This window comes from Vigna angularis, chromosome 10, assembly GCF_016808095.1.
Source record: "Vigna angularis cultivar LongXiaoDou No.4 chromosome 10, ASM1680809v1, whole genome shotgun sequence".
In the NCBI taxonomy this organism is placed as follows: domain Eukaryota; kingdom Viridiplantae; phylum Streptophyta; class Magnoliopsida; order Fabales; family Fabaceae; genus Vigna; species Vigna angularis.
Window position 1 is genome coordinate 26486367 of NC_068979.1, and position 68593 is coordinate 26554959.

Genomic DNA, 68593 nt, shown 5'->3' on the forward strand with positions numbered 1-68593 from the left:
GTTCGGTGGTTTGGAGTGAAAATGTTTCTAGACTTGCACAACCAAGCTTGTGCTCAATGTTACACTAGTACCGTTCAACATTAGACCAGAAAATAACATATTTGATTATGTGATTTAGGAAACTAGGGACTGTTGAAATGATCAAATTGATATTCTTGGTGTAGTGCTTTTTTTCTTCAAAAATAGTTTTCACTCAAGAAATGCTCAACTAGGTCGTAGTCATCTACTACAATGCCTTTTTGGCTTTATTCTCTTTCATTTTATCCTCAAAGCAGTGATTCTTCAAAGACTTGAAGGTCAAGAAATGCTGACATCTCTTCTTCTCCCATTCCCTTCTTTTAGTTGCGACCCCTTATGCCTCCGTCCTTAGTTCAACCAACTCGATCACAATCTTTGCTTTCTCTCCATCAAGACACTTCCTTTTTTGGAAGATTTGTAGGTTGATGGCCATAGATGAGTGCTTTGGAGCTCTACAAAAGCGTCCATTAAAGCATAAGGGGTGCTCTCGTCAATCAAACGTGTGTCATCTTCGGTCAAGGACATGCATATGTATTTGGGCAAGCCGAGTTGGGTTCTGGCCATACCACCCGATCCTTCATCTGTATCCTAGAGTTCTGGGCATACTCTAGGTTAGAATGCTTATTCCTCTTCCTTCCTTTCCCTGCCCCAATAAGGGTGGGTGGAGATCATGGGGACTATAGTCAAGCCGACAGTAGAAGGTCCTCTACCACCATTTTTCTTGTTCTCAACTTAACCTCTACTTACGCCATAATCACTACAAACACCAAGAAATATTCAAATTAGATAACCCTTGGTTCTAACCTATGAAAATAAAAAACATACCGAACAAGTTAGTCTAAGTTTATGTTGACGTAAGGACTTCAACGATTTTTCTAGTACGTAGCAGGTAGAGAAACTCGTGAAGGATTCCTAGCATTTTTCTATCCTCTTTGATCATTATACCTGTCGACCACTCTAGATACCTAACATCATTTTGTGTCCAATAAAAGAGAAAATTCAGCATACCATAAGTATAGAAGTATTGACGTCTATATAGGTTCACTATGATCATAAAGAACCTGATTTTGAAGTTTTTGAAGGATGAAGAATAAGGGGCAAACAAGCAGGACTTTGTTTGCCCGACTAATGACAACCAACTAACCAAATCACAAGGTGTTAGATAGTGTATTGATGAGAATTTGAGGGGATTATACTCATTCTATTATAATTCTACTTATAAAGAGAAAGATATTAGTTGTGAGAGTTCAAGAAGGTTCTATAATAGTAGTTGTAGTAATTAACTAAACTTGCAAGCATAAATTTTATTGTGTGATGCTGTGTAAAAGGGAATATGTCCAACTAAAATACCTGTAAAGCAGGAATGAAGATGACAAGTGTATGATTTTTGAATCTACTTAATACAAGTGGCTTTCGAAAATTGAATCAAACAATCAGTTGTATATGAATTGGAGTGATAAATTGAATGTTGAATTATATGTTATTGTTTAATGTCTTTTAATTAGAAAAATAAAAGTATATGTTATTTAATTTAAATTAATATGATTTATCTTAATTTGTCATTTTTTTTGGATAGGTGGGTTGTGATTTATGGTTCATTTACCTATTATAATTATATAATATATGTGCAAATAATATTGCAGAAGAGATTGGACGTCATAACTTTGAGATGATATTGTTGATGTCATATTGTTGATGTCTTATACGTAATCTTTTTGAACATTTCCTATTTTTCTTACTTCGTTGTATTTTGAAAAACTTTATTACATAAAAATATTTGTTTAAATTATTGGGAGATTTTAAAGAATATATATATATATATATATATATATATATATATATATATATATATATATATATATATATATATATATATATATATATATATATATATATATATATATATATATATATATGGAGTTGCGCGTATGCTTGTTTTTCAGTTGGTACATTTTAACAATGTGTACCAGGTTTTAGTAGACAAAAATACCCTTATATAACATGGATTCTAATTTTAAGGTTAAGAGTATTTTAATAATTTTCATTCTCAAAACTAAAAAAAAAGAAACCCGTAAACCCTTGTTCACCACCTCCCTCATTCCTCTCAACCCTTTCTCTTTCATCTCTCTCACTCCAACATTTTCACTATCATCCACTGAAAAAAATCAGAAACACTGGTTGTTAAACAATCTTACAAAAAATGATTTTATAATGAGTTTTCATTTTATAATTTTTGTCTTATCTAATTTTATCCAATTTTCACAAGCATAAAGGAATTGGTAATTGACCTGGAAAAAAAAAATCAGAAATACTCGCTCTTAAACAATTTCTTACAAAAAATGATTTTATAATGAGTTTTCATTTTATAATTTTTTTCTTATCTAATTTTATCTAATTTTCACAAGCATAATGACATCAAAGGAATTGGTAATTGGCTTGTGAAAAAATCAGAAACACTCGTTAAACAATTTCTTACAAAAAATGATTTTATAATGAGTTTTCATTTTATAATTTTTGTTGTATATAATTTTATCTAATTTTCACAAGTACAATGACATCCAAAGGAATTGGTAATTGGCCTGGAGGGTTTTTTTAGAAATGATGATTCAACCTATGCAGATGATGAAATTAGAGAGGTTAGTGAAGATGGTGAAATTGAAGAGATCTTGAATGAACCTTTGCTTGAAGGTGAATATGTCAATGACTCAACTCTTTACAAAGACAAATTGTTTAACAACAAGTGTTTCTGATTTTTTTAATTGGGACTACAGTAAGAATGACAGAGAAAAGGTTGGAGTGTGAGAGATGAAAGAAAAAGGGTTGGGAGGAATGAGAGAGGTGAGCATTTTTTTTAGTTTTGAGAATGAAAATTATTAAAATACCATTAACCTTAAAACTTAGAGTTCATGATATATAAGAGTATTTTCGTCTACTAAAATCTGATACACATTGCTAAAATGTACTAACTGAAAAATCGACGTACGTTAGCACCTATATATATATATATATATATATATATATATATATATATATATATATATATATATATATATATATATATATATATATATTAAGAATGTTGGATATAGTTGTAATCTTTGATGCTAATATAGATGTTACAAATGTAACCTTGACTAGTTTCTCTTATCAACTAATATCAGTTTTTATAGTTTTAAAGTAATCATTATATTATTTATAAAATATATTTAAGCTTTAATATATGTTTAATAAAATTTCAAATTCATTAATGAAATGTTGATAAGGAAAAGCTAGCAATAATGACAACTCATAAACTCAACCACATATAATTAAAAATGAAATTAATGAGATGTGAGACCACCAAAATATCAAAGGTCACACCACTGAACCCCCCAATTACATGTAATGAAAATTAGAGCGGGAAACTATAAGTTAGAGGTGAGTAAACCTTTAATTGATTTTATTTTAATCTTTGAACCTTTCAAACATTCTCATAAGAGTTTGTAGAGTTATAAAAATATAAAATAATTTTCTAAAATTGAAATCATTATTATTTTAATTTCCTATAAAAAAAATATAAATTCCAAAACTATTACTACAATGTTTTACAAATTCAAGAATTAAAGGTGGGTTTACTTATATTCTTACATGATTTTCTCTTTTACATTTCACTGCTAAAGAGTTCCTTCTTTGACTTGAAATAAGTACGGTAAGGATCAAATTTTATTCATTAAAACAAAAGTCAAAGGGCTTGTAATATATAAATTTTAGTTATTGGACTCTTGACAAATATTTTGGAGTGATATATACAATCCCATTATATTATGCATAAGATTTAGCTGCATTAAATTTTTAATAAATTTGTATAAAATATAATTTAATTAATCTAATAGTTAAAGATTATTATATTATATGTTAATCATTATTTTTGACAAATTTCACATCATTAAGTTTTATAAATATATTATCTAATAATTAAAACGCATATATTTTTGAGTAATTTTTAATTAAATGAAATTATATAATATATATATATATATATATATATATATATATATATATATATATATATATATATATATATATATATATGAACTAGTTAATAACAACATTGAATTCAAGATGTATTATATTTCATTTTATCAAAGGTTGTTAAAGAGATAATTTTAATGGTGCAAAATGAAAGGATATCAATTCTTATATATAAAAGCCAACATGGCTCCATAATATTTCTTATCCAATCAGCCATCAAAGATCCAATTGTTCTTCATCTTAAGAGTTACATCAACATGACTAAGAGGAATAGAGTGGAAAAAGAGGACAAGCCAAACATACAAAGTGAGTATGTCACTAAATAAGGAATTCAATTTTCTATTTAGATAATCAATTTATTTTCAACAGCTTCAATTTTGATTTGTTATTTTTTCTTTGTTATAAATCAGTGTGTTATTGATAAAACTTCTGCTAAACATTGCTTTCTAATCAGCAAAATCAATGGAGGAGGAATTGAAGAGCACGAGATTGTCAATGTTTGCTTTGTGTTTTGGAGCAATGGTGTTCATCTTTTTTCTCCAGATTATTGCCATAGGAGGTAATCTACAAATCCTACATTGCTTTAATTTTTCTTCTCTAATATATTAAGATTATTCCACAAATACTACATTATATTAGATTGCTATATACCAAGTTTATTGTACAAGATAGAATTTTCTTCTTCTTCTTCTTTTAATATAGTGCATTAACTATTTGTATTAAGATAGCTAAAAGTAAGAAAGATGTTAACTACGTACTCAAACAGTCATTATATTAGATTATTAAGTTTTCAGAATATTTTGTTAAATTATCATTACTTTTTCACAAATACTACTTTATCTATGAAAGTACATATAACTTTATTTCACATTAAATTATAAATAATATGAATCTATCATTTTATACCCAAACCAAATTGATAAAAAATGTATTTAGTATATTATGCACACAATTAATTTTTATATCATTTTATAAGTATGAAAGATTAATTATTATTATTATAATATTACATAGAATATTCAACATATTACATTACGTTATTTTCACTTATTAATATAAGTGTACTATTGTCAAAATATATTTATTACCATTATCAATATTTAATTCATATATTTAATATTACTATTGTCTATTCATAAATTAATATAAATAAATAAACATGACATTAATAAATAATTTATGAATAAACAATAATAATATTAAATAATAATAAAGGCATGAAAATATAAATAAATTCGGTCAAGTGACAAACAACACTATATTAGAAGAAAAGTTTAGAAACCATACAATAAAGGTCTAAACTATTATTTATATAACAATAATTCAATTTTTTGTACACAGATAAAAATATATGGAATGTGAAATTAAGGACCAAGCTATCAATTTCTCTACGGGTCCTTGATCGGAATGTAAACGTTAGTGCTGCTGCAATCACTTGTGACTACTCTCATAAAGAATATGATCTTTGCACAATCAACGGCTCAACGCTTTTAGATCCAACATCCTCAACAATCTTTGCTGTGAATCTTCACACACAGAATAAATCCCATGCAGTATTGAAATTCCGTCCTTACCCTCGTAAAAGTGACAAAGCAGCAATGTCCTTTGTGAAAGAACTCAATCTAATTGTAGCCCAACCCAAGCTATCATGCAATGTCACACACCATACCCCAGCCCTCGTATTCAGTGCGGCCGGGTACACCGGAAACCATTACCATGAAATAAACGAAATCTTCATCCCACTCTTCATCACCACCAATTCACTATACCCTAATCAAGATGTAACACTTGTGGTGACGGAGGGTAAGATGTGGTGGTTTCAAAAGTACGCAGAGTTATTATCTGCGTTTAGTCCCGACCGTCCGATCATCGACGCAAACAATCTATCAACGGTGCATTGTTTCCCATCAGCCACCGTAGGGTTGATGAAGCATGGACCCATGATCATAGACCCAAAATTAATGCTACCAAACCCTAAAACACTTATAGATTTCCGTGCATTCCTAGGGAAAGTATACACTAAATTGGGTACCCCATTTATGTACACAAAAGAAAACGAGAAGCCTCATTTGACATTGATCAGTAGAACTGCGAGCCGAGCGATTATGAACGAAGAAGATGTGATAAAGGTGGCTGAGGAATTAGGGTTTATCGTGCATGTGTTTGAGGCATCAAGAAGCACTCCTATGGAGAAAGTGTATGGGGTGGTTCATGGCAGTGATGTGTTGTTGGGGGTGCATGGAGCAGGGTTAACAAATTTTTTGTTCATGAGGGAAGGGTCAGTGTTGGTTCAAGTGTGCCAATTGGACTTGAATGGGTTTCGAGAACTTACTATGAGAAACCACCAAAGTATTTGGGGGTGGAATACTTGGAGTACAAGATTGAGGTGAATGAGAGCAGCTTGTTCGAGAAATATGGTGCTGATAGCTTGGTGGTCAAGAACCCAGGTGCTTTTCAAGCCAAATGGCCTCAGAAAAGGCTACATTGGACTCATCAAAATGTTACCATTGATATACCTAGATTTAGAAACTCTTTGATAAAAGCTCATGAGAAGGCCAAAATATTCATCACCAAAGTTAATTAGTTAGATAGATATTTCAGTTATCAAACACACACACACATCTTTGTTTTTTTTTATTAGGTATTTCGATTTATAAATTGAGTTTTTAATCAATATTCAGAAGTTCGTTAAAATAATATTAGTAAAATTAATTATTATTACATTAAAAGTATTGACTTATATTAAAATTTGAAAATTTAAAATTTTGTCATCCTCAAATGATTTAAAAAAGTATGCATCCCTTAATATTTTAATAATTATGTATGCATGTAACATAAATAAATAACATAAAACTAAATAATATTGTAACACGGTGTTAATCATATTCATATTGTGAAAAACAATTGTTAAAAATAAGACAAGAATACAAATTAAAACTCTAACAAACATTAATTTAAATTTTTCTAACAATATAATATCATTCTACATTTTTATTTTTATAATGAAAGTACAAATTCATTAATTGATTAACTAATAATTTTAATGTAATTAGAAACTAATGTTAGTATTTTGAGGTTGTGAAAGAAATAGTTGATGGGATAGAGAAAATGTAGAGATATATAGTAGAATGTAGAGAAAATGTGGTTGTAGTTGTTAGTTGTGATAGATATATGTTCTCTTTCATCAAATTGTAGAGTATATAGGTATTTATTGACCCATAGATTATTCTAGAACATGCTAGCCATAACTTATGTCGAATGTACTAGAGTCATATCTTAGGCTTTTCTACAATATTCTATAACTTTTATTATATTTTAGTACTTCTATCTTAGGATTTTCTATATTTTTCTAGAATTTGCATTACACTTTAATACTCTACCTTAATGCAAATTCGGTAACTCCAAACATAGCGTGTAGTAGTTCAAATCTTGGTTGTGGTAATGCCTTCGTAAAAATATATGCAATTTGGTTTTCTGTTGGATAGTACTCGAATCGAATTTGTTTAGTTGTCTCTTCATCTCGAATGAAGTGATATTTAATAGCTGTGTGTTTTGTTCTTTGATGATGGACTAAATTTTTTGCTATTGTTATTGTTGATTTGTTCTCGCAATAGATAATAGTCGGTCCATCTTGTGGTTCACCCATTTTTCAAGTATTCTTCGTAGCCATATTGCTTGACTCGTGGTTTCAGAAGTTGTTACATACTCTGCTTCTGCTGTTGATTGTATCACGGTTGCTTGCTTCTTTGATGCTGTTAAAATGGATTTTAGTCGCACAAAATCAGAATAAACTAAGTTTCTCCATTAATGAAGTATAGGGACAACCTAGGTATCAATCCACGGACTCAACAAAATTAAGTTTCAAGTGTATGGTTAAGGTCTTCTATTTTATTTACTACCTAACTAATTACTAATGTAAGGTGGGAAAATTAAAAATTGAATTGAAAACAAAGAAATTAAAAAGAAAAGAATAAAGAAAGGAATTTGTTTGAAAATAAAAGAAATAAAATGTAAAGAACTAAAACCTAAACTAAAGTGATGAAAAGATTGAATCTAACTAATCATACAAGTCAAAACAGTAACTACTCTAACCTATGAATACTATGAAATATTGATGCAAGAAAAACTGAAAGAAATTGAATATAGAAATTAATGAAAACAATGAACATTTAAAGAGAAAGAACAGTTTATGCACATAACAGAACCCAAATTAAAGAATCAGAGTAAGGAAAATTGGTTAGAATAAAAAACTAGAATCAAATTCATGTAGAATTTGGTTGATCATATATCAGGAAGACATCCTGTTAAGATAAGCCCATCACAGGGTCTTAAAGTTCATTTCTAGAACTTAAAAGTCAATGATCATCACTTCAGTTCATCAAAACCACAATGAATCTAAATCCAATTCATGCTTCTAATCAATTTTAGATATGGAATCTATTCTAAATGCAAATAAATCCTACAATCTACTCTAAAACATACAAAATTCTAATTAAAATGAATTGACAGAACAAAAATATGATTTACAATATTTTTCTTTCATTGGACTCATCTCCAACTCGAGAAGACATCTCGATAAGTCATGCTCACTGTGGAGTCATGTAATTCCCTAAGGAATTTCAACTATATGGAGTCACAGAGTCAATCAAATTTTAAAAGTAAAACAATTAACAAAAGCTACTCTAAAACAATATTTTTTTCTCGTTGAACTCAACTCTAACTCGAGAAGACATCTCGATAATGCACGCCCACCTCGGGGTCGTTTAATTCCCAAAAGGAATTATAGATGTGCAGAGTTACGAGTTCAACTCATTTTCAAATCAAAACACGAAAAATATGTACATAATACTTAAGATTGAAACTGTAAAATAATTCTAGAGGGCTTAATTGATCCCTCTCACAATCTTCTATTTATATGAATAAATTGATACACAAATACATGATAAATAGGGTAACCCTAGACACAATATAATCATGATAAATAGGGTAATCCTAGACATAATATAATCATGATAAATAGGGTAACCCTTGACACACTATAATGATGATAAAATAGGATAAATATCCTAACACTCCCCCTCAAGCTGGAGCATACAAATTGTATGTACCAAGCTTGGAACAAATAAACTCAATCCGAGGATCCCTTAATGACTTGGTCAATACATCTGCGAGTTGATCGTTTGACCCAATAAACTCAGTACATATTTCTTTGGTCAACAACTTTTCACGAACAAAATGACAATCAATTTCTATATGTTTAGTCCTCTCGTGAAACACTGGATTTGATGCAATGTGGAGAGCAGCTTGATTGTCGCAATACATCTTCATAGTATGGATGTCACAAAATTTAACCTCTTGAAGGAATTGTTTCACCCATATAAGTTCACATGTTAGTGATGCCATTGCCCTATACTCGGCTTCCGCGGTTGATCGAGCTACTACATTCTGTTTCTTACTTTTCCATGAAATAATGTTTCCTCCCAGAAAAACACAATATCCTGTTGTAGACCGTCTATCAATAGGTGAACCTGCCCAATCTGCATCACAATACCCAGAGACATGAATGCTTCCTTTATCTTCATATAACAATCCTTGCCCGGGAGCCTTCTTTACATACCTTAGAATGCGAATGAGAGCATTCCAATGGTCAATACATGGAGCCTGCATGAACTGACTAACCACTCCAACTGCAAAGGATAGATCTGGCCTTGTAATAGTGAGATAAATCAGTTTGCCAACCAGCCTCCTATACCTCTCTGGATCGGAGAATAATTCACCTTCTTCTGTCCTTAATTTCTGGTTTGGGTCCATGGGACTGTCTACCGGTCTACAATCAATCATGCCTGTTTCTTGTAATATATCAAGAGCATACTTCCTTTGGGAGATTACAACTCCATCTTTTGATTGCGCTACTTCAATGCCTAAGAAATATTTGAGACTTCCAAGATCCTTGGTTTGAAAATGTCTACACAAGTACTCTTTTAGTTGAGATATTCCAACAGCATCATTTCCTGTAATGACAATATCATCAACATATACTATTAAGTAAACACATTTCCCGAGAGAAGAATGACAATAAAAAACTGAATGGTCTGCTTCACTGCGTTTTAGCCCAAATTTTTGAACAATGGAGCTAAACTTTCCAAACCAAGCACGTGGGGATTGCTTGAGGCCATATAGAGATCGATGCAATTTGCATACCATACCAGACTCCCCCTGAGCAACAAACCCTGGAGGTTGCTCCATATAAACTTCTTCCTCAAGATCACCATGTAGGAAGGCATTCTTGATATCCAATTGATGAAGTGGCCAGTGACGAATGGCTGCCATGGCAAAGAAGAGACGAATAGTAGTCATCTTGGCTACAGGAGAGAAAGTGTCACAATAATCAAGACCATAAACCTGAGTGTAACCTTTTGCAACAAGCCGAGCTTTGAGCCGATCAATTTCACCATCAGGGCCAACTTTAACTGCATACACCCATCGACAACCAACCGCCTTTTTTCCTGGGGGAAGGGGCACCAGCTCCCAAGTATTACTGTGGTCAAGAGCCTGCATTTCTGCAATCATAGCTTGTCGCCATCCAGGATGATCAAGTGCTTCTTTCACATTCTTGGGTATAACAACAGAGGACACTGAGGATAAAAGAGAAAAATAGGAGGGCGACAATCGATGATAGCTTAGAAAATTATAAATGGGATGAGGGTTCCGAGTGGAACGAGTACCTTTTCTGAGGGCAATAGGCCATGCTGAATCATTTGCACCAGGAGGCGTGGGAGGAGGTGACGAGGGAGAAGAATCTGAAGTAGGAGATTCACCATTGTCTTGGGGAGGTGGACTATCCATTGGGGCCCGGTGTGGGATGATCTCAGTATGTGGAGAAACAGGTGTAGAAGGATTGTGATCATGACTGGGAATGACAGAGACAGTGGAGCTATTTGACTCAACCATTGGAATAGGAAGGACCTGCTGGAGGATAGAAACATCCTGAACAGATGGAGAGAAGTAAGGAGTCTGTTCAAAGAATGTGACATTGGCAGACATGTAATACTTCTTAGTTTCAGGAGAGTAACACCGATATCCTTTTTGAAGTCGAGAATAGCCTAAGAAGACACATTTGAGAGCGCGAGCGGAGAGTTTGTCTAGACCTGGAGACATGTCATGAACAAAACATACACAGCCAAACACTCGGGGAGATGTATGAAAGAGAGGATCATTAGGAAACAAAATGGAGAAAGGGACTTTATTATCAAGAGAGGAGGAGGGCATCCTATTAATAAGATAACATGCAGTTAAGATGGCATCCCCCCAGTGATGGACAGGAATATGGGCACCAAGCAAAAGGGTACGAGCAGTTTCAACCAAGTGTCTATTTTTTCGTTCTGCTATACCATTTTGTTGTGGTGTATGAGGACAAGTAGACTGATGTAAGATACCATGGGAACTCAAGATGGCAGAAAAGGAGGATGAAAAATACTCTTTGGCATTATCACTTCTTAATATTTTGATTACTTGACCAAATTGATTCTTGATTTCATTCAAAAAGGATGTAAAGATAGCTAACAATTCAGAACGATTTTTCATAAGATAAACCCAAGTACATCTTGAATATTCATCAATAAAGGTAACAAAATATCTATAACCAAAGGAGGAGATACGACTAGGTCCCCATATATCAGAATGGATGATGGAAAAACTAGAATTACATATTGATTGAGACCTTTTAGGAAAGGAAGATCTAACATGTTTTCCTAATTGACATGACTCACATTCTAAGGTTTGGAGACCACTAAGTTCAGGACACATCTTTTTTAATTTGGACAAATGAGGATGGCCAAGTCGATCATGTAGCACTTTAGGATTAAGAGCAGCAACACAAGACACCCTTGGACGAGATCCAAAATGGTATAATCCGCCAGCTTCATATCCTTCTCCAATCTGTCTCCCCGAACCACGCTCCTGTATAACAAAAGATTTATGATCAAAGGTTATTGAACAATTTAACATTTTAGTCAACTGGCTTAAGGAAATTAAATTAAAAGGACAATTAGGGACAAAAAGGACTGAGTTGAGATTGAGGGAGGGAGACAAAGAAACATGACCGACTCCTTTGGAAGAAGTTTTAGATCCATTTGCAAGGGTTATGAAATGAGGTTTTTCTCGAAAGGAAATAGATGAGAACAAAGAGGTATTACCAGAAATGTGATCAGAAGCACCTGAGTCAATTACCCATGAATTTTGACATTCCATAGATTGAGAAACGCAGGCTGTTGATGTATTGGGAGATTGAGATGGTTGTGCCAAGCTGTTAGACTTTAACCTTAAATACTCTTGATATTCATCCTCAGGAAACATAGAAGTAGAGGTTTCAGTTTTCAAAGTGGAAGTTTCAGTCTTCGAAATATTGGCGGTTTTGGAAGGGAAACCATGTAAGGAGTAGCAATTCTCTTGAGTATGACCCATCCTTTTACAATATGTGCATTGAGTACGTCCCCGACCTCCTCGTCCTCCTCCTCTAGTGCCACGTCCTCCTCTTCCTCGTGTGGCAACCATGACAGATGGTTCCACTAGTTCATGCGCTTCTTGAGTTTGAGATACTGGGACACGCAGAAGGCGAGTGGTCAATGTTTCCATAGAGGGGACCTCATGACTAGTTAGAAGTTGATCTCTGAGATGATCAAAATCGGGATGTAGGGCACGAAGGATCAACACCATGTAGAATTTGTCTAGTTTCTTTTTTATATCCTCTAATGGATCTACTTCCAAAAACATCCTAAGTTCTTCGACAGCAGATTGGGCTTCAGTCATGAAGGACACCATATCATGGTCTGTCATTTTAAGAGATGCAAGTTTATTCGTAGTGTCATAGAGACGTTGAATATCGTTGGCATAAATGCTTTGGGCTTTCTTCCAAAAGGAGTGACAAGTTTTGAAAGCCCTCAAAGATACAAAAAGTTTGGGTTCCACTGATTGCCATAACAGGGCACACAACTGGAAATCTGCTTGTTTCCACTGATCAGCTTTTTCAGTAGGCACATGGCTTCCATCTCGCTCAAGGTGGTCATAATGCCCTTGGCCAAGGAACCACATTTCAACGGCAGCAGACCATGATAGATAATTTTTTCCATTTAGCTTCTCGGAGGTAATTGATGGACTTCCAGAGAAGGAAAGAGTACTGCCAGACGCCATTTCTGAAGAAGACGAATAGTACTAACGAAGAACAAGAAAACCCTAAGGGTTTAGACGAAGGAAACTTTGACAGTGATGGACGACGGTGGCCGGCAATGGCGGGCGGTGGCCGGCGGTGACGGTGGCCGGACGGTGGCTGGAGACGGTGGCCGAAGACGGTGGCCGGAGACGGTGGCCGGCGACGGCCGACGGTGGCCGACGGTTGACGGTGGCCGGCGGCGGGCAGCGGCGGGCAGCGGCGGGCGACAAAGAACTGTGGCGCCGGACAAATATATATTACGAGACAGAAACCAGAGCGGGATCGACCCGCTCTGATACCAACTTAAGATTGAAACTGTAAAATAATTCTAGAGGGCTTAATTGATCCCTCTCACAATCTTCTATTTATATGAATAAATTGATACACAAATACATGATAAATAGGGTAACCCTAGACACAATATAATCATGATAAATAGGGTAATCCTAGACATAATATAATCATGATAAATAGGGTAACCCTTGACACACTATAATGATGATAAAATAGGATAAATATCCTAACAATAATCAACCAAGAATGCAAAAACATTACAAAGAAAATAGAACTCAGAATCATAAAGCACACAACAGTAATACATCAATGTAAAAGAAACTTTATTAAGGAGAAACGAAAATTACAAAAGAACATACCAAACGAAACGCGCAATCAAAGCCACCACGGGCTCTCACCACCGTGAGTGTTCGCTCCAAAAGCTTAGAGAAACGAAAACCTACTCTATGAAAAGCGTAAACCCTAAGCTAAAAAATGTAAAACTGTGTATCTGTAAGTGTGTCTCTTCTGTTACATGGTGAAAGCCCTTTATATAGGGTCTAAGAAGTAGAGAGAAGATAAAGAAAAAGTGGAACCTTGACAACTCTTGAAGCTTCTCTTCTACGCTTCCTCTTCACACATGCACCAATCTTCAATCTTCTGGTAAGAGGCACGAGGTAAGCTTTCTCTTCCTCCTTTATTCTCTCATTCTCTAGAAACCCTAGCTCGACTCACTCCAAGCCCTAGCCTCGAAGGGTGCTTTCTCCATTCAACCTTAGCACATGGATGCTCTCTGCTAAATGTATCATGAACACGAATGACTCTGTAAGGAAACAACTTCAACCTCTCCAAAACGACACCATTGCACTAATGACCAGCGTATGGCAGCAACCCAATTTCACAATATCAGTTGCCCAAAACAGTACAAAAGAAATCTGTAGCCAAAGGAAGTGTTGAAGTGCGTCCAGTGCAGTAGGCTAGATCAACAACCCAAGCAGTGGCCCAATGCTATTTTAGCATTAGCTACAACACCAATACAACAGGTCAACACATTTCATTATCAATTCAGCATCATCAGCGACCCAATTGTTGCTCCATGTTGTCCAATAGATTCAGCCACTAAGTAGCCCAAAGAGGGATCAAGCCCAACGTTTCTGCTGATTGTTCAAGCCCAAATCAGATCCAATCTAAAAACAATGAATTAAAGGGTTAAAATGCAATAAAAAGAAAAATTATGAGTTAAAACCTAATTAAAACAAAACATTTTTATTGAAAGAATTTCAGAAAAATACTAATTTCCTAATTATTAATAAAGACTAAAAATTACATCTAAAAACTATTTTTAACTAAAATATTACAAAACTAAAGAATTAAGAGAAAAACATAAAACTAGCCTAATTCTAAACAATTAAAAACTAAAAGAAGTTAAGAAGGACTCCTAAACACAGAAAAATATGTAAATATGAAGAGTTATCAGATGCCCAAGATAAAATACTTGATCCTAGTGAGAAAGTTATCTTGACATACCCTTCATGTCATCCATTGATCCTGCCAAATCATTATCTGTGTAGCCAATCATCCTTGAGTTAGTCACGATTTTGTACCATATACCAAACTCCTTTGTGCCTTGTAGATATCTTAAAATTATTTTTCCTACTCCATAATGAATCTGACTTGGCTTTTGCATGAATCTTGATAGAAGACTTGTTGCATACCTAATGTCTGGTTGTGTGACTGTGAGATACATGAGAGTTCTAATTAAACTCCTATAGCTTGATGCTTTTGCCTCTTGTGCTCCATCATCTTTTTGTAGCTTCTCGTTTACCACCAACGAGTAGCGACATGTTTAAAATCATTCATCTTGAACTTATTTTGTAGAGCTTCAATATATTTGTTTTGAGAGATAAATATACATTCTTTTTGTTGTTTCACCTATATATCGAGGAAATAGTTCATCAAGTCAAGGTTGGTCATTTCAAATGTCTTCATCATGTCTTCTTTAATTTCTTTCACCATCTCTATATTGTTTCATGTATAGATAAGATCGTCGACATATAAAGAGACAATGAAATGGTACTGACCTTGTGCCTTAATATATAGTGTTGGCTCACTCTTGCTCCTTCTGAATCCTTAATCGATGAAGTATTTATCAATCTTACTATACCATGCTTGAGGAGATTTCTTCAGGCCGTATAATGCTTTTATAAGTCTTAGTACTTTGCCTTCATTGCCTTTGTTGACTGTTGATGGATTGACAAGTGTACCAAATCGCACAAGTAATATAAAATGGTAAGATCAAGTATTGTATCCCAGAGGACTCTCGGCACTAAACAGTCGTGTGATAACTTGATTAATTAAGACTTAAAGAAAACAAGATCATTGGTTTCAGATGCAAAGATAGAAAATTAAATATGAATGCAGTTTGATCAATAGCAGAGTAGCACAATGATGAGCAGATGTTATTTGTAATATGAGATGAGTATGTTGTTGGGGTTAGATTTCAGCAAATTCCCTCTCATGTATGTAAGAATTCTTCTTTATGCATTAATGTTAACATCACTCACTAAATCACTTAAACCCGATCTCTTGGCGAAATAAGCCCGTCCTTAATCACCAATTCATGCAATTCCTAGCATTCCTAGTAATTAAATGGGAAGATCAAGAGCTTTAAGACGACCAAGACTCATCCTCATCCCTGAGAAATATTACTCTTGGGAGAATTCAACAAGAACCTGAATTGTAAGGAACCTCCCGACACTCATGCAATTCATACATCATGCTATGAATGAGTTAAACAAAGCATGTAATAATCACAGATGAATTACTCTAAGAATTAATGAAAAAGCATATGTTATTGAGAATCAATTCAAATACATGAGAGTTCACAAGGTTATATCATCCCCCAACAACAAATAGAGTTTAGTTCACCATAGACATGGTGAAACTAGATGAATAATGGAAAAGCATATGATAGCAAAACCCTAAAAGTAGAGGATGGAAGCTCCCGCATCCAAATCCGCCTTAAGAGAGTGGAAGAGTGTGCTTTTGTGCTGCTCCAGCCAGAGATAGAAAACCTAGGACGCCTGAGTCCTTTAAATAGAGCGAAGACAGAACAAAAATAAAGCCCAGGCCGTGTCAGTGGCGCTCAAGCGCCCCACTTAGGGCGCCCGGGCGGTGAGCAGTGGTCTTCTACGCTTAAGCCTTACAAATGACGCCCAAGCTTTGTGCTTCTGGCCCTCAAGCGCCCAAAAAAGGGCGCCCGGGCGGTGAGCGGTTCTCTTCTACGCTCAAGCCTCAAAGATGGTGCCCAAGCTTCGTGCTTCTGGCGCTCAAGCGCCCAAAAAGGGGCGCCCGGGCGGTGCACGACACTCTTCTAGGCTTGAGCCTCCAAAAAGGTCACCCAAGCCTCGAGCATTCCTCCCTTCTGGTGCTTTTCCAAGCCTTTCTGAGCTCCATTTCCTAGGCACTTCATCTCTGCTTTCCATATTATCTCATTTCCTGCCAAAACAAGGGGAATTAGTCATAAAATAATCAAATTCAATCTCAACTCTCTTATTCACACAACTTAACAAAAAAACATGACTCCAAGAAAGTTTCTAAGCAAAAAAGGGTGCATTTGGTATCAAAATTACATCACAAACAATAGTATTTTCAACTGTTATCATAACCCCAAACTTAGAACTTTGCTTGTCCTCAAGCAAAACAAATTGTAACTCAGTTTTTCAGAACAATCACTACAATGACTCAACATTTTTCAAAAACTTTTTCTTCCAGGACAAGAGATCACTTTAATCAACTCAGCATACAGATGTCAGTCAAGATGAGCATATGCCTTAATTCAATCAAAATCAATGTGATGCTCATATACGTCAACATATGCTATCCTTAAGAATGATCAATCAACCAAGCAAAGATGTAATAAAAAATGCAAAGAACTACTCCTCACCAAGGAAAGTGTTTCACTCAAGCACTCAAAAGTGTATCACTCAAGCACTCAAAAGTGTATCACTCAACTCACAGGTGTATAGTGAGGTGTTGGTGTCTTTTTCACTCTGCTATCACAATGTCACACAAATTAACTTTGCCTTTCATTTAACCACAATCAAACATACTCACAAGCAAGTTGTCATCACAAGGGCTTTTCATGGCTTGTAACTTGGCTGGGCTAAGAAGGAAATTGGTTTTTCTGGTAAGCAAAATCCTTGAGTTAAGAGAGACATTTATGATTTCATCATTCAAGCACAACTCTCTTTCCTTTTCCCAGCTTTCCCTTGCATTGAGCTTTTCTTTTCCTTACTTTTCATTTTTCTTTTTCTTTTTCTTTTGCTTTTTGATGTACTCACTGCTTAGCTCAATGCTTTTACTTTTCAATTTTTCTCATAACCCCAAACTTGAACCTTTATCAATACCTCACAAATTTTCTCAACTTAACCCAAGGTAAAGATTTTCACAAAGGGTTTTCAAAACATGGATATGGCTCAAGGTTCAAAGGGTAAAACAAATTATTTTCTTTTCAGTGGACATAAGGCTAAAAGAAAAAGGGATAAAAAAAAATGACCTTGATCATATGAAACCTGCAAGCAAGTAGTTCAATCATAGAAAATTTGGGCAAAATCATTCATGCTTCCAAAGCAGTAGCAATTATTCACAAAAAACTCTGAAGCCCGAAACTCACACAGGTAAACTCTCAAGTCCCAAAATTCAGAAAAACATCTTGCTCAGTATCTCAGTCAAATTTTTACCTCAAGCACCTGCTTCATACACTGTGAGCCATCACCTGTATATCAATATATCATACATCATCTCAACATCAATCAACACACTAGAGTATCACAAAGCAGTACTTATCACAAAACACAACAGTTGAACCAAAGTAGTGTAGTTCATTCAAGCAGAGTACAAAACAATTGATTAAAAGGAAAATAATGAAAACAAAAACATAATAAAGTTTAACAATCAAAACAGTAAAATAACAAAAATCCTCTTCTATAATAAAGGTGGCATCCATCAGTAGATTCCAAGTACAACTCATTACTCATCATCATCAGATTCCTCATCCTCCTCATCCATGGCTGAAGCTTCAGCTACTTTAGCTCTACCACACTCTTGTGCTGGGTCAGCAGACCATGCCACTCGGGTTGCAAAGTCCTCCTGAGATATGAACTGTCTCTCAGGGAAGGCAGACGTCAGTGTCCTAATAGCTCCTGCTCGTCCCTGTATACGGCATCTAGTCTAGCATCCAACAGAGAAAAGTACATGTCCCGCATCTGGAAAGAAGCGACCTCATGAACTGGCTCCTGGGCTGGTGGTGGTGCTCTCCTGTGTACCCTGGGCTGCTGTGGTGGTGGCGTTGGGTGGCCTGACTCATCCACTACACAGTAGTGTGTAAAGTAGGCTGCGTCCAACTCCTTTCTTAGATGCTCTAGTGGTGGTCTAGACACATCAATACATGCAGCCTCACAAAGATGGGTGATCAAGGAGGGGTGTCCCAAGGGTGCCTTGCTGCTTGCACCACGGGCACAACTTTGGATTTCATCAGCTGTAACCTGCCCAATGTTGATGTTGAGGCCCCTAAGAACACAGTAAAGGAAGATGGCCCTCTGGACAGTGATGTCTGACACATGGGAGCACGGTTGAATGTTGGCATGAGAGAAAGCCATCCAATACTTTGCCAGAGGTGTCAGATGGAGTCTTATGATGTGGATGGGTGCCCCAGACCTGTTTCTCTGAAAGTGCCCTTCGGGCACACATAAAGTTCGCTCCACATCCTCATAGTCCACTCCTTCCATCATGGACATGGCATACTGGCACTGCTCCCGCTCCCAGTCTATACCTAGAAAAGTGTCAATGGTGTCAGCATCAAAGGCAACCCTCTTACCCTTACGTAGCTAAAGTACGTCTCATCCTCTCCCCCCAATGCTTTTGCATTTGTGTAGAATTCTTTGATGATGTCAACATTGCAATGTTTCCTTGAGATTGTTGCACTATCATTGTGATTATGCTCTTCCTTCCTTGCGTCATATGTATTCTGTTCTATGCGTTGTAATTAGGTTCACGCTTAGTGGTCTAATTTGTGTTCATTTAATCTTCGCTTAGTTGATTAAAGCCGTAGATGCTTAATCTGTGGTGGTTCATAATTGATTAATTATGTGCATTGCGTTTGCTTAATTCGCTGTTATGAAAATCGTTTTAGTCTTCGCTTAGTTGATTAATTTGTGTTGAATTAGGAGTGAGAGGAGCGGATGAATTATTGTTAATCAAGGATTGAAGGCATTGTAATCGAACTAGTGTTCTTTGATCAATATTTAATCTGCATTATTTGCTCTGTTAATTTCAATTCATAAATTTGTTCAACTTCCCCTCCCCATTACGTGTTTGATCCTTTGACGGAACCAAATTTGGTACTTGAGAGACGACCTAGAAGTTACTTCCTAGTATACTGCACTTAATTTGCACATTTAATTTGATCGGGTAAGACCTCGATATCATGTTTTTCTGATATAGAAGCTTTAAGACATGTGATGGAAGACCGTCAAGGAATCACATTGGACCTCGTACTAGAGCCATGACAAAGAATATTCAAGAAGAAGAAGGATCACCTATCACTTTACTTCTATGGAAGGTTACTTATAAAAATCCTTCTTCTTTTGTCTAAAACATTTATACTATTGTTTGTAGGGTCTAATAAAGCTTGAAGACCATAGTTGAGCCACATAGGAAGCTTGAGAAGCCAAGGAAAGCAAAGGAGCTAAAAAGGAGAGGAAATGAAGTGAATTCCGGATTTAGCAGCTTAGCTTCCAGATTAGAAACATGAAGAATTTTAGCTTCCGGATTCTGAAATGGCCTAGCCAAAACCCTACCTGGCCCAGCCACTACGTATCAAAATTTGAATTTTCACATGCTTTCCTTGTGTGCTTGGAGTGGGAAGCGTGTCCCAGCTAACTTGACGCCCAAGCTCAAATTGTATTTGACTTTTGGAGGAAAATTAGATCAGAAATGAGGCCTCTCTTCACCTATAAATAAGAGGGATTCTCTCCTTTGTATTTTTCTCACTTTTGAGCTTAGTGATATGCTGCTGAATTCATTTCCCAACCCTATTGCTCTTGAGTCACTCTTGATTTTCGACTTCTCCACCCTTCCTCTAGCTTCCTTCCTCTATAGGAAGGCCCTCTAAGCTGTGAGGCCTCATCCAGACACTTCTCTTCACCTTAAACACTTCAAACACTTCATTATCTTTCATTTTCCACTACACCTATTTCCATGGCTGTTCTACTCTGGTTTGGAGCTCCTCCTTGCGTGAATCCAGTTGGAACTAGCTTCCATCAACATGTGTGTTGAAGTGGCCAAATCTCCTTTCTTTGTCTCCACCATGACAGTTCCTTTGCCCTGAGACTTGTGTCATTTCCTAGCCGAACTTTGACATTGATAGATTTATTACTGTCTTTAAATATGCTTTCATGTTTTTCCATGTGATTGTTGCATCCATTAGAGATTCTTGATTGACATAGAATAAGAGTTTCTTCTGATTATGTTCTTCCGTAAAGTTTGCTTAATGCTTATTTTTATTACGACAATACTTCTCTATGTGACCAAATTTCTTACAATACTGACATTGAGGTTTTCCATGATGCCAACAATATTTTTTCAAGTGACTTGTTTTTTTTACAGATGTTACATAGAGGATATTCTACTTGACGAGTCATAACGAAGCTTCTAGAATTTTCTTTATTTCTAGAAATTTCTCCTATACTTTTATTTCCTTCATATTCTTTATTTTGAGACAGTAATTTTAGTTTTGATTGAAAGACATTTTCGACTGACTCTTCTTCATGCCTTTTCAATCTTTGTTCATAAGCTTCAAGAGAGCGCATTAATTGTGTTACTGATAATGTAGCCAAATCTTTTGTTTATTCAATCATCATATTTTTATGGAATAGAAATTAAAATTTTCTCAACGATTTTTTTGTCAAGAATATTTTACCTATAGGATCTCATCTGACTAATTATTTCTTTTATTATAGAATAACAATAGTCTTTAATGGTCTTAGATTCTTTCATTCTTAATAATTCAAATTCTCGTCTTAGAGAATGAAGTTTAACATTGTGTACCTTATCACTTTCTTGAAATTCCTCTTGGAAAAAGTGTGTCATCAACTGCTTCTTGAAGAGAAATTAAAGCCCTTTGTAAGAAAAGACAAGCCTTATGTCTCAAGGCAAGAGGTGGGGGCGGGGGGAGGGGGGGTGAATTGGATTAAGCCTTTTCTAAATGATCCTTTTAAAATCTTTATGATTTCTTTGGCTTTATTGAAATCAATAAACAAAAAGTGATTAATCAATAATAAAAGAGAAATAGTAGAGAAAGATCAACATAAACAATCTATACTGGTTCGACTAATCATAAGCCTACATCCAATCCACCTTCAACAACCTTAGTTTAAGCTTTTGCCTTTGTTTTAACATATTAACCTAAGCATGTAATCAATTATTTAATCACATAAGCCAATTATTCATTCAGTTTACAGTTATAATAGATCAGGTTATAAATGCAAAGGATTAGACAAAGTAAACTGGTTTAATCGATTAGGAAACTTATGTAATCAATTAATCCTATACTTAACCAAATTGTCTATCCAATTGCCATTCTAAACAGATTCTCTCACTTAAGAAACGAATTATGTCTAACTTTTTGTTTTAGTCGGTTATATACTCTGTATAATCGATTATTACAGAACAATTTGTCCTTGTTAAGTATTTTAAGTGTGATCTGGTGAAATCTAATAGATGATATACTATGTTTAATGGACTATTTCAACCAGAATGTGATATTCAATCTGTTTTAAGCATGATTCATTTAACAATTAATGAATACATATATCAATTACTACAAAACAATTTGCCCATGTTAAGCATATTAAGTGATCTGGTGAAATCTAATAGATTATATACTATGTTTAATCGATTATTTCAACCAAAATGTGATATTCAATCTCTTTTAAGCATGATTCATTTAACAATTAATGAATACATATATTAAGGACAAACAAGATAAAGATAAAACAATTGTTATGTCATTTGTTGTGCAAGAAACCATAAAACCATTCTTTTGTTCATAATAAAAAAACAAAGATATATAAGGAGGTTAAAGCTCCTCTATCAACACCCTTGAATCTTTCTTTTTGTTTTTCTATAACTCCTTCTTTTAAGCTACAGTAGGAGTGAAGGTGTCTTATGGAATAGTGAATCCATCTTCTATGATTTCCCATAAATCTAGAGCAGAAGAATGTCTTCATTTTGACACTCCAAAAATCATAATTTTCTTCTTTGAAAAATAGATACTGGAATTGATGTTGTTTGATTGGTAGTAGCCATGAGTTGAGAAAATATTTTCGAAGTAGTATAGAATGAAGTTATAGTATTTTACGTCCAGTAGATGACCAAACGTAGCTCTGGTACCACTGTTAGTATTTTGAGGTTGTGAAAGGAATAATTGATGGGGTAGAGAAAATGTAGAGATAGTAGAATGTAGAGAAATTGTGGTTGTAGGTGTCTCAATTGTGGTAGATGTTGTCTTTCATCAAATGGTAGAGTACATGGGTATTTATAGACCAATAGATTATTTAGATCATTGTTGAGGCCCAATTTAACTTGTTAGCCGTTGCTAGGACTCGGGTTCAATCCCCAAATCCCCGGCAACGGCGCCAAAAACTTGATGAGGCCCAACTTAACTTGTTAGCCGTTGCTAGGACTCGGGTTCAATCCCCAAATCCCCGGCAGCGGCGCCAAAAACTTGTTAACTCAAAAAATACTTGTTGGGCTCGATTTCGGCAAGTGCACCGAATCGTTCAAGTAATAAACCGGTAAGACCGGGTATCGTTTTCCCAAGAGACTCGTAATACTAGAGAATTGTGCGATTAACAACTCATATAGACTCAATAACATAACATCAATATACAGAACAAGTGCAGAAATATAAATTCATACATAATTACAAGGTTGGACTTTGGTATTGAAGGCACTTGAAAATGGAAAAGACTAGAAATGGTATGAAATGACATTGCTAAGGTTAGTTTTCACCAATGCACTCTTGTGTATAACCAATTTTATCTCCTCTCTATCAATTTACTAAAGTCAATCCACTAAAACACTCTAGCCCTAATTCCTTAGGTGAAAGAGCCTAGGTTTTCCTTATCAAACCCCAATTCCTTGGCAATCTAACAAGCAAAACCCGCATTAAAGAGCTGGGATCTAAGACAACATGCGAATCATCTTCCATTCCTAGAATCAATGACCCACAAGGACTCCTATTTCAGTTCAAGATTTCATCTTACGTTCCCATAATCCATGAAACCCCAAAATCAAGCCATGAACGTTCCCATTACATGCAAGCTTTAAGATTGGAAACAAGAATACTAGCAATTGATAGAAAAGGCATATATATATTCAAATCATTCAACAATTACACAAGAATTCAAAGGCTACAACTAATCCCAATAAGATGGGTTTGGTTCTCCATTTCCATGGAGAACCCTAAGCTTACAAACATGGAAGATGGAAGAAGAAGGAGACCCAAAGGAAGAGGAGGAGATGTTCCCACAAGCTCCTCACGCCCTCCATGAGCTCCAGCCGTGAAATCGCGCCTCCAAATGACCAAAGACCCTTTCCCCTTCGCATTTTAGGGTTAAATAGACACCTCTGCCACATCAGAAAAATCGCGCCCGGCGCCCTCTGTCAGTCGCGCCCGGGCGCGAGACTCACTGGAAAGTCACGCCCGGGCGCCCCATTTCTCACGCCCGGGCGTGAAACTCTCTGGAAGCTGAAAGTGGACGAACGTCCTGGACGAGCGTCTTCTTAACTTGGACGAGCGTCCTCTTGTTAGCTCGCTGGACGAGCGTCCTCCCGTACGTCCACAGGACGAGCGTCCTCTCTAGCTGGACGAACGTCCACTTCTGGTATCTGGACGAACGTCCACTGCTCTCTTCGCTGGACGAGCGTCCTGCCTGGCTGGACGAGCGTCCTCTGCCTGTCTGGCTGGACGAGCGTCCATTTCTGCCTGGGACGAGCGTCCTCTTTCCTGGACGAGCGTCCACTTCTCTTGTAGGACGAACGTCCTCTCTGCTAGCTTGAACGAGCGCCCATTTCTTCGCCTTGGACGAGCGTCCGCTCTTCCACTCTGGACGAACGTCCTCATCAGCTCCTGGACGAGCGTCCTCTTTTGCCTGGCTGGAACGAGCGTCCCTCTCAGCTACTTGGACGAGCGTCCTCTCTGCCTGGCTTTTGGACGAGCGTCCTAGTCTTGTCTGGACGAACGTCCTCCATGAGCTCCTGGCCGAGTGTGCTCTTAGCTGCTGATGGCATTTCTGCGTGCTAATTTCTTGGTCCAGTTCTATCGTTTGTTGGAGAGTCTTCCAAGCTCATTTTTAGCTACAAAATAAGGGATTATTGATGAAAGTACATCAAAGTAGCCAAAAACACAAATATATAGAAAACAAGACAAAACAAGAGGATTAAGCAAGTTATAAGTTAGAAAGGAGTTGATTTTGCTACTAAAATGATGCTTAAAATATGGTAAAATTTAGCATTATCAATCATGCTAGCAAATTATGTGGAATGTCCTTGATTTTTACTTATATAGAATGTTCTTGATTTTTTTTCTTCATATCTTAGAATTTTTTACAATATTCTAGAACTTTTATTACATTTTAGTACTTTTGTCTTAGAATTTTCTATATTCTTTTAGAATTTACATTACACTTTAATAAATAAATATAAATTTTAAAAATTCTATATTAACCAGAATAATGATCTTAATTAGTAGATAATGTATCACTAACTCAATTATTAAATACTTAATAACAAAGAGATTGAAACAGTATATATATATATATTCAAAAACTTTTTATATATATATAATTTAACTTTTTATTCCAAAACTAAACTTTGTAGTCTCGGTGGCTCATCACCAATGTTTGCATCATTTTTTGGTCACGGACCAAAAAATATGTAAGGTAGTGAAAATTTACTCACGACACATACAAATATCATGATAAACTCAAATCAATAATTAACATAAAGAATCAAATGTTAACCCAACACAATCCTTTTTGTTTATCCCTTATGGCTTATTCGTAACATAGACATCTTACTCTACTTGTGAAAGACTTATGTATAATAGATTCAAAAACTTTGCACATGTCATAACTCACTTTCAACTCTCATTAGCAATAGTTATTCCAAAACTAACGTCCATCTCGAGTATGACCGAAGTTAATTTATGATATCTACGAAATATGATTTTTTTTCAATCTCTAGTGTAAAATGTGCATTTTATAGTGACTTTTATACCAATTATAATCCAATAAATATTAAAAGTGACGCGGTTTCATAACTAGAAATAAGATAACACTTTTTATATCGGTTGTAATTATAACAAGTATAAAAACTTCTATGGTGACATTTTTTTAATAAATAAGAAAACTTTTTATATCAATTCTAATTATAATCACTATAGAAAGTAGATGCTGTGACATTTTGTAATAAATAAGAAAACTTTATATACCAGTTTTAATTATATTTCGTATAGAAAGTAATTTTTTATTTTATTTATTTTAGTTATGATACATTAAAACCCTAAAATTTCCATATCTTTGCATTCATTATCCATTTGTGTCGTTCTTTCCATCCTCAACCCTAATCTCTAACTTCTCCCAAAACTTGTTCACCTTCGCCTCAACCATTTCCATGCTCTTCTCTGAACTGATAAAATGTTTTTGGTTTCGAGCGCGGAAACGTCTCTTTACCAAGAGCTATGGCATGCGTGAGTAGATCTACGTTAGGTTGCTCCTGGTTCTACTGTAGGTTGCTTGCGGTTTCGAATAGTGGTGACGTGTTGGCTTGATGTGGTTGATGGCATGGTGGCTCTAGGCTTAATGTTGGATGGTGAGAGGTTGAACAACATGGTGGCTCAAAGTGTAATATGCATTTGGTTTACAGTGTAGGTGTTGGATTTACGATTTGGTGGAGGTAGTCTCATAGTGCATTTCTAGTTTTGATTTGGGGGTTCAGCGAAGGAGGCACGATGGTTGATGGTGGCTTGCAAGATGAAGTTTTGTTGTCATGAGAAGAAGCATTGACATTATTCCGATTTTTGCAAGTTTTATGCATGGTGGTTTTGTTCCAAACGCGGTGGTGTGATGGAGATTAGTGGTGGTTGGCGACGAGGTCTATTGATGGTTTTAGGTTTATATTTTTTATTATTAAAGAATATGTGGAACTTGGAAAATTGGAAGCAAAATCTGGAAAAAATATGATAATAATTTGAGAAAATTGGAAACAAAATCTGAGAATAATCTAGAAAAATTGGAAACAAAATATGGAAAAAATCTTGGAATAATTTGGAAATATTAGAAACAAAATATGGTAAAAATTTGGAGAAAATATGAGTAAAATTTGTGAATTTCGCTTTCTATACCGGTTGTACCTTTAATCAGTATAGAAAATGACTTTCTATATCAGTTTTGAAACCAGTATAAAAAAGTCAATAATTTCTTACCCATGCTTCTATATCAGTTTCAGAACGGGTATAAAAATATGATTTTAACTAGTATAAAAAAGTTTCTGTATCGGTGCTTACCGCACAGCAGAGCAAATGCAGAACCCTCATTTAACTCTCACTAATAGATATTTTGTGCTATCCGAATCTAATACTAGCAGAGTCAAAATAGCCTCAAAACAAAACCATTTTTCAATACATCACCAATCACAATTAAATTTGGTTTTAATTATATTTTTTTTACTTTTGTTTTTTTCAGGTAAAACCTTGTCTGTGTAGTAAGGAGATCAAATTCTTGAACTATGATTTGACTACTGATTTTGGTAAGAAAGATTCATCATATACACACTTCTCACTATACGCACACCCTTCATTTGAATGCAGTTAAGCTAAGGAAGATAAGGAAGGGTAGTTACTGATTCTTAATTAGTATTGTTGAGATAGCAAAATGTCGAACTTCATTCTTAGGAGTTCCATGTTATTAAAAATTTGTTACAAATTAAGAACACATGGAAATATAACATGAATCAAACCACAAGAGAGGGGACTCAAGCATAAAAGCGAATAGATGCTTCAGCAAACATTTTCTTAAGTCAAATAATTACTTTTTTCTTATCGTTAATTGGGTGTCAAATATTGTATGTGCAACAATTTACAAATAAATGGAAAGAAAGAAAGAACGGAAAGGGTGGTGCAAACTTGTTTTCTCATATAACATGATGAATCTTTTATTATATCTCCTTCTACAATGTCAAAATATCCTTATTCTGGTCATTTTTAACAGACTGTCCATGATCTACCTTAGCCTTGTTGGGTATTCAAGTGTGAGTTCAAGTTTCACATTGGATAGAAATGAGAAAGTAGAGCAATATATAAAAATGAAAGACCCATTAACTCATTGCCTTAAGGTTTTGGGTAAAGAATGATGTCGATTCCTTATATAGTTGGCTCAAATGTTATTGGTGTTTGTGTAACCCACATGGAACCTCCTCCTCGACAGACCCAACAGTGGTATCAGAGCCGATGGTTTGTCTTGGTGACCTGGCAAAGGGTATTCAGGTAAGCAAGTTCCGTTAAGATACAAAGGTTGGAAAGGGCTACTCGTGGTTGTGGTTAGTTGGGAATGCTTCCGCTGGAGGGGGAGTGTACCTATGTGGAAGGGACTCACCCTTGAGGGGGAGATGTTGGGTATCCAAGTGTGAGTCCAAATCCCACATTGGATAGAAATGAGAAAGTAGAGCAATATATAAAGATGAAAGACCCATTAATTCATTGCCTTAAGATTTTGGGTAAAGAGTGGTGTCAATCATTTATATAGTTAACTCAAATGTTATTGGACAGGGTAACCTTCTCCTCGACAGATCCAACAAGTCTTACCACTTCAACAATTAAAATTTTATCTTCCTTTTCTCTGTTTTGTATAAAACCACTTGGTCTTTTATTTTTGCAGACCTTTGTCTTGTTACAACATATTGAATAACAAATTAACCATGTCTGATAAACTTCTATTTGATTTGTTATTGACCTTGATATAATAACTATCTATGAATAAAATAGAATTCAACTTTGTAAAAAGGACGAGGCAAACCTGGTCCACGCAACTTATATTCAATTGAGATTAGTCGACTCCTTTATCTACTAGTGAATTATTGGATAGTTTAACACCATATTGAGTTGAAATTGTTAATAAGGAACTACGTAAGTTTTGTGGTATTAATTAATTCTGGTTACTAGTGGTATGTTTATTTAATCTAATATTTGCTGGTAGGCATCCAGTGTTGGTTTTTTAATTGCAAGTTATTTGCTAGTGAGCATATTGTAAAACTACTTGAAAGAAATAAGAAATTTCTTGCTATTGACTAGGCAATTGGAGAAAATAGCTTCAACGCAATTGCCATTTGCTTTGGAAAATTTGTTCATACGAATTGACATCTATTAAGTTTATTTCATATATATTCTTTTATCCACAAAGATAACAATATTAATTATGTCACACACACTCCATCTTCCATCTTCCATCTTCCATCTTCCATCTCGTGTACACAGACAAGCGAACACTAACACAAAAATACTTTTTAAATTTTGTTATTTTAGATTTTTAACCTCTGTTAAATGTTAAATATTTGACGTGATAGCAGAAAACATTAAATTGATGTCTGTTGTCTTTTAATAAACATTTTTTTTCGTATGTAATTATTTATTGATATTTCTTTATTTATTTCAATATTAATTTTTATTTAATTATTTGTTGTACTTTTTGACTTTTTTATTTGTTTGTTAATTTATTTTTAATTTGTTGTGTTTTTTTATAATTTATAATTCTTTAAATATTATTCATTATGTAATTATTTTTGTTTACTTTTTTTGTAGTTGTTTATTAATTTGTTTTGAATGTGTAATGTACTTGAAATATTTTATTTATTTAAATAATAATTATTATGTAATTAGTTTTTTTTTACTTTTTAATTTGTTTCTTATTTTATTTTTAATTTGTAATGTTTTTATTATAATTTATAATGATTTAAGTATTATTTATTAAGTAATTTTTGTGTATTTCTTTCTTAGTTTATTATTAATTTGTATTCTTTATTATTTATTATTTGTTTAAATATTTATTATTATGTAATTATTTGTTTTTTTTTGTATTTGTTTGTTATTATATTTTTAATGCAATTTATTTTGCATTGGTTAATAGAAATGGTTAGAACTAGAGGTGCATCATCTTCTCGTGGTGAGGCTTAATCTTCATCACATGATGAAAGGAGAGGACCTACGACATATGCTCGTAGAAGACCATTGAAGAAAGTCACGTGGACGTCATTCATGGGGATGAGCGTGAGGAGTATATATAGCAAGGGTATCATGAGGATGATTATGTTGAGCAAGAGGATGTTTAGCAGGAGGATGTTCGTGAGGAAGAAGATGAAAGTGGATTCCTAGGAGGTCCACAAGACACCTCCTTGTTTACTTATTACACCGAGCACATTGCAAGGCTGGGTTAGTGTTGCCTAGATGCATCACTCTGTTTGTCCACGTCTTGACGAAATACCTTGCACGAGATGGTCCACGTATGGTTCACATATTCAAAATATAGAGGCAATGTAGCAGAGACATACTCAAGACGATAAACATAAGCACCAAACATCGACTGCTCGTCACAGTCCATCACATTTTGCCATACTTCCATCAAGACATCCCATGCCTCATAATGTGGAATGTGCAAAACATCTGATACGTCTCAGGAAATATATTGCCAACGATATTCATTAAAGCAAGGTCTTTATCTGTGCTAACAACGCGTGGACCACCCTTTGATGTCATGCATAATCCTTTGAACTTTTCCAATGATCAAGTGAAATTATTTTGGTATTCACTTAAAAGCAATGTAAAGACGGTTGTGAATGTCAAACCAGTTGATGTGACTCCAATAATCTCAAGAAACAAAAGACGATATTTGTTCGTCTTGTACGTGGTATCCATCAAGAAAACAATATTAAATGAATTCAACAAGTGCACTAAATCGAGATGTGTCAAGAATAGGTCACTTACCACGTTAAAATCGTCCAAAGATCTACTCCATTGGATGTATTTATCTTTATCTAACATCATCATCAAATGCTGCATTTAAGTTCTCGACCCTCTCAAAGATCGTTTGTATGTGTACCTCGCGTTATATATTTGCTTTATAGTGGTCACACACTAGTACAAAAATTGCGTACAACGTCGAATATTTTGGACTTTTAACGGCGAATTCGCGAACGACGTCATATTAGGAGACGTTAAATTAACGACGAATTTAAAAAATTTGACGTCAAATTAACGTCGAATTTTGTTAATATACAACGTTAACTTAATGTCGAATTTTGTCAATATTCAACTTTAATCAATTTTTTTTGTTTTTTTAATTAATTGTGATCATTTTTTTACAAAATTACGAGACCTAAAAAGCAAAAAAAATAACAAATTTCAGTTTTTGCTATTTTATAAAGCACGAACTATATGAACATGTAGTGTAGTATCAACAACAAACAATAATAACCAACAACAAACAAGTTCAATCAAACAACAACAACAAACAAGTTCAACTAAACAACAACAACAAAGAAGTTCAACATAAAAACATCAAATAAGTTCAACAAATAAGTTCTTCATAATGAAATTGAAAACGAAAAACTAACCTTCAAAAGGTGAGTTCGTCGAAATAAAGTTTCGTCATAGTGAGAGAGAAAGAAGAATGCGCCTATGAAGGACAAGAGCATGAAAATAATCGGTTAAAACAAACAAAAATCATACACAAAGTAATTAATTAACATGCATTTGTATCAAATGAAAGAAAGAGTACATGTGATGCTCGTCAAACTTCGCTCGAGAAAAGTTTGAGAAGAGTATCGCGCGCTAAGATAAAGTGAATGAATTTTCAATCTCTCGCTGAAATTTTTATTTAATTCACTAACCTTTTGACGTCAAATTTAAAAGCCATTCGACATTTTATATCCTTTTACGTCGAATTACAATCTAAACGACGTTTAATAATTGCATTTATTTACAAAATTGTCACTGCTCATTTTTAACGTTGGTTATTCAGTGGTTGGACGTTGAACGTGTGACGTTATAGGTTGTTTTTGTACTAGTGACATTAGCTTCATTATGTTCTTTGAGAGTCAAAAGAATATTTGAGGGCTTTACTTGACTCTTGGTCATGTCAATAAGAATTTGGTGTTCAACAACATTTAACCTCCTAGCGAAAGGATGACCAACTAAAGTCTCTACTAATTCATGGTTATGATAGTCGCACATAACCTTTAAAGCTCAACCCTCTCCTTTAGGTTAACCCCTCAACCTAAACGAACACTCACATTTTCTTATGTCGGATATATTAGGCTAGACATCTGGTTTGTACTTCATACACTTCCCACTTCTTTCACAACCTTACAAACAAATGTCTTTCTTCCAGCTTCACCACTTGCGGTGTCAGATCTTATAAACACGACAACAAATCCAAGGTCGAATGCTATTTTTCGAACCCTTTTAATTAAATTGTCGTGTGTAGGAAAGATTTCATCAGTGAAAAACTTATCTGTATAGTGACCCTCAGCCAGTTCATTTAGGAAAGAAGAAAATTCGAACACAAAACCCGAATTTATTTGAGAATCGACAAATAGATAGTTACCCATCATATAATATTAATTACAACCTATAATAAACATAGTTATCACTACATATTCCTCAATCGAATAACAAGAAGAACACAAATTCTAAATTAAATACTAAAGTAAAAAAAAAACATCACATATTAAAAAACATAAATATATTATAAATTAAATAAAAAAATTAAAAACATTATTACATATTCAAAATTAACTAATAATTAAAAACAACATAACATATTAAACAATATATAATAAATAAAAAATTACAAATATTATAAATTGAATAAAAAATTAGAAACATTAAGACATAAATTCAAAATTAAATAAAAAACAACGAAATTTAAGATCAATTATACTATAAATAAAAAAAATTAACATATTCTAAAAATAATTAAATGCTAAAAATATTATTACATATTACAAATTAAATTATAAATAGCAAATAAAATAACCTTTTAAAATTTAAATAATAATTACAAAATATAAACATATTATAAATGAAATCAAAAGTTAAAAAGATTAAAACAGAAAAAAAAACATTAACTACTAAAAAAAATACAAAAAATGTTACAAACTAAATACTAAATAAAAAAATAAAGACTTATTAAAAATTAAATACAACTAAACACGTATAAAAATAAACTAATAAAGACAATATTAATTAACACATAACAAATAATAAAAAAATATTCAAAACTAAATAACAAATAAAAAACAGTAATATATTAACAAATGATAAATAAACTATTAAATAAATACTAAAAATAACTAAATAATATAAATATTATAAATTAAAAGTAAATTCAGAATAATTAAATAAATAAAATATATAAAAATAAAATCTAAAAAAAACAAAAAAAACACTAAATTTTTAATTAGAACAAAACATAAATTGATGTTCGAAATGCAGTAGAGCCTTAACCGGTGTTAAAAATGCGATTAAGGTTCGCCGATGTTTGAACACTGGTTAAGGTTTACCGGCATTTGAATACCGGTTAAGGTTCTGCCGTAACTTGAAGTTCGACGACCCTTAATTGGTGTTCATAGCAGACAAACCCTTAACTACATTTCGAATGCTGATTAAAGGTGTTTCATGACCCTCGAATATTGATTTCACCACCTTTCTCCTTCTACCAACCACAACACTCACCACTAACATCCGGGACCATTTTCAACACGTCGGGACCATGGGACCACCACCAAAATGCTGGGCCACCATGGGATCACAAAATGGAAGCATTTGTTGTGGTTTTAAAGTATAAGAGGCAAAATAATAAAAGGAAAACTGATAATTTTATTGAGAATAAGCAGTAAATATTTATATTACATAATTTGAAACTAATTTTAAAAAATATCTCCTAAACTAATTAATTAAATAATGCATCAAATCTTTCTAAAAAATAGAGTAAAAATATATTTTTATTTAACTATGACTACTTCAACTAAAATAGTGTTTGAGTCATAAAATCCCAACACCACCATGACTACAGTTTCAGACGCTCTCGCACCAAACTTACACACAAAAACACAGCACAAGAAAAGTGTTGAAGAAGGGGGTGTAGGGTTTATTATTTTATTGAAGTAGCCATTATTGCTGGTCGTTGAAATTAAATTAACATCATTTAATCATCATCACCAATGCAGACATTTGATCGAGTTTATTAAATGAAGGGCAAAAGGTGCACGGAGTTCTTCAACATATGATTCCACGGGGTAACACTTTTTTATTTTCATGTAAAAGACTCTTTTGTTCTTCTGAATAGCAAAGTTGTCAGTCTATCAATCAAATTAAGAGAAATATGTATATACTACTTCAACTTTGCATACAGCTATTGAGACCATTATGGTTTCAATGTTTCTATTTCTGTATTGACTGTCTCATCGTAATGACCTCTATGTCTATATTTGTATTAATACTTTAAACCACACCAGTTTGACAATCATTAACCAGTTGGACAAAACTGCTAATATTAAATTTGATAACAAAAAAAGATAAAATATTAGAGAGCTAGTCTCCAGCCCGGAAATTACAATCCAGTTTCAATTGTTTTTATAGAAAACAAAATAAATTTGTCTTAAAAATGAATCACGTGCATTGCACGGATAAAAAAATATTAATTATTTATAAGTGAATTATTGGATTGAAATTGTTAATAAGGTAAGGAACTAAGTAAATTTTTTTATATTAATTAATTCTTTTTATTAGTGGTATGTTTAGGTGGTCATCCAGTGTTGGTTTTTTAATTGCATGTTATTTGCTAATGAGCATATTGTAAAACTACTTGAAAGAAATAAGAAATTTCTTGCTATTGACTAGGCAACTGGAGAAAATAGCTTCAACGTAATTGTCATTTGCTTTGAAAAATTTGTTTATACGAATTGACATCTATTAAGTTTATTTCATATATTTTGTTTTATCAACAAAGATAATAATATTAGTCACACACCACAAAAACAGACAAGCGACAACTGAGAAGTTGACTCTTGGAGCATTGAAATTGAGCTTGTATATACAATTCTTAGAATATGGATTAGAGATATAACTTAACAATATTAAACTGGGTTATTCTTTTCTTGATGCAACATAAACTGGGTTATTCTTTTCTTGATGCAACATATCTTGAGTCCATATCTAAATAATGGTATCATCTTTCTCCTAATAATCACTTAGTCTATCTGTAAATAATAGTGTGATCTCTGTGTAAATGGTCACTTAGTTCATATATATGAATAATAATATCGGAATATTTATATGATACTTCATTTAGATTTTTTTTCTATTATAATTGTTTGAGTGAATTGTTGTGGGTTAATTATTAAGTTTTATTTTCTAGATTATGGTATTGACAGGTTTTATTTTATGTAGACACGAAGAACACTCATTTTGATCTGGCAATTATATAAATATTTCTTAGTGTTAAGTAAGTATAAAAAAATAAAGACAAACTTAATTGTTTGTTAGCTATTTTTGATGAATGATATTAGTTAATTAAGTATTGTAGTAAAGATTAATACGTTAAAAAAGAAATGAAAGAAGTTAATTTAGTATTTAATATTTCTAGAAGCAATGAGTAATAGATGTATTTATAAATTTTAAATGTTAGGTGAAGTTATTGTTTGTATTTAAGTTAAAGACAAGTGGGTACGATTATAATTTTTAAATATTTGAGAAATTAATGTTTGAAATAAAATATACATATGTGAAGGTTGTTCCACCAACATTTTGTGTATAAATATGGTATTTAGTATGATATATTTTCACACAGCTAGTCTTGTTAAATTGTTGCATCTCTGAGTTATAGTCATTCTCATCATCACCTGCACTTTTACTAAATTCAACACCATGGAAGCAATATTGCAATTGCAACCTCACCTTAATATCAAATCTATATTGCAATTCCAACCTCACCTTAATATCAAATCTATATGCTATCTTTCCCCGAAACCTATTATTTTTCTTCATCAAAATTTTCGTTCCCTAACAAGATCTCGAGTGACTATGTGTTCTTCTTCACCTGGGTACTTCTGATTTCAATTTCTTGATGTTTTTTTTAGTAAAATTGATTTTAACTTTCTTCATGCATTTTTGTGACTTTCAAAAGGGTATATGGTAAATTCATATTTTATGGCTTTTATTTTCTATTTACATGTGATAACTAATTTTAATTTACTCATTTAAATAATTTTTTATATATTGTCATTTGTTATTCACTTGTATTTTCGGATAAATATATAAATGACACTGTTTAATAATGAGATTTGATGGTATTTTAGAAATTCATTTGTTATTCACTTGTATTGTTTGTATTTAACATAAAAAGGAGTACTATAAAGAGTGGAGGGAATTAGAAAAACAGAACTTCTATTTTTGTTTTATTAATTTTTGTATGAATATTTATTGAGGTGTCATGCACATTATTGATCAACTTTGTATAGAGATTCCGATAAAAATGGGAATGATGATGGAGATAAGAGCATAGATTTAGACAACATCCACTACAAGAAACGGGCTTATTACCGACAGATAATTACCGAAGGTCAAGTGTCCTTCGGTAATTTGTGCTGTATCGGCGGATACGAGGCTTCGGTATTGTGCACGATTACTTCACCTAAATTTTGGCTATTCCCTCACTCATTTTCAATTTCAGCAGTTCTCTTTCTCCCTAATTTCTCTCTTCTCTTCCCTCAAAATTGAAATTCAAGGGCATGTGAGGGTACCCCAAATATCTCCTCCTTCGTCTGATTCCCTTTCCTTTGCGCATCATCGGTCCCTTCCATCTTCTGTTGGCATAACGGTGGTGTGAAGAGCGCGAGCATTTCCGGTGGTGGAGCGGGTTCGTGCAATCGCGGAGGGTGCCTCCCTGTTAAGTTCACAATCATTTGTAGAGGGAAACACCTCCGATGGCGACGACAGCGGAGCCAGAAGCGAAGACCTACTGGTGTCACGAATGCGATATGAGCGTGTCCCTCACACTCCTTCCCTCGCCTCTCCTCTGTTCCCATTGCCACACCTCCTTCCTCGAACTAATTGACTCTCCCTTCTCCCAAAATGATGCCGAATCACCCCTCTTTGACCTCATTTTACAGGACGCGCTCTTACTCATCTCCCCGAAGCCCCTCCCCACCAAACGCCACCCTTTCCCCTCCGTCAACGTCACACCCTCGGTCCTTTTCACGCTCGACCCCAACGACTTCGTTTTCTTCGCTGTGTGCAAAGACCAAATTTCCCTCTTTGACGCCGAGGCCAAATAGTTGCCTTGCAAACACCTTTACCATGCTGGTTGCATCACGCCGTGACTCGACCTCCACGCGTCGTGCCCGTTGTGCAGACTTCGCCTTGAGGAAGAGGCGGCACAGGAGGAGGAAGACGAAGGTGACGGCGTGGTGGCGAAGATTCGGAGGGAGCCTCGAGGTGTCCAAGCGCCTTTGCTATACGGTGGTGCTCTGTCTTTTCTTTTCTTTGTCTTGCATCTCTTTTTTAGTGCTAAATTAGACCAAAATTCTGCTCTGATCAACTAGCTTCACTGTAATAATTATGAGAATGAAACTCCAATTTTGATTGGAGTTCGAGATGACCATTGGAGAAAGTATAGAATTTTAGTTCGGTTAATGTGTGTGTTATAATTGTTGAAGAGTGTTATTGATGACCAATCCTAATTTTAGTTCGGTTAATCGTGATGGGTCTGTCCAAGGAGAATCTGAAAGGTCTCATACTGGCTTTGGTGTCAAGTGGGTTCATTACGGCAAGTTTCATCATTAAGAAGCAAGGTCTCAGAAGAGCTGCAGCAGCTTCTGGTGTCAGGGCTGGTCAGGGAATTTCTTATTTTTCTTATTTTTCCTTTAACAATTAGAATTTCTATTTGGAAGCTTGTATTTGGTTATACATGATTTTGTTTTCTTTGCCATTTTGCAGGTTTTGGTGGGTATTATTATCTCTTGGAGCCACTCTGGTGGGTGGGAATGATCACAAGTAAGCTTTCAGTGTTGTTTTAATTTTGTTTTTATGCTTAAAACTTTGTTTTTTAACATGGTAGGAGGGGGCTGCTAGATTCTAGATTTTCTTTTACCTTTTGTCTTGTATTAATAATTGGTTTTGATTTTATCAATTAATTGTCTGGAGTTAATTGGATTTTATTTTTAATAAATTTTTTGAATCTGGTAAGTTAGGATCAACTGACTCGTTTTACATTGTGTAGTGGAACTCGGATTTCATGTTTTACATGCTTTATTATTAGCTAGATGCAAATATTTGTTTGTCATGGTCATTTTTTCTTCATCTGATTTCTTGCAGAACCTGTTTCTGTATGATTTAATGTACAGTGTAGTTTTATCTTCAGTGGCATGCCATTGAAGTTCCAGACACTACACTGTGGTTTGCAATTCTGTTATCTCCTCTTACATCAGAAACAGGAGAAATTGGAGACCATGCAGCTAAAATCTTAACCCCTGGAGCAGCTAAATCAGGCTGCAAAATCAAGAAATGGTTAGAATAAGCAAACTGTTTCTTTGAAAATACAAATTGATATGCATATTACCTTTAGAATGTTTGGAGTGATTGCATTTGGTCCTCTAGATGAGAATGAATCTATGTAAGGGGCTACTGAGTCTTTACCTTCATTACTCTTAAATATAGTAGCAGTGGGATTACTGTATAATATGCAGTTAATATAATATAAATCAGTCATATGTATACACGAATGAAAATTGCTCCTGTGTAGTAAATATACCTTGTTAGATTTATGTAAGAATGTATGAGTGCCCCATTTCTAAGGCCAAGTTGAACCGTTGGCAATGCATAGATAGAAGTCACCATCACACAAAACAATTTTCCCCTTCACCAAATTCTCGTCTAAGGAATGTTGGATGCAAAACCTAAGTAGTCATGGTGTAAGGATACAGAAATAAGACTCACTAAATGTAATTGTAAAATTGTTACCAGAGAGAAAGATTAGATTTTGGTACCTAGATATGGAACTATTGTATCCACCATTGATGTTTGGTGCATTTCCAGCATAAATTAATGGAAAGCTCTCGTTTTTCAAATCAAATGAATTGATTGAAACTCCCTGAATATTTAGTATGATTTATGAGGTTAATTAGTTAAAACAAAGGAAGACTTGCCATTGATCACAATATAAGGCTTCACTAGCAAGGTTAACATTAATTATCACTTTTTTCTTAATGAAGAGTAAATTGAAACAAAAAAGAATATAACCAAAGTGAGTTATGGTAATATAAATATGATGTAAGACCAAAACATTTATACTCTGAATTAGTATAATGTTATTCATAGTAGCTCCTTCATTACGAAGGTCTTCTCCGTGCTTGCAGCTTTTCTAGCATATGGGGGCTCAGTAATAGTATTGGTATTCATTCTGGTCTTCCATTTTGCACCAAAATGTGGGCATACAAATGTGCTAGTTTATATTGGCATTTGTTCATTGATGGGTTCCCTCTCTGTAAGTAAATTAAATGTTTTCTCTCTTGTTAAATCTTATGTTTGATGATTGATCTACACTTCATAGTATACAATCCGAGGAATATGATTTCATGTTCAAAGTAATCTGGTCTTTACTATTCACTACTGTGTTCTAGTAATGAATTTCATAAATAGACTTTCAGCTTCCATACGGTTTTTATATATTTTTTACTTGCATAATTATTTCTATAATAATACTTACTGAAAAATGTTTGCTTTTCACTACAATAATAGTGAGGCTGATCTACGTTGGATTGCTATAATTTTACAGGTGATGAGTGTTAAGGCCCTCGGGACTTCTTTGAAGTTAACTTTTGAAGGGAAAAATCAGTTGATCTACCCAGAGACATGGTTTTTTATGTTAGTTGTGGCTATATGTGTCATCATGCAAATGAATTATCTTCATAATGTTTCTTTTGAAGATTGCCAAGAATGTAAATGACGATTCATAACGATTCATAAGAGCTTTCTATTTACAATTAGATTTTATAATTTGTAGCCTTTTTTCTTCTGGAGATATATGTATTGGAATATAAGAATCATACTTTATTCTTTGTTGAATGACAAAAGATTACATTCATTCTTACCTTCTTCAAGATATATGTTCCGGAATATGATTTAACTTGAAAGGAAATTATAGAGTTCATCGCATTACCAGTTGCATTACAATTTGGTAGAGATTTTAAATGTAGTTCATTGATTCTTTATCCTTTAATCCTGCCTGATTTTTACCGAAGGCTTTTGCCCTTCGGTAATTACCGAAGGCTTTTGGCCCTCGGTAATTACCGAAGGCCAAAAGCCGTCGGTAATTGTTAGCGACAAGGGATTTATCGACGGTTTGTTGGCCGTCGGTAAGCCGTCGGTAAATGTCCTTTTCCGACGGCTTTTGGCTGTTTCCGAGGGATTTCGGCCTTCGGTAATGCCCTTTTTTTTTGTAGTGATCAGAAGATCTTTGTTTCGGCAGGAGGATACCATAATATTCCATCTCTTGGAGAGAGCTAAATATTCTCAGGATTCCGTTGAATATGAAAATAATGATGATTTAAAAGGATCTATTATTGTTAAGAAATTGGTCTTGCAAGATGAAATGCTCCATAATCAGGTTATTACAATTCTAACAGTAAAAATATATTGAATGAAAAAGAGCCATGATTTAACCGTTTTTGTTTTTCTTCCATTTGGAATCAGTTGGGAAGATACAAATGTGAGGAAGAAAACCCTTTCTTCCCTCAGTTCTTAGTCGATCCAATACGTCCTGATCTGCAATACTCCAAGGTTTTGGATTTCTATCTTCTTTCATGCTATGTAAGATCAAAATTTATTTAATTTGTTCCAGTTGTATTTTGACTAATCTACTTTCCATTTTTCTGTGTATTTATTCCTAGGTTCTGCATCCCTGTGCTCATTCCATCAATATAAATAAAAAGATTTGGAATACATATTTTGAGAAAATCCTCCCAGAATTGGTAAAAGCAAGAAATGATGATGAGAGTATCATAGAATTGGTACAAGAAAGAAATGATGATGACTCTGGATCTATTGCTGATTGTGACTCTCTTTGCTTACAGGTACTGTTAAGATTCAATACTCGTTTTCAAGTCATAGTGCTCACAAACATAAATTCTATACCATAAGGTGTTTTATGAGGTGAAAATACATGAAATATTTTTTATTGTTACATTTCGAATACATGAGTTATTTTTATATTCATTTCCATGTCCTATATTAAAACAGATTATTTTGTTCTGAAATCAACATTTTATTAGAAAAACTATACATCACTTGGTGAGAGATATTCTAATACTATGTGATGAAATAATTCTACTAAAATTTTACAACCTTATGAGTTCTTTTTTCATAGTTTGATACAAATATAGATCATTTGTTCTAATGCTTCATAACCATTGCAGGCTCTCTCAAAGATAATTCACTACGGCAAATTTGTTGCTGAGGCAAAGTTCCAAGAAGTCTCTTCTAAATATGAAGCTGCAATTAAAGCAAAAGTAAACTTTTGCACAATTAATTAATCATATTTTCTATTGTGATTCTGAATATGTCCAAGTTATTTAATTTTCTGATGTTATATTATTTTGGACCTCTTTCAGGACAGGGAACTACTGTTGGAGTTGCTGACAGATAAAACTGAGGAGGCGATAGTGAAGAAGAGAGTAGAACTGAAGGCCACAATATTTGGCCAAGTGGTGCAGATTGATGAAGCATACAATGTAGTCAATCCTACTTATAAAATCAAGCCAAGTTTTATTGTAGAACTCTTTGAAAACAATATTATACCTCTTAGTAAAGAGGTGCAAGTGGAGTACCTGTTAAGAAGACTTGACTAAACAAAGAGATGGTGACCCTGGCATAGGGTTTTGATTGTCTTTCCTTATCATTAAGGGTGTTTTAAGAAACTTAAGTTTCATAAAATAAAAGTGTGTACTATTATAATTTTAAATATTTGATAAATTAATAATATGTTTGAAATAAAATATACATATATCAATATTTTGTATTAAAATATTGGTACGGTATATGATATTCCACGCATTGCTAGTCTTTTTAAGGTCTGGTATTTGTCTTTCATTGTCATTATCAGCTTCACTTTTATGAAATTCAATAAAAATGGAAACAATATTGCAATATTGTATCAACTTTTTACCTTGATATCAAATTTATATTCTATTTTTTTCAAAACCTCTTATCTTTTTCTCATCAAAATTCTCTTTCCCTAATAGGGTCAAGTGACTATTTTTTTTTTCTTCTTCTCCCTCATTTCTAATGGGTTTTTCTAGTTTCAATTTGTTCATTCTTTTGTACTAAAATTGATTAGTGTTGAGTACGTAAATATTAAAAAAAGTATAAACAAATTAATTGTTTGCTAGCTATTTTGGATGAGGTATATTAGTTAAATAAGTCTTGTAGTAAAGATTAATATGATCGTTGAAGAAATAAAAGAAGTTAATAGTATTTAGTAGTTTTAGAAGTGACGTAAAAAGTAATATGCGTAAATATAAAATTTAAATATGTTGGAGAAATTATTGTTTGTATTTAAGATAAAGATAAATGTGTACTATTATAATTTTAAATATTTGAAATGAAATATATATACATATGTTAAGGTTGTTTTCTGACATTTTCTATATAAATATGGCATTTAGTATGATAATTTTTCACACAGTTAGTCAAATCCATACATTCTGATTGGAGCCCGCCGCCATTTGGTGAACCATGATGACTATGGTCATCATTCTCATAACCGCAACCAGTTCATGATTGACGAAGTTATTAGGAATAGTTTCACTCTTTAATTATACTTTTGCGCTGTAAAGGAAGAAAAGTCCATGAAGAAAGCAAGAAGGTTGACATGTTTAAAAAAAAAATGTGACATTACACATCGTTAGTCACCTAGAAAAACCTAACATTGTTAGTGACGGAAGACTGTGTTTGCTTGTAGGTAATTTATTGTTTAAATTAATTTGTGGAGATGGATGGGAGAAAGAGATGATGTTCGTTTTGAGGGAATTACAAATAATGAAATGCGATTATTTGTAGGATAATCACTTTTTCTATCACCCGGTGATATGCAATGATTTGGAAGGATTTAATATAAAATTTTATCTTTATCCAATTTTGCATATGTACGAATATAACTTGCTGGATCGATTCCAAGTAAAAGTATTTAATTTCAAAACAGTGTTTGATGAATTTTAAAAATCTAATGAACCAAAAATTCAAACAACAGACCTCCATGCATTAAATAATAATAATAATAATAGTATTTTAAAAATTAATTTTTATTTTTTTTTCTCTTTATACTAATTAAACAAATTTTTTTATCTCTTTAATAACTATGGACAATTTGATAATCTTTCATTTACATCAATTAAACAAATTTTTTTATCAGTCACATCAATCAAATCTTACACTAATTCTCACAAACATTACTTCTAAATCTATTCTCAATTACCCACAAATCCACTCAAAAAAACAGTAAATAAATTACCCTCAAATTCATTCAATTACTCTTCCCCAAATCATTTCCCACAAATCAATGCAACCGAACAAAGCCTAAATCCTAGACTTTCTAAAAAGACAGATATAAAAATGGATTAAAATATCGAAGAGGAATAAAAATTAAAATTATGTTATAGTTTAAGATAAAAACATATTTAATTCTATAAAAGTTAGTGTTGGAAAATGAAAAAAAGATGATGATAATACTTGTATTTGTGGTTGGATTTTGTAAAAGAATAATTAGCAAATGTATATATGTTTATGAAAAATAATTTTTAATTTATATTTTTGTTTAATGAGTTAGATAAATAAAATTAATTTATAAGATAATTATATATAAAAAAATTTAAGGTAGTAATAATTTGATTGTGTTATAGTAATATTAAATTGGTAAAATTATTTAGTATAATTTAAAAAAAAAAATTGTAGTAGATAAGAATTGAAGTTTTAATAAAATGAAGATGAGAAAAAATAATCTAGTAATATTGTAGAAGTGTTGTCATTTTTTTGGATATAGTAAAATTGAAAATTGTATATTCATTAGTTTGAAATAATTTACTTAATAACAATTAGGAAACTAAAAGTTGATAGTTATTGTTTACTCATTGTTTATTTTAATATCAATGTTGATAGTTATTGTTGCAATTGAAACAATTTGATTTGTTACTGATAATGTATGATAGGCAATTGATAAGTGTCACAAATGAGCACTTATTTTAATCTTCTTTGATGTATTATGAAGTAAAATCTCATGAAAAGTTGTACAAAATGTATATATAATTGATTTTATATCAATTTGAATGTTTTTGTGTGTTTATTTTGCAGATGAATAAGAATTGGAGAAGATAAAAAAGTCCTTAAAATTTCACTATTACTATTCACTGGGTACTATTCACGCGTTGACCGACACTATTCATGCGTTGATCGACATTGTTCATGCGTTGACTGACATTGTTCATACGTTAATTTTCGCCCAACGAGTTGACCAGCGACTTAACCTCTCTCGCCCAGCGAGCTGGTGCTGCTCGCCCAGCGAGCTGGTGCTGCTCGCCCAGCGAGCTGGTGCTGCTCGCCCAGCGAGCTGGTGCTGCTCGCCCAGCGAGCTGGTGCTGCTCGCCCAGCGAAAAATCACTTAAGACTCATCTCTTTAAAACTCGCGAAACCAGGCAGAGAAGGGCAGTTCTGAAGTGTGGGAACGCTACAGGCCTCTCCCAGCTCAAGTTTGGACGGTTCAAGGGCGCAAGAACACCATTTCTCACCATCCAATCCATCCATTTTCTTCCATCTTGCTTCCGCCATCTCTAGGAGTAGCTAAAACTCCACTTCATTGGGGTTAAAAGTAATGTATCAAAACTCTATGTAAACTTTGTTGTTCTATGTTAATCTTTGATGAATCTTTTGTTCTATGCTTGTCATTCATGCTTAATAATGAAAATTTGAGCCATTAGAGTGATTTGAATAATTGGGAAATGCTAGGATCACAGACCTAGGTAGAACAACGAATAGAACTTAATTCTAGACATAGATTGAGAACTTTTTGGCATCAATTACATTGATCTTAATGCAAATATGAATTCTAAGGGATTAGAGTTTCTGTAAAAAGATTTAGAGCTTGTCATCTGAGCAATTGGAGACTTGTCTGCTTATGATGTTGATGCATGATTCTTGAGGAATTGTATTTGATAGTAAAGAACACTGAGTTTTGAACATGAAATTCAACCTAATGAACCTAAACTCGACTGTTTTTACCACTTTGCATATCTATATTTTATTCTGTATTGTGTAGAAAAATACATTTGATAATCATATTTGACGCTAAATTAGTAAACTTTCACAATTAGCGAACCAAACAAATCTCTTGGGAAACGATATCCGGATTTACTGGTTTATTACTTGAACGATTCGGTACACTTGCCGAGGTCCCAACAGCAGTTAATTAATTTTGCTAATTAATTAGGCATGCAGTTGTGGCTTTACCATAGTTATTGGATTGCTAACCTTAAAAATAATTCATATGAAAGTTGTTATACAAAACGTTCTTAATTATTAAGTTCATCCTTTATTTCTAAATGTTGTTATAAAAAAAATACATTTTGTATGGTTAGATAGGAGACAACCTCAACATACATTTTATATGGTTTGGCAGGTCTACAACTTCAACAAGCTTGACAAGAGATAATATTAACAAGCTCAACAACCTTTATTTTTCGTTGAACATTGTACATGTGGGATATCTTTGATATATATATATATATATATATATATATATATATATATATATATATATATATATCACTAGTGCAACAAGGGGAAACGACAGCGGTTATTTTCGCCTATAGACAGCGGTTTTTGAACCGAGTCATATATAGGCGAGACAAAAAGTAAACAACTTTATGCCTCGGTTGGGAACCGAGACAAAAAAGTAGAGGATTTCGCCTCGGTTTAACAGAAACCGATGCAGTAGATTTTTCATTTTTTTATTTTTTTTCAACATAATTTTATGCCTCGGTTCCTCTGAACCGAGGTAGTATGTCTTTTTTTATTTTAAGTTCCATTGCCATCAGGATTGAGAAGCCTTTATGGTTTAAAGAATACATTTTAGTTTTAGTTCCCACTTCGGCACAAATTTTTCCAACAGTGGAAATAGTCTCCACAAGATATAATCCCCGCAAAGTGTCTGCCCCTAGAACTATTGCATCACTATACACCGTAAAATGGAAAAACAAACAAAGTAAGATACAACCATTAATAAACAACATGAAGGTGGAAGAAATATTAACAAATAATCAGAAACAAGTTGTGAATCTAATGGACTAGATAATTTATAGAGGATGATACCATCAGCTTCTCGCAATATCTCGTCCAAATGAGTCAATCCCTGTTACAATGTACAAACAAAAGATGCAGTTCAAAAGCACACACCAATAATCGACTTTATGAAACTTCATCTTCTTCTAATCTTGGCTGAACGGTTTGCATTAAAATGGATTGAATTGAAGATGAATTGAAGAAATACCGATGGTAATCCTAGTACTGCTAGTGACCCACGCACATCATACTCGTCACTCCTAAAGAATCTAACATCAGGAGTCCACTCAGGAACCTTGTCTCTGAACAGTCTACCAGGTAATCCTGGTAACAATTCCTTGGAGCCACCTTTCTCTGCTGGCACCAACTCCTTGACCTCACCTTCCTCCGCAGAAAACTCGTACCATGTTGTTGTTGTTGTGGCCTTCTTGTTGTGTTCCAAAAGCAGCACCCTGGGATTCATCGTGGTTAGTCTCCAAGGCTGGCCAGGAGAATGAAGGGTCAAAGAGGGGATTGAAAAAGGAAGGACTTTGCGGCAAGAAGTCAGATCCATCAGTAGAACCCAACCAGATCCAACCAGATCCATGTTCATGATAGAACCCAACCAGATCCAACTCAAAAGGAAGGGTAGGTAAAGGGCGGTGGGCGGTGGTGGCACGACAGCAAGGGTAGTGGAGGCGCGGCGAGAAATGAGTGAATGAGTGGTGGTGGAGGCGCAGCAAGGGAGGGGAGCAGTGGTGGAGAACGCGACAGAGGCAGGGGGAGCGCCGCCACGGAGGCGCGACGAGCAGCGGCGAGGGAGGCGCGACGAGCAGCGGCGGAGGAGGTGCGACGAGCAGCGGCGGGGGAGGCGCGGCGAGCAGCGGCGGAGGAGGCGCGACGAGCAGCGGCGGGGGAGGCGCGACGAGCAGCGGCGGGGAGGAGCGTCAAGCAGTGGCAGCAATGGTGGAGATGCAGAGGAAGAAGAAAGTTGGACGGCTTTTGGATGCTGCGGAGATAAAAGAAGAACGAAGAGCGCTTAGGGTTAATGAAACAATACTGCTTCGTTATTCACCTGACCCGATGCTAAACATGAATTATACGCCTCGGTGCACACACAACCGAAGCATAAAAGCTTCGTTCAAATTTACAAAGACCTTACTGCCTCGGGTCCAAGTGCAACCGATGCCAATATACACTTTATGCCTCGGTTTTTCTTGAACCGAGGTCTATAAGTTCGCTAAAATATCAAAAATGCCACCGCGTTTTCATTTGTTTCGGCTTTCGTAGAACCGATGTCTATATGACGCGTTAAAAACCAGTTTTTTTACTAGTATATATATATATATATATATATATATATATATATATATATATATATACCATTTTTTCACAACATTTATATATCTCAATTGTCATGAAAAAAATGTTTGCAATTTTTACAAAAGATCTCTAATTCAACCAAACAAGTTTGACAATTATCAAATCAGACCAAATAGTCCAACAATTATCTAGATCATCTGACAAAAGAACCTACATTCAGTTGGAGGTTATGAATGTCGTCTACATTCGGTTGCTGACTAGAAGATGCCTATGCCAGTCGTATATAATTGTCGACACAGTTATCTTGAGAACTACTAACATTTTCAATATCGTATATGCAAACCTTGTATCTTCCATTTGTAGTCTTTAACCAACATCGATTTCTCAATCTTTTCTCCTCTGCAAGGTCTAGGGGATTAGATGTTGATGCACCGACATTTGCCCTCTTAGATGATACCTATTATACATCCACTTAAAAAATATTGGGCAATAATTAATACAAGCATAGTCAAGGTAAACTTGCACTTGGAAACACGATTCATAAGAACGAAACATCGTCCTTTTGGTTATGTTTTCATGACAAAAATAGTAGCTTGATCAAGGGAGAAAGTTATTAACTCAAAGGTCATGAACCAAGGCACATCCAGAAATATATTCCACAAATCAGATTTTAAACCATGTTAAATATTGGGTCAAAATTTATGTAAATTATTGGCCGACATATTGGCCATGGTTCAATAATCAACAAGCTCGTACAGAGAGCTTCACATGACCTAAGAGTAGTGATCACAACCTATGAGGGAAAGCACAATCATAATGAGCTTCACATGACCTAAGAGTAGTGATCACAACCTATGAGGGAAAGCACAATCATAATGTGCCGACAACACGTGACAATGGCAACAACTCTATGAGCACAACAATGTGATTTCGAGAGTATCTTTGAGACATTCTCAAACAAAAATTTTATAATTTCTGGAATAGGTCAAAGCCTACTCGAACTTGCTACTCCACCTAGACTTAGTTTAGAGCCTTCTAACAACACTAACCTACCTAACTTTTAACCAATTTAATTTTATATCATGATCTTATTATCTATCCTTACCATAGCCAACCATACAAAGCATGCATCAACAACATCATCATTCAAACCTTATGCATATAGTTTCAGAAAATTTGGATACCAATTATTACATTAAATTCATTAAGTAATCTTATCAAAAACATTAAACTAAACAGAAAAGTTATTTACTTAAAGATCATAATGTTCAATATATTTACTCATAAGCAAGTTCAATATATTATCATTGACTTAATAAATCTTACCCTTTTGAGGTGCTTTTCTTTTCAATCCTAAAAGCTTCCTCACATTATCAATTTTAACCTTAAAATACTTTGTAGTACTGTATCATACCAATTGCAGTAGAGAAACCTATATTAATTGCACACACGCACACACGCACACGCACACGCACACACACATACACGAACACGCATACACACGCATACGCCCACTCACCCACACACGAACACTCATACACAGACGCACCTGCACACATACGCACCCACGCACAGACTCACAACGCACACACGAAAAACACACCCATAGGAAACCGCACACACAAGCAAACACGCAGACGCGCGCACCCTTACACTCGTAAACATATACACACACCCGCACACGCACCCACATGCACAAACATATGCACACATAAGCACACAACCGTATAGACACGTACCTGCACACATATGCACCATCCCACAAACGCACACATGTACACATGCGCACCCACACACACGATCAAAACACACTCACAAGCATCCAGACACACACACAGACGCGCACACCCACACACACGCACCCGTTCCAACATATACACGTACACGCACACACACATACTCACACACGCACCTGAACACATACTCACCCACTCATAGACGCACACACGCACACTTATGCACCCACACACATGCACACACGCGAACACAAACGCACCCACAGGCACCCCACACAGACCAACACACATGCACACACGCACACATACATGCACATGCACTCACACACAACACACACACACGCACACACACACACACCTTAACACATAGTCACCCATCCACAGACGCACATATGCAGACACGTGTACCCGCACACACACACATAAACCCACACACGCACACACACTCACGCGCCCATGCGATCACGCAAACATGGCACACACATCCAAGCACACACGCACAGGCACACATACGCACCGACCCATAGACGAACACACACGAACACAAACGCACCCGCACACACCCACATACACGCACACATGCGGAAGCACACACCCATACACAGGCACACAAACATACACACGCACATGCTCCCACATATACACGTACACGCACGCACACATACACACAAACACATACTCACACACACGCACCTGCACACATAAGCACCCACCCACATATGGACACACGCACACTTATGCACCCACACACATGCACACACGCGAACACAAACGTACCCATAAGCACCCACACAGACCAACACACACGCACATATACACACACGCACCGACTTGCACACACACTCGCATACACACACACACACCGAAATAAAACACCCTCACACACACACACACCTGCACACATACGCACCCACCCACAGACGCACACATACAGATGCGCGCACACACATAAGCGAACATACACGCACACACCCACGTGCCCATGCGGCGACGCACGCACACACACGCACATAAGAACACACACACCCACAAACGCAGACAAGTGGACACAAACGTACCCACAAGCACACACCCTCACACACCCACACACACGTAAACTCATGCACCTACACTCATGCATACATACACACACAGACGCACACGCTCCCACATAGACACGCACACGCACACACACACGTACATGTGAACGCACACTCGCACATGCACGCGCACACACACACACATACATACATGCAAGCACACACATATGAACAAACGCGCACACACACACACAGCCTCCCACACAAGCACTTGCACACACACACGTGCACACACACACACCCACACACGCATTCACCCGCACACACGCACACTCACACACTCACACCCACAAACACACACACCCACACACACACACGCTCAAACGCACACACGCATATGGACACACGCACCCACACACGCAAGCATAAATGCACACACGCACAAGGACACACACACACACGGACACAAAGACACACACCCATACGTACACACGCACCCACACAAACGTGCACACACACATACACATGCACACACACACACGCACCCACAAGCACCCACACTTACACATACTCACGGACACGGGCACTAACACACACAAACATGCACACACACACGCACCCACACACGCACACGCAAACGCATACTCGCACACACACGCACTCACCCACAAACACACACAAGTGCGTAACCACACACACCAACACACACGGGCACACATACACACACGCACATACACACACGCACACACACGTACCCACCCAGACACGTATACACGCACTCGCGCGCAACCATACACACACACCCGCAGACACGCACACACACCTACATGTACACATGCACGTGCACCCATGCACACGCACACGCACATGCACGCACACACACACGCGCATACATATGCACACACATGCACAAGTGCGCACCCATACACTCGCACACACACACAAACACACATACACGTGCACCGACACGCACCTACACAAACACGCATACGCACACGCTCCCACGCTCCCACGCACACACGCCTACGCACACACACACTCACACTCACACTCAAACGCGCACGCACACGCACACGCACACGCACACGCACATGCACACATATACATAGACATACACACAAACACAGAGGGTAATGTTTTACCAGAGAACTCAGTATGCGTTTCAGTTATATACAATACAAAGTGCATAAGGAAAAGCAATATCCATTGATAAAAATTACTTTCATTCTCAGGATTTTTTCTTTATAACACATTATTTTAGAGATACTAAAGCACCTCATTTCCACTGAAAACTGAGCCATTTCACAAACAATAATTTAGTTTAAAATAGATACAGTTAATTATATTACTTTCAATTTCCAGAAAATAAATGTGGTTTACGGTTTGATTAACAGAGAACAAAATAACTAAATAGTAAGTAACCAAGACATTATTCAACACCCACAACACAACGCAAACTCCAAAATATTATGTTCATTTAGGATCTCTTGTATTGGCATTCATTTAGGAAGGGTTTCGTCACTGAACAATCGTAGGAGGTTTCCATTGTTGGGTGTTGGATGCAAGATATCCCATATTTGGCTCCATATACAATCACTTCTTTTGTGACTCAAAATCGTCCCATTTCGTCTAGTGTATAAGGGTGTCTATCTTCTTCCATTATTGATTGACAATGATACTTAGTAAATGCGCAGAAACCAACACTAAACTAGATAATGCCACTTCACCTTTGGGTCCTTAAGCCTAAAATAAAAGCTAATAAAGCCAAGGCTGCAGTTATTCTAAGGCAAAAAAATGTTATTCACCCACCGACCACAAACTCACTCACATCACCTACACCTTCACTGATTTGGTGCTGCCACAACTCTCATCACATACCTTAGCAAACCCCTACATGCAATTTCATCAAACAAAAAACCCTACCTTATCCAACTCCAACATATCTCTATTTAAGCTAAAAGACAGAGTTATGGCATCACTTTGATGGTTCTGTGGCCTAGTTAGCCTTGCCAACTCCACAAAGGACATGCCCCCAAGAAAATTATTCACACACCTCAGAACCAACACTGAGGACTTCAAGGCCAACGGGTTAAGCACTCTCTCCAGCATGAACTCAACAGCATTTAGAATCTGATACCTCAAGTTGGTGGTAAGACACGTTTAAATACAATTTCTTTCCAATCAGACTCCAAAACTACAATTAAAAAGTTGATAATTCAACATATCAAGAAGGTTTCATTGAGTTTATTCTTTCGTTCAAGTCTTGCACGAGTGGCATTACATTACATAAAACAAACATACATGACCACAATAAGCTGCTAATGTAGCCTCATTATAAGTAATTGAAATGTAGTATACTGAAAATAATAGGCACATATCAACATAACATCCTAAAATTTGATACAAGCATTGTAGAAATTTCAATATTAATGTACGATGTTCACCTAATCTTTATATTAGGTGTTTTCAGACTCCTAAAGAATACCTTAAATGCAGCTCAATCAAGATTTTAATATGCTCCAAGAATAACATAACATCTACTAAGATTACCATAAACAAAATCCTAAATTTTGAATCACAAAACCCATAAAACGAAACATACCTCAAACGCAGCTCAATCAAAATCTCCTAACAATACATGAATCCCATATAGGTGAACCAAATCGCACATCAATTTTGTGCCTAGCAGAAAAAAAACAAGGATTAGGGGTTTTCCAATTCAAAAAGTTAGGTCAAACAGAATTAAAGAACATAACTTACCAAATAACCACGATACAAATGACACACAGCGATGGTTCGAATGAGGGAAATATAGGGTTCGAGTGCGCAACCTTCGACGGCTCGACGAAAGAGAACCACGACTCCACCGAGGGAGAAATAGGGCTCGACGACAGACAATCGCCGCCAAAACGCAGTGAAGGAGAAAAGCGTACTGAAGGTGAGATTTAGGGAGGCCAGAACAATGATTTAGGGAGAGTAGCTCGTGAGCGAGAAATGGTTCGAGAGTTGCGAGTGAGGAAGAAATGGTACGAGCTCAAGATCCGTACGTAACATGCCCTTTACATACGGCTCAAGATCCGTATGTAATAATTTGTATGTAAAACACATTTTTCTTGTAAGATGTGGTTGACGGCATGGTGGCTCTAGGGTTTCTGTTGGATGGTGAGAGGTTGAACAAAGCTTAAAGTGCAAATATGCATTTGGTTTGCAGTGCACGTGTTGGATTTGTGATTTGGTTGAGGTAGTCTTACAGTGCATTTTTGGTTTTGATTTGGAGGTTCAGTGAAGGAGGCACAATGGTTGATGGTGGCTTGCAAGATGAAGTTTTGTTGTCGCGAGATGAAGCATTTACGTTATTGCATTGTTTGCAAGTTTTATGCGTGGTGGTTTTGTTCCAAACACGGTGGTGTGATGGAGATTAGTGGTAGCCAGCAATGAGGTCTGTTGATGGTTTAGGTTTATATTTATGATTATTACAGAATATGTGGAACTTGGAAAATTGAAAGCAAACTGTGGAAAAAATTTAATAATAATTTGAGAAAATTGAAAATAAAATATGAGAATAATCTGGAAACATTGGAAAAGAAATCTTAGAATAATTTGGAAAAATTAGAAACATAATATGGTAAAAATCTAGAGAAAATATGAGAAAAATTTGTGAACCTGGATATTTTTTCTTCTATACCGATTGCACTTTCGATATAAAAAATGACACTTTCGATACCATTTTTATCATGTATAAAAAGATAATATAAAAACTCATTTTAACCAATATAAAAAAGTTTTTTTTATGTTAGTGAATACACAACAAATCTAAAAGCCTCATTTAAGTCACTAATATTGATTTTGGTAAAAAAGATTCGTGATGCACACTTTTCACTGTACATACATCTTTCATTTGAATGCAATTAAGCTATGGAAGATAAGTAATGTAGTTACTGATTCTTAATTAGTATTGTTGAGATATCAAAATGTCCAACTTCATTATTATGAGTTCAATGTTATTAAAAATTTGTTAGCAATTAAGAACACATGGAAAGATAATATGAATCAACCCACAAGAGAGGGGAGTCAAGCATTAAAGCAAATAGATGCTTCAGCAAACATTTTCTTAAGTCAAATAATTACTTTTTTTATCATTAACTGGGTGTCAAATATTGTATGTGCAACCATTTATAAGTAAAAGAAAGAACGGAAAGGGTTACCACATATCTCATATAACATGATATAAATATTTTATTAAATCTCCTTCTACAATGTCAAAATATCCTTAGTCTGGTCATCTTTAACAGACTGTCCATGATCTACCTTAGCCTTACCACTCTTCAATAATTAAAATTTTATCTTCCTTTCTCTGTTTTGTATAAAACTGCTTGGTCTTTTATTTTTGCAGACCTTTGTCTTGTTACAACATATTGAATAACAAATTAACCAGGTTTGGTAAACTTCTATTTGATTTGTTATTGACCTTGTCATAATAACTATATCTATGAATAAAACAGAATTCAACTTTGTAAAAAGGACGAGGCAAACCTACTTTGTCCACCCAACTTATATTCAATTGAGATTAGTTGACTCCTTTATCAACTAGTGAATTATTCGATTGTTTAACACCATATTGAGTTGAAATTGTTAATAAGGAACTACGTAATTTTTGTGGTATTAATTAATTCTTGATAATAGTGGTATGTTTATTTAATCTAATATTTGCTGGTGGGCATCCAGTGTTGGTTTTTTAATTGCAAGTTATTTGCTAGTGAGCATATTTAAAACTACTTGAAAGAAATAAGAAATTTTTTGCTATTGACTAGGCAATTGGAGAAAATAGCTTCAACGTAATTGCCATTTGCTTTGGAAAATTTGTTCATACGAATTGACATCTATTAAGTTTATTTCATATATTTTCTTTTATCAACAAAGATAATAATATTAATTATGTCACACACCACTCCATCTTGTGTATACACACAACAAAAACTGAGAAGAGACAGCTGAGAAGTTGACTCTTGGGGCATTGACATTGAGCTTGTGTTTACAATTCTTAGAATATGGATTAGAGATATAACTTAACAATATTAAACTGGGTTATTCTTTTCTTGATGCAACATATCTTGAGCCCATATCTAAATAATTGATCATCTTTGTCCTAATAATTACTAAGTCTATCTGTAAATAATAATGTGATCTCTGTCTAAATGGTCACTTAGTTCATATATATGAATAACAATATCATATTTGTTCCAATAATATACTTTTATTTTTTTAGTTTTTTATAAAAGATTTTGAAACATTGATGATTGTTTCTAGTGAATTAATATTTCTTTAATAATGTTAGTTTTATGTGAAAACTAAAAGGTAGTTTAGTTATTGTTTAGTTGGAGAAAATGACTTTAATAAATTAATTACATTTTTCGAAAGTTATCCAAATTATAAATTCATTGATGAATTTTATAATTAGTTAGTATGTTTAAAATTGCTTATTATGTTTTCCATAAGTCATTAGTATTATTTTAAGCATACAAATTGTAAATAAAATTGTGTGAATATTTTCTTTTCCACTAAATATGTATATGTTGATCTCTTTTTCTATATCCAAATAGAAAAATATATTAGTTCATTATACGTGTGTAAATGGATTAATTTGGTCCATCCATTATTTTAATATGGAATTTTGTTGCAATATAAATGTTTTTTCTTTCAAACTGATAGTATAAGTTGATTGTTTTGGTGATGGAGCTAATTTTCTCATTGTTGTGAGATATCGGAATATTTATTTGATACTTCATTTATATTTTTTTTCCTATTATAATTGTTTCTCGTGAGTGAATTGTTGTGGGTTAATTATTAAGTTTTATTTTCTAGATTATAGTATAGACAGGTTTTTATTTTATGTAGACATGACAATACTCATTTTGATCGGGCAATTATAAATATTTATAGCGTTTTCAATCTGAGAGTAAATCATATATTTAAATAACTTTTAGATGTTATTACATAGTAAATATTGTTGTAATTAGTAGTGTTTTTTCACTGTAAGTTAATGCTTATTAACTTTTAACAAAAAATATCAACTGTGATTCCAAAATAGTTGAAAATAGGTTTCGACACACGTATTTCTGGAAATTATTTTAATAGCTAAAACTATTTGGGTCAATTTCTAGTTTTAAAAAATTACAATTTGAACTGCCAAAAAATGAACATTTGTTTGTAGTGACTTCTGTTTTTAATTTGTTGATAGTTTTTTTAGTAAAATTTATTAGTGTTAAGTATGTAAGTATAAAAAAAAAACACAAATTTAATTGTTTGTTAGCTATTTTTTATTAATGATATTAGTTAAATAAGTCTTGTAGTAAAGATTAATATGTGAAGAAATAAAAGAACCTAACTTAGTGTTTAATATTTCTAGAAGTAATGTAAAAAGTAATATGTGTATTTATAAATTTTAAATGTTGGAGAAGTTGTTGTTTAATGTATTTAAGATAAAAGGCTAGTGTGTAGGATTATAATTTTTAAAAGAAACTAATGTTTGAAATAAAATATACATATGTGAAGGTTGTTCCACCAACATTTTATGTATAAATATGGTATTTAGTATGATGTCTTTTCACACAGCTAGTGTTAAAGAGTTGAATATATCAGTTATAGTCATTCTCATTACCACTTTTACTTTTACTAAATTCAACACAATGGAAGCAATGTTGAAATTGTCACCGCACCTTGATATCAAATCTATCTGCTATCTTTCTCCGAAACCTATGATCTCTGTTCATCAAAATTTTCTTCCCCTAACGAGATCTCGAGTGATTATGTGTTCTTCCTCTTCTCCTACTCCTCCTGGGTACTTAGATAACGTCAGAAACTCTTTAATTAGGCAGGAGGATACCATAATATTCAGTCTCTTGGAGAGAGTTCAGTATTCTCATGATTCAGTTGCATGTGACAATGATGGGCTCTTGTCGGACGATTTGGATTGGTCTATTGCTAAGCACATGGCCGTTCAAAAGGAAACGCTCTATTCTCAGGTTATTACAATTCTAACACAGTAAAAGTATATTGAATGAAAAAGAGCAATCATTTGACTATTTTGCTTTTCTTCCATTTGGAATCAGTTGGGAAGATACAAGAGTGAGGAAGAAAACCCTTTCTTCCCTCGGTCAATTCTTCCACATCAGCAATACCCCAAGGTTTTGGATTTCTATCTTCTTTCATGTTATGTGAGATCAAAATTTATTTAATTTCTTCACACTTGTATTTTGACTAATCTACCTTCCATTTTTCTGTGTACTTATTCATAGATTCTGCATCGCTGTGCTGATTCCATCAATATAAATCATAAGATTTGGAATATCTATTTTAAGGAAATCGTCCCAGAATTGATAAAAGCAAGAAATAATGATGAGTGTGGATCTAGCATCCCAGAATTGGTAAAAGCAGGAAATAATTATGAGTGTGGATCTATTGCTGTTTGTGACATTGTTTGCTTACAGGTACTTAGGTTCATCTGTAATGTTAAGATTCAGTACTCGTTCCACAGTGCTCACAAACTTCAATTCTATCCTATAAAAACATGGAAAGTAGGAGTGAACAGATCACTTGGTCAGAGATATTCTAATACTACGTGATGAAATAATTCTACAACCTTAGGAGTTCTTTTTTCATAGTTTGATACAAATATATAGAGCATTTGTTCTAATGCTTCATAACCATTGTAGGCTCTATCAAAGAGAATTCACTATGGCAAATTTGCTGCTGAGGCAAAGTTTCAAGATGCTCGTTCTGAATATGAAGCTGCAATTACAGCAAAAGTAAACTTTTGCATAATTAATTAATCATATTTTCCATTGTGATTGTGAATATGTCCAAGTTATTTAATTTTCTGATGTTATACTATTTTAAACCTCTTTCAGGACAGGAAATTACTGTTAGAGTTGCTGACATATGAAACTGTGGAGGCGACAGTGAAGAAGAGAGTAGAACTGAAGGCCAAAACATTTGGCCAAGTGGTGAAGATTGATGAAGACAATGTAGCCAACCCTACCTATAAAATCAAGCCAAGTTTTATTCCAAAACTCTTTGAAGACATAGTTATGCCTTTCACTAAAGAGGTGCAAGTGGAGTACTTGTTGAGAAGACTTGACTAAACAATGAGATGCTGACCCTATACAGAATGCATGATATAGGGTTTTGATTGTCTTTCCTTATCATTAAGGGTGTTTTAAGAAACTTAAGTTTCGTAAAATAAAAGTGTGTACTATTATAATTTTAAATATTTGATAAAGTAATAATATGTTTGAAATAAAATATACATATATCAATATTTTGTATAAAAATATTGGTATGGTATATGATATTCCACGCATTTCTAGTCTTTTTAAGGTGTAGTATTTGTCTTTCATTGTCATTATCAGCTTCACTTTTATGAAATTCAATAAAATGGAAACAATATTGCAATATTGTATCAACTTTATCTTGATATCAAATTTATATTCTATTTTTTTCAAAACCTCTTATCTTTTTCTCATCAAAATTCTCTTTCTCTAATAGGGTGTCTGTAAGACCCATGAAAAATATTTACTTTAATAATAATAATTTTATTACTAGTAGTAATAAATTTCTTTGTGAATGGAAAATATATAAGTTTATAAAATGTGGAAAGATTAATAAGAAATTTTAGTAGCTTAATTTGTAAAACCCATGAAAAAAAAATATTTATAATAGTAAATTTTAGAATTTTATTAGTAATAATAATTTTAATGGATAGAAAAATGTAGATTTTTGGATTTAAAATTATACTAATTCTAGAGGGAGAGTTTCAAATTTTTGATAACTTATTTAGGATTTTTTTTTTAAGAAAAGTGAATAGTGAATAGTGAATAGTGAATAGTTAAAAAAATATTAAAATAAATTATGAAAGAAAACACTCCACGTAGAATTAATGATTCAGAGATAAGAATGGTGAATAAAAAATAATTTTTGAATAGTAAAAATAAATAGTAAAAATGAATAGTAAATTTTTTTGGCTATAAATAGCCAAGGGGGGAGGCTAAAGATTTACACCAAAATTCTAGAGAAATTGTGAGAGAAGAGAGTTGGAGGAAATTCTAGTTGAAGAGAAAAAATTCTGGAAGTTTCTGGAGAACGGTTTGAGAAGAGGAAACTAAGTTTGAAATAGAGGTAAGGGGAGCTAACTTTGAGTATTTCCTTTTGTATTATCTTGAGTCTTGAATATGCTATATTTTGCTTTTGTCTGATCTTAAATCTTGAATATGGAGTATTTTGTTTCTGTATGATCTTGAATTTAAATGAGAGTATGCTTTTGTGTTGATATCAAAGTGTGATAGTTGTAAAATGTGATGTTGATTATGTTATGCCATTTGTATGTTATTAGTTGTTTATTTTTTTATTTTGGAAGGATTAGAAATTGTCTAACCAGATTCAATTTCTTGTTTCCCCAAACATTTTATTGTTTTCCTTATTTATTTTTATTGTATTTTGAAAGGATTAGAAATTGTCTAACCGGCTCTACCAGATTCAATTTCTTGTTTCCCCAAACTTTTTATTTCTTTCCTTACTTATTTTTATTACATTTTTGGAAGGATTAGAAGTTGTTTAACCGGCTCTGCCAGATTCAACTTCTTGTTTCCCCAAACTATTTATTGCTTTACTTATTTATTTTATTGCATTTTTGGAAGGATTAAAAGTTGTCTAACCGGCTCTGCCAGATTCAACTTCTTATTTTCCCAGACATGTATTGTTCTTGTTATTTAATTATATTGTATTTTTGGATGGATTAGAAGTTTTCTAACCGGCTCTGCCAGATTCAACTTCTTGTTTCCCCATAAATTTTCATATTAAGATTATTTTTATGATTGTCAAATATTGTATTCTTATATGACCATTTACAATAATATTTTATTATTGTTAATTGTTTATAATTATCTTGTACCAATTCTATTATGAATGTTTATTGTGATGATTGATATGAAATTATGCATTTGAAATATAGTATGAGTCTCGGGGAGAGACTCTAAATTGGCATGGTATTAGTGTATATGTTGATGTTGAGGGTCCTGTTGTTGGTGGTGATCCTAAAACTCTAATAATTTTCCAGTCTCAATTAGAGAAGGATGTGTTATGTGGTGAGAGTAGTAGGAGGTCCTAGTCTATGTTTATAGACATTAATGGATTAACTTTGTGGGTGATATGATATATTCTATTTGGCCAAAAATTTTGTTGTTGAAATCACCACAAGTGCATGACCACCCGAGACTTCCATAAACATTATATCCGGATAATAGAGTCTAGTATGATAATTGCATCTTACAAGAATTTATGGTGAATGTATTATGTATATTAATAGTGTCATGCTTTTCTTTGAATTGTGCATGGTAGCTCACCCTTACTTGTTTGTTAGTGCCGGAAAAATCTTATTTTTTGCGATGATCGTATAACGTTTTTGTTATACGGGAGCAGATGAGGGAACGACATCTGAACCAATTCAAGTGAAGGAGGAAGCAGCAGAAAAATGAAGAGAATTTTAAGAAGAAAAACAAATTTATTAAGAGTGTTTTTTATTTATGTGAAAAAAAAATATAATGTATTTTCAGTGTGAACCATTTTACTCATAAATGGATTATTGTAACAATGTACGATGTTTATGTTTATATTATTAATGAAATAATTGGTGTGTGAGATGTTTTATATTTTGGGGTGTTACAGTGTCAAGTGACTATGTGTTTTTTTTTCTCCTTCTCCCTCATTTTTTTAATGGGTTTTTCTAGTTTCGATTTGTTCATTCTTTTGTAGTAAAATTGATTAATGTTAAGTACGGAAATATAAAAAAAAAAGTAAAGACAAATTTAATTGTTTGCTAGGTATTTTGGATGAGGTATATTAGTTAAATAAGTCTTGTAGTAAAGATTAATATGTTAGAAAAGAAATAAAAGAAGTTAATAGTATTTAGTACTTTTATAGAAGTGATGTACAAGTAATATGCGTAAATATAAATTTTAAATATGTTGGAGAAATTATTGTTTGTATTTAAGATAAAGATAAATGTGTACGATTATAATTTTTAAATATTTGAAATGAAATATATATACATATGTGAAATGTTGTATCTCGACTCAGTTATTCTTATAAGCACTATAACTTTTACGAAATTCAATACAGTGGAAGCAATATTACAATTATAATAACAATGGAAGCAAAACTAATGGAATGAGCCCATTTGTGTTCTTAGTTTATACCAATGCTTTGGCCACTATAATACTGTTCTCTTGTTCCTTTTTATCACACCAAGAGGACAAGTCCTTCTCTTCCTCTTTTCTCTCTTTTATAATGGAGGTTTTGTTTTGGTTCTGATCTTCAATATTCTCTCTTTTGTGCTGAAAGTAACGGATAAATTTTACTTTCTCTTTAAAAAGAAGTAAAAGTTATTTTCCATTAAATCACATAAAACAAAACAAATGTATAACTAATAATACAATAAGATCAAAAGTATCTTAAATATTGATTCAAAGAGTAATATTTATCAGGATGAGGGAATTCATTGTTTGTTCTAAAATTCTGTAAGTTTAAACAAATTCAAGTGTAATATTAAATCAAGCTAAAACATAACTAGATAGTGCTGGACAAATCAAACTAAACTATACTAAATTATAACACTATATTATACTAAACTAAAAGAAACTGAATTATTTAAGATAATAATTGAACTGAACTGTTTTATAGTTTAACTTTTAAAAACTGAACTTATATAGTTAACTAATAACTGTACTAAATCAATACATTGCTATTTATATACATTGAGAACCTGTTTAAACACAAAATTGTATATTCATTACAATTATTTCATGGGTTGTATTATTTTGAAATCTAACAAATTTTTATGTACATATACCGATCTTGCTTATATATTAATAATATTGAATATTTGTAATATAGTGAAAATACTAGTCATTGCTTGTACCTGAAAACAAAATAGAAGAATATATATATATATATAATTGTATTATATTTTATAATTGTTTCGGATGTGTAGGGCTGTGTTACTCGAAACCTCCAAATTCTCCTGTAGTCTTGTCCCAATCTCCGATGCCAAAGTCAGTTTCAGAGCAGTGACATTTCTGAGAGGACAGTAATAAATGTGCCCTTGAAAATTCTCCTCTACTACTTCCCAGGAGCCTGTATTTATAGTTTTTTGTTATGGGCTTGGGCTTAGTGAACAGTTAATCACGGCCCAATATAACCCAATGACTTTTTATTTATCTCTAAATCAGGTTAATTTACCTAAACCATAATAATTAGTGACCTGGGCGGTCAATGGGGTACGGGCGTTCGCCCAAGTGTCGCTGGCGCCCGCCATACCTGTTCGATCCTTCACATTTGTGAGATGATCTTCCAAACCTTCAATACCGTACGGTGTCGGATACTCCTGATTATACCGAGCGAACGTTTGATATACGCCTGTCTCTCAAAACCGGATGACCGCCGAAGTTTGTACGTTCGCCCTAGAATCTGGACCAAACGGGCGGTCACTCTTTTAAGAAATGTACGTTCGCCCGACGGTTCGGACCGAGCGTTCAGACATTCTTGGCGATCGTTCGACCAAGGCTGGCACGTCCGCCCTTGGCAATCGTTCGACCGAGGCTGGCACGTCCGCTAAGAAATGTGGACCGAACGTCCTCAGGGCACCCGTCTCACGTGGGCGTCCTTCTGTGCGGTGTCAGGCGCTCCCTGGTACAATAATTATTTTCTCATACACACATTTTTATCTTTTCATTTTACAAATATATTTAGTTTTATTTATTTACAAAATAATTACCAATTCATAATTACTATTTAATAAAATTTAGTTCTTTTAAAATATATAATGAATTTTTGTATGAATTTAATAATATTATTTTATTTTAATAATTATTATATTAACTTTTTAAAGAACTTTAAAAACAGTTATCTATTTATTTATTTATCCATATCATATATATATATATATATATATATATATATATATATATATATATATTTAGTTTTACTAATTTAAAAAATAATTATTGATTCATAATTACAATTAAATAAAATTTAGTTCTTTTAAAATATTTAATGAATTTTAATATAAATTTAATAATATTATTTTATTATAATAATTATTATAGTTAATTTTATAAAAAACTCTAAAAACAGTTATTTATTTATTTGTCCATATTATATATATATATATATATATATATATATATATATATATATATATAATTTAAAAGATAATTCGAACATATTTCTTTGTTTCTTTTTTTTTTATGTTGTTTGAAAAAAAAAGCAAAGCAAGTAAAAGTTTTAAATCAAGGCTAAAATACACTTCAGAGTTTAAAATAGTTAATTAAACTCTTAATAGAAAAAGTTTAATTTTTCTAAACTGCACTAAAAACCAGTATAATTCAATTTTTATAAAAACAGTCCAGTGTTTATAGTACAAAATAGTATAAATTATTTATGGTTTACTGTAACTAAGTTAATTATATCCGACCTTATAACTAGACATTAATCACGTTCCCACGCTCCTTTCATCCCTCACAAATGCTCAATTTCCAGAAAAATGCATCTAATAAACCTACTTCTAATGCCGCATAGGCAGTTAGTTACTCTATCTCTCCTTAAATCTGATCAGTCTATTGGTTAACAGCCTAATTGTGTATTCAAATGATGGGGGAGTTTTCAAGAGAAAACTACATAATGTTTAAATTATAAAAAGACAAATTGACGTGAAGACGAAGCCAAAACTTCTGCATATTCATATCAAACCTGCCAGCATTGAAGAAGTCTTTGAGTTCTAGATGAAATATTTTGAATTCCTTTACAAACGGTTCACTGTATTCTCCAGGGTTTTATGGATGATTATACTTGTATTTGTGGTTGGTTTTTGTAAAAGAATAATTAGCAAATGTATATTTATTTATGTAAAATAATTTTTAATATATATTTTTGTTTAATGAGTTAGATAAATAAAATTAATTTATAAGATAATTATATATAAAAAAATTTAAGGTAGCAATAATTTGATGGGTTAAATATGTTTTTAGTCCCTAAACTATTGGTCGTTTCTAGTTTTCGTCCCTCTTTCAAAATAAGGTACAATTTAGTACTCATTCTTTTCGAAACGTTCGTTTTAGTCCTCGAAAACTAAACACTGTTTAAAAATTTGGTCCATTTAGCAACAAATGAGGACTACAACCAAAATTCCGAGGACTAAAACTAACGTTTCAAAAAGAATGAGGACCAAATTGTACCTTACTTTGGAAGAGGGACGAAAACCAGAAACGGTCAATAGTTTAGGGACTAAAAACATATTTAACCCTAATTTGATTGTGTTGTAGTAATATTAAATTAGTAAAACTAATTAGTATAATTTAAAAAAAAATTGTAGTAGATAAGAATTGAAGTTTTAATAAAATGAAGATGAGAAAAAATAATCTAGTAATATTGTAGAAGTGTTGTCATTTTTTTGGATATAGTAAAATTGAAAATTGTATATTCATTAGTTTGAAATAATTTACTTAATAACAATTAGGAAACTAAAAGTTGATAGTTATTGTTTACTCATTGTTTGTTTTAATATCAATGTTGATAGTTATTGTTGCAATTGAAACAATTTGATTTGTTGCTGATAATGTATGGTAGGCATTTAATTAATTTCGCTAATTAATTAGGCATGCAGTTGTTGCTTTACCATAGTTATTGGATAGCTAACCTTAAAAATAATTCATATGAAAGTTGTTATAGAAAACGTTCTTAATTATTAAGTTCATCCTTTATTTCTAAATGTTGTTATATAAAACAAATACATTTTGTATGGTTAGGTAGTAGACAACCTCAGCATACATTTTATATGGTTGGGCAGGAGACAACTTCAACAAGCTTGACAAGAGATAAATAACATCAGCAAGCTCAACAACCTTTATTTTTCGTTGATCATTGTACATATCTTTGCATGTGGCATATCTTTGATGCATATATATGTACCATTTTTTGCACAACATTTATATATCTCAACTGTCAAGAAGAAATTTTTTACATTTTTTACAAAAAAATCTCTAATTCAACCAAACAGGCCTGACAGTTATCAAACAGTCCAACAATCATCTAGATCATCTGACAAAACTGATGATATTAGATTTGATACAAAATAATCAAAATTGAAGGGCCAAACTACCAATCCGGAAGTGATGGGCTGTAAAATTACAACTTTGATTTCAATTATTCTTATAAAAAACAAAATACATTCGTCTTAAAAATGAATCCCATTTGCATGGGTCAAAATACTAATTATTTATAAGTAAATTATTGGATTGTTTAACACCATTGACTTGAAATTGTTAATAAGGTAAGGAACTACGTAAGTTTTGTGGTATTAATTAATTATTGTTACTATATTTAATCTAATATTTGCTTGTGGTTTTTTTATTGCAATTTATTTGTTAGTGAGCATATTATAAAACTACTTGACGGAAATAAGAAGTTTCTTGCTATTGACAAGGCAATTGGAGAAAATAGCTTCAACGTAATTGCCATTTGGTTTGGAAAATTTGTTTATGAATTGAGATCTATCAAGTTTACTCCATATATATATATATATATATATATATATATATATATATATATATATATATATATATATATATATATATATATATATATATATATATATATTGTATCAAGAAATATAATAATAATGTTAAATTGGTATAAGTATCATCATAGTTCATCAGCATATAATTGGAAGAAAAATATTTAATTATGTACACACCACTCCATCTCGTGTACACACACGACAAAAATTGAGAAGAGACAACTGAGAAGTTGACTCTTGGGGTATTGACATTGAGCTTGTGTTTACAATTCTTAGAATATGGATTAGAGATATAACTTAACAATATTAAACTGGGTTATTCTTTTCTTGATGCAACATATCTTGAGTCCATATCTAAATAATGGTATCATCTTTGTCCTAATAATTACTTAGTCTATCTGTAAATAATAATGTGATCTCTGTCTAAATGGTCACTTAGTTCATATATATGAATAACAATATCATATTTGTTCCCTATACTTATATTTGTTATATTTTTATAAAAGATTTTGAAACATTGAAGATTGTTTCTAGTGAATTAATCTTTCTTTAATAATGTTAGTTTTATGTGAAAACTAAAATGTAGTTTAGTTATTGTTTAGTAAAGAAAATGACTTTAATAACAAAAATACACTTTTTCGAAAGTTAACCAAATTATAAATTCATTGATGAATTTTATAATCAGTTAGTATGTTTAAAATTGCTTATTATGTTTTTCATAAATCATTACTATTATTTTAAGCATACATTTTTTAAATAAAATTGTGTGAATAATTTCTTTTCCACTAAATATGTATTTGTTTTTCTATATCCAAATAGAAAAATACATTAGTTCATCATACGTGTGTAAATGGATTAATTCGGTCCAACCATTATTTTAGTATGGAATTTTGTGTTTATTAATTTTTAACAAAAATATCAATTTTAGTAATCATATAACTTACATATATATTCGTACGTAACTTACATATCTTCCATGATGATTGCTTGTTTCATTTTCAGATACCTAGACATTCTCTTTACATAATACTTATTAACACGTACTTGGCAAAGATTTTACACTAATACAAAAATAACCACAAAGAAACATTTGACATTAAATACTTAAATATTATTTACATGTATCAAATGTATATAAAGAAGTTTGAAAAATTTCATAATTCCCATTTCAGATGTATTTTGAATTTTTTTTCAGAAAAATAGGCCTCGGTTAAGTGGGGAACCAAGGCCATATCCCCTTTATTACCTTGGTTACTCAATGAACCGAGGTAGTAATCTTGCCTAGGTTAAAAAAATAAAACGCAAAGGAACAGTCACTAGTCAGTTAAACGAATTGACACCAGTTATTTTTTGCCATAGACCTCGGTTTGGGAACCGAGGCATATGTAGACGAGATAAAAAGTATTCGCCTCGGTTTTCTTTAACGGAAACAATATTTAGGATTCGACTCGGTTCTCTTTGAACCGAGTCAGTATCAGTTCTTCCAAGAGCCCTCAGATTGGTTTCAGATTGGGTATTCTTTCAGATTGGTTCTTCATATTGGTTTCAGATTGGGTATCCTTTCAAATTGGGTATCGGTGAATGTCGTCCTCTGAACAAGAACATTATTCACTTTCTCATACCAATTCTCCTTTCCCCCTTCAAGCTCTTTCACTGCAAAATACAAAGATCCGAACATAAGTCAGAAGAACACACAATTAACTAAAATAACAACAACCATTTCAGCTGTGCAGGTATGTAAGAATCCGAACTCAAAAACTGAAAATTCTTCTTCAAAGAAGAAAGGACAAAGCACAATGGAATCATCATACCCATTTATTGGGAAAATTCAGAAGAAAGATGAAGGGAGAATATAAATAGAGGCGGGAATGAAAAAGCTTCAGGCAGGAAATGACCCTAACACCTTTCTCAAACGCCTTAGTGTTGAAAGTAACGCGAGGCTAGCGCCAGACTCAAACGCCTCAAGCCGCTAATCGTGTTCCTCTGCCAGACGAAAAGCGAGGCCAGCGCTGCCACCCACAGGAACACGAAGAGGGTCTTGTGAGAAGAGAAAGGTGGCATTTTGGGGTTGAGGAGGAACCACCCGAGTACTCGAGGAGGAGCCCTTGCGCCTCCGCCGAAAGAACAAGAATGACCACCGCGCCTTTTTTCCCCGTCGCGTCTCCGACGCGCCTCCCTCTCGATGACGCAAAAGAGAAATCCCTCTTTGTGGTATACAAACGCCCCCTTAATTTGGGATATCTGATACAAAATCAGAAAATAAAAAAAAATTAAAATCTGTTTGAGTCAATAATACCCTTTCCGTTAAATGTAATGGACAGCGTTAACTTTTTTAACATGTGGCATGTTGAGGCATCCTTTTATTTGCAGGTTGCACAACACGAACAACAATACATAAACACATACATACACACACAGACACGTATAAGTTCACACACACAAACCCACACACGCACACGCACGCTCACACGCAAGCACACATACACTCACACACGCACACACGCATGCACACGAAGCCACACACACACACGCATACGCACACACATAATCAAACACGCATACGCACACACATAATCAAACACGCACAGGCACCCACAATCACACGGACACGCATACGCACACGCGCACACAACTACATATAAGGACACGCACACGCAAACACAAACACACACACATACAAAAGCTCACACACGCACACATACGCACAAACACAAACACGCGCACATGCACAAACACACACACAGGCACCCGTCCACAAACACACACACGTTTAAGCGTGAACCCACACACACCCACACACGCATACGCACCGACACGCACACGCACACGGACACACACACACACAAAAAGATGTACACGTGCACACATGCCCAAGCCCACATGCACACACACACACTTATG

General features: G+C 33.9%; 3 protein-coding genes, 1 long non-coding RNA gene and 1 pseudogene across 8 annotated transcripts; 3 read left to right on the forward strand and 2 right to left on the reverse strand.

The window, feature by feature from the left end:
- Positions 1-4491: 4491 nt before the first annotated feature.
- Positions 4492-6613, forward strand: LOC108334940 (xylan glycosyltransferase MUCI21-like; annotated as a pseudogene).
- A 29433-nt stretch (positions 6614-36046) lies between these two features.
- On the forward strand, positions 36047-41566 carry LOC108334942 (chorismate mutase 3, chloroplastic). 5 transcript variants are annotated; one of them, XM_052869003.1, is made up of 11 exons: positions 36047-37145; positions 37373-37516; positions 37623-37679; positions 38001-38192; positions 39041-39168; positions 39460-39622; positions 40153-40290; positions 40377-40463; positions 40574-40756; positions 41099-41191; positions 41294-41566. In XM_052869003.1, the coding sequence occupies exons 6-11, from the start codon at positions 39596-39598 to the stop codon at positions 41528-41530; spliced, it is 765 nt and encodes a 254-aa protein (XP_052724963.1). In that variant the 5' UTR covers positions 36047-37145; positions 37373-37516; positions 37623-37679; positions 38001-38192; positions 39041-39168; positions 39460-39595; the 3' UTR covers positions 41531-41566. The 5 variants fall into 5 exon arrangements, with proteins under 5 accessions (XP_052724963.1, XP_052724961.1, XP_052724962.1 ...); XM_052869001.1 differs by having other exon boundaries at positions 39460-40290; XM_052869002.1 differs by lacking the exon at positions 39041-39168 and having other exon boundaries at positions 39460-40290.
- Positions 41567-45665: 4099 nt separating this feature from the next.
- LOC108335540 (uncharacterized) lies at positions 45666-47140 on the reverse strand. The gene is made up of 2 exons (XM_017571577.2): positions 46219-47140; positions 45666-46080 (listed from the first exon to the last, which is right to left on the reverse strand). Exons 1-2 carry the CDS (start codon positions 46600-46602, stop codon positions 45892-45894), a joined length of 573 nt encoding a protein of 190 aa, XP_017427066.1. The 5' UTR covers positions 46603-47140; the 3' UTR covers positions 45666-45891.
- Positions 47141-47452: 312 nt separating this feature from the next.
- On the reverse strand, positions 47453-53388 carry LOC128194202 (uncharacterized). The gene is made up of 3 exons (XR_008245522.1): positions 52828-53388; positions 52670-52749; positions 47453-47783 (listed from the first exon to the last, which is right to left on the reverse strand). It is a non-coding gene; the product is annotated as an uncharacterized LOC128194202 (long non-coding RNA).
- Positions 53389-56693: 3305 nt separating this feature from the next.
- LOC108334943 (chorismate mutase 3, chloroplastic) lies at positions 56694-58370 on the forward strand. The gene is made up of 5 exons (XM_017570862.2): positions 56694-57089; positions 57177-57251; positions 57363-57554; positions 57780-57872; positions 57975-58370. Exons 1-5 carry the CDS (start codon positions 56754-56756, stop codon positions 58206-58208), a joined length of 930 nt encoding a protein of 309 aa, XP_017426351.1. The 5' UTR covers positions 56694-56753; the 3' UTR covers positions 58209-58370.
- Positions 58371-68593: the final 10223 nt, after the last annotated feature.

Coding starts and splice junctions, on each gene's coding strand:
- LOC108334942 (XM_052869000.1), top strand. CDS start 36,759: ATGATGCCGAATCACCCCTCTTTGACCTCATTTTACAGGACGCGCTCT. Junction 37,517..37,622: donor AGCTTCTGGTGTCAGGGCTG/GTCAGGGAATTT, acceptor GCCATTTTGCAG/GTTTTGGTGGGTATTATTAT. Junction 37,680..39,040: donor GTGGGTGGGAATGATCACAA/GTAAGCTTTCAG, acceptor CCGTGCTTGCAG/CTTTTCTAGCATATGGGGGC.
- LOC108335540 (XM_017571577.2), bottom strand. CDS start 46,602: ATGAACATGGATCTGGTTGGATCTGGTTGGGTTCTACTGATGGATCTG. Junction 46,081..46,218: donor CAGTACTAGGATTACCATCG/GTATTTCTTCAA, acceptor ACATTGTAACAG/GGATTGACTCATTTGGACGA.
- LOC108334943 (XM_017570862.2), top strand. CDS start 56,754: ATGGAAGCAATGTTGAAATTGTCACCGCACCTTGATATCAAATCTATC. Junction 57,090..57,176: donor AGGAAACGCTCTATTCTCAG/GTTATTACAATT, acceptor ATTTGGAATCAG/TTGGGAAGATACAAGAGTGA. Junction 57,252..57,362: donor CACATCAGCAATACCCCAAG/GTTTTGGATTTC, acceptor ACTTATTCATAG/ATTCTGCATCGCTGTGCTGA.